Consider the following 72089-nt stretch of genomic DNA (forward strand, 5'->3'; position numbering starts at 1 on the left):
AGGAAGGCAGGCAGGCAGGCAGGAAGGCAGGAAGGCAGGCAGGAAGGCAGGCAGGAAGGCAGGCAGGCAGGCAGGCAGGCAGGCAGGCAGGCAGGCAGGAAGGCAGGAAGGCAGGCAGGCAGGCAGGCAGGCAGGCAGGCAGGCAGGCAGGAAGGAAGGAAGGAAGGAAGGAAGGAAGGAAGGAAGGAAGGAAGGAAGGAAGGAAGGAAGGAAGGAAGGAAGGAAGGAAGGAAGGAAGGAAGGAAGGAAGGAAGGAAGGAAGGAAGGAAGGAAGGAAGGAAGGAAGGAAGGAAGGAAGGAAGGAAGGAAGGAAGGAAGGAAGGAAGGAAGGAAGGAAGGAAGGAAGGAAGGAACTTTGAAATCACCATTTTTTTTAAGTTGTTTTTTTTTTAAGAGGAGCTGGTGGCTAGAGAAATAATAAACAGATATAAACTAAAACCCCCTCATTTTTATAGAATGTGTATTTGACACCACTTTAGAACTTTCAGAGGGTAGTCTGAACTGAGAGATCTTTCAAGAGTTCTAATACCTTAACTTTACTTCCACGCTACCCCACAGTGAATGTGCAATGTACTTACAAGGTACATTGTTTTGCAAAGATCAGAATTCAAGTTTGGATTCACCCCTTCTAATCTATGTAGAAATGATTCAAGGCCCTTTTTTTGTTAGTGAGAGAGGACTCAAAAATTCTGAAGGCAGCATTTCTCATGGTGAATAACAAAATACAACATTTTATTCTACTACTCTGGAACATAATAAACAAAACTGAAGTATTAGCACTTCTTTCCAATTTAATATGGAGGGATGTTCACAAAAGCAAAACATTTGCATGCAAAGAAAAAGCTGATACTAGCAATGAGATCAGTCTTTTACATATCTAATATAATTACAATTCCTTCAATTACACATCCTGTGATTGCCTTTTTCCTATATGATCTAAATCTAGACAGTGATTTATATCAAGTAATTCTCATCTTCAGTAACTGCAAGGTAAGGAGATACTGTCTTAAGCAGCAGATTCAATCCATTAAAAATTGTTTATTGTCTTGCAACTGGTACTCTGTAGTCACAAGCATCCTCCATGAGTCTAAAGCTGCAGTGTCAGAGCTAGGAGAGTTTAGCTTAGGTTGAAAACATTCTAAAATGAGAAATTAGAGATTATAGCAGACAGGAGTGGACTATGCTTTCAGCTCCAAAGCTAACTACTTGACCTCTATGTAGCCAACACAGTAGATAGACAGGAAATATAATTTGGAGATGTGACAATAGGAGTCATTGTCAGGTAATGGGAAAATGGGACAACGTTGCCCTGAAAACTCAGCTTCTGAGCTTGCTGACATAATTTTCTAAGACTTTCCCAGGACAGTAACTATAAACATAGATATGTATGCATTCCTTCTGTTACACGTCTTGTGACAGACATCTCTCATAACCAGTGCAGTTGGGAAAGTGTTATCCTGACCACCCAATCCCTGGCCGTGGTCAGAAACCTATAAATCCTGGGAGAAGAAATAAACTTTCTCTTCCTTTTACCACACCTCGAGCTGTGTCCCTGTGATCTATTCATCTCCAGCAGCAACAGGACAAAATAAAAAATATTGCCCTTGGTCATATAACGGTGTGACCAGTCTGCTTCAACGAAAAGCCTCCCTTTAGAACAGCCTGTTAAAGTTTCTTTTGAAGCTGCTGAGAAGTGGCCACATAAAAGACCACAAAAAATAAAAATAAAAAAATTATTAAAAATTTAAAGCTAAGGGAGTGTTCTGAAAGTTGTTCTTTATGGATGCTAGCTTTGGAGCAGGCTGCAGGCCCATGGCCTCTCAGTCCTGCCTGAGAAGCTAGCCTGAAAATTTCATAGGAGGATTTCAAAATAATCCTCAGAGACAGAAAACAACTGCCAGGTGCTGTTTGTCTGTCCTCTTGTTTTCCCTTGCAGGAGAAAGTCAGGGGGGTAGTGTGCCTCTGACCAATGATGGTGATGTAGCACTTTGCTAACCAATAAGAGTTTCTTTTCTGTACTTTCCACGTACCAGTCTATAAAACAAGCCTGAAGTAATAAACTAGAGAATTCTCCTGTTGTGACTCCCTTGAGAGCCTATGTCGTTCTTTATAGACGTTCCCAATCGGAACGACAGTTCTTTGTCAATGGTTTCCAGATGAGACAAGCATCTCATAATGTAGGACTTCATCCTAATTCAAATGATCTGTGGAACTGTGTGATCAAGAAATCCTTGAAAGACTTTGTCATCCACAATTTTGTAGACATTGTTTGTCTCTAGCAGCAGAACCATGTCTTCTTTCTCGTTTCTCATATACCCTACATTTGAATATTTTATTTTACTTACTTGACTCCCTGAAAAGAAATAACATGGACAAAAATGTCCAAATCTGACTGTGAAAAGATCATGAAATCACAGAATCATAAAAGTGCCCAGGTTGGAAGAGACTCAAAAGTTCATGGAGTCCAACCTTTCGTAGGACAGAGAGCTCCTATTGATTTATCCAGCACCATGGCAAATTGCATTTGGAAAATCTTAAGAGACAGGGACACTGACATGCCCCTGAGGATCTTGTTGAAGTGAAGGGTTGTTCTCCCTGTAAAAAAATCCTTATTATATTTGATCATTTTTGTGGCTTTCTTTTGCACCCTTTTTTTCCGTCCATGATTTTCTTGAATTGTGAGGACCAGAATTGGAAACAATATTCCAGACGTGGTCTGACAAGCACTAAGATTACAATGATCCCATTTCTACCTGTGCTAATAATGTCCCTAGGCATGCAGATTAGCATCAGTTCTGTCTTTGTTGCTGCAGTAGCACACTGCTGATCTGTTTTAATTTAGGTTGTCTACCAGGAGTTCCCAAGAAGGCTGCTCTCCAAACTCACAGTCCTAGCTTATGCTGAGCAAGGCACAGGCTTTTCACTTGTCTTTGTTAAACTTCAAACTATTCTTGATAGCTTACTCTTCCAGCCTGTTTGGCTTTCTCTGCAATATTGGTTCTGCCTAGTGATGTGTCCACTTCACCATGCACTCTGGTAAGGGTGCTTCCAATCCCATGATCCAGGGAAAAAGCTAAGTGACATGGGGGCCATCTCTGAGGAAACACCAGTTGTTACAGACTGCCAGCCTGAGTAAAAACCACTGATCACCACCCAGGTAGCAGTTTCCTACCCATCTTGCAGACTACCCATCAAGTCTGTATACAACAGGTTGGACAAAGTCTCTGGAAGATTCCTTTTACTTTATTCTCAAGTGTGAAAATTATATTACAAAGTGGCTTTGCCCTCCTCAGTGGAAACCATTTTAACACTAATCTTTTAATGGGGATTTAAGTATTTAGCTTCAGGTATGCAGGCAATTCAAAGAACCAAACCCTGAAACTTTGGTTCCTACCTGGAATTTTATATCACTAATTATAATTTGTGGATTTAAACCAAAACACTTTTGTGGGCACATGTCATATCAAATATATAGCATGTATTTTATCTTATGTGAGTCAGCTTTGTTTCCTTCTTATGCAGATGTCACCTCTATAAGCTGCTAATACTTAGGAGTCTGTAGATCTTGTCCTTTTGTCCTCTGAAGGATTTCTCATACACTGTCTGCTTCAGTTCCCTGAAATTCCTCTTGTAAAATAAAACCTAGAAAAAATATGAACTAAGTAAATGAGGCTGTTATTTTAAAGACACATCTCTGAAGGTGGATGTTTCTGCCTATGGCTTGTTAACTATCCAGCAAAAGTCAGGTTGAAGAACTGTGCTGGATGCTTCTACAGAGTTCACTGAAATCTTAATCTTAACCACCAGCTGAAAATAATACAGAGAATTTTTTTTCATGGATTTAAGCCACATTTTTGATTGTTTGAGAACAGTTCTAGTGAGTAGACTTGTTAATGAACATCTTGATAAATAAACAATTTATGGGTTTATTTGCTTAGGCTGCAGTAGAAAACCCTTGTGTTTAAACACTGAGGAACAATGTCCAAAATTACTTCTAATTGGATAGACCATCTCATTGGACATTTTGTTTGCCCTTGTCAACACATACTTGCTTCCACAGTCTCATTTGCTTCACCTACCAGGAAAAAAACATGCTAGTTTTCATTAGTAAAATCCATTTTAAGGTCTACAGGAGGTAAATTATTTTTAAAATTAGTTTTTTTCTTTTATTAGTCACGTTGCATTGTGTCAAAACCATGTTGGAGTCAGTGGCACTTAATTTGCCCTTGATTATATTGACACAATCACTCTCTGTTCAGTATGACACCATTAACCCTCTGAGTCTAATAAAAAATATTTAAAAAGACAACAGGCAATTTTTAACTAATTACTTTACAATAAATTCTTACAGTGTGTTTTATTTCTTACTAGCTTTATTGCTAGACAAAGGGAAGGTAAGCAGCATTTTAATTAATTTATCATATGAAAATCAGAGTAGAAACACCAGAAATCAGTTGTAGAGTGTTACATATATCCTTCCAGAAATTCTGGCCAATGCATTTGACTCCCAAGTACAGTAAAGTAAAAGAGGTCAAGCACAAGTTTGCAGAAAGCAATACTGGCTATTTTGGCATACAAAAATAATAGGAGGATACAGTGAAGCTTTTTAATAGAACCTGTATTATTTAGGAGGTCATTAGTTTCCCATGTCATACAAACAATTTTGAAACTTTACCCTTGCTATCCTACAGTTTTTCTCCTGGGATTGTCAAGTGCTTGAGTACAATCTGATCTGTAATTCAGTATACTAGGAAGTGAGAAAGAGCAGAAATATCTTCCTTTAGGAAACTGGACATTCCCTTTGCATTAGAACCACACCAATGGAGTAAATTATAATGATAAGTAAATCAAGTCTCATTTCTGTTCTACATACTTACTAATACATTAGTAAGTTATTAAATACATTAATGATTTACTAGTCTTACTAAACGCATTAGCAAGATCATTAAAACCATCATTTTAGGCACTTTGTCCTTTCATCCTTGCTGAAACTTCTTCATTCTTGCATATCAGGTCCGTAAAGACACTTCCAAACTGTTGCCTTGTGGTAATTTAAACTCAGAGAGATAGAGTGTGAAGTGTTGTTATAAAGCTGAACAGCCTTGGAAGATGACATCATGAACCTGACAGGCAGGCTTTATTTTCATGACATGACAGTAGACTGAAGCTGATAGGAAAGGAAAGTAATGAAGACTTATTGAAAATTCTGTATACACTGGGCAAACCCATGATCTGAGGCCGCCTCTGAAATGGAGAGTAGGATTTTGGTGTTGGCTTTGTTTAATATTACATACCAAACTATTAATGGACTTAATAAGCAAAAGAAAGAAGCAACTAGAGTGGTTATTTATGCTACAAACTTTGATATGGGCCAACCATATTTGATGTGAGCTAGGCATGATGACATGACGACAGAATACAGAAGAGATATGATAACAGAGCTTCAAGGTGAAACCTAGGATATTCTTAGTGTTAAGGAGAAAGAAGTATGGGGAGAGAACAGTGAATAGTGTACTGGTGTGCATCTGTCTACTAATTTCTCTCTTGAGCTGAGTAACAGGTCCTGACCTGCTGCCTCTATGCTTTTCATTCACTGTAAAATGCCACATTTGAAAAATATAGGTATGTCCTCACTGGACAAAGTCTCTAGAAAGTATACTGGAAGATAACCCACTGAGGTAGCTCATTTACATCTTTCTCATATGGAGCTCTATTAAAACAAATGTTTTATAATATTGTCAATATGTTAATTTTAAATTCTGATGTGCCTCTGTAATGTTTTAGCATTTATTGTGGCTGAAGTGTCACTTGGCCAATATTTGTTCTCTGTCATAAAGGTGCACATCAAGGGGAAACAAAGATCACAGATCAGTCAGGGTGACACAGAATATACCACAATGTGTCCCAACTGTTCATGCAAACATTCTCTATGATCTGACTTCCACGCTCAAGTCTTTTCCATAATGCAAATATGCTCTGAAAAAGACATCTGCTGCCTTTGAACACTTCCATGGCTTTTATCCAGTTTTCATTTGGCATTTCTGAAGTGGTAACTTGCTTTCTCTATACTGGTGGTAAAGCATCGCTTATCCAAGTGTTTCTAAAAGTGACTCCAAGTGACTTCCAATTCACATGTTCATTCATCTTTTTCTTATAGATATTCTGATGAAGTTGACCAAAGCCAAACACAACACTTTATTTTCCTTTCTTTTACAGAGTTAAATTGTTAGGCTACTTGTGTTGAATATGCATTACAAGTACTGAGAAATAAGCAGCCTACTTTTAAAATACTAGTGAAGACATGGTTTATGCTATTAGAAAGTTTGGTTCAATAGGAAATTTGAATCCAATTTGTTAGCAGAAACAAGCCAAAATCTCCTTTATGTTCCACTGTTTAAAAAGAAGCATTAGCACCTCCTGTACTTTCTCTTGTATTGACATTTTGATGCATGATTGTATTAGTCTCTGTAAAAGGCTGGAATTATGTCACTTATCACTGACTCTTGATTAGAAAGTCAACATTTTTCTAAAAACATTGTCAAAAGTGTACAGTTGCAGATTCCTTTCTGCTTCTGATTTTTTCGCCAAGAGAATTACTGAAACCATTAATACTGCATAAATGTGTAAATGATTTTCTATTCTCTGCTGCTTTTTTTTTTCCCCCACCAGTAATGTGCAAAGACTGTTATTGTATTGTAGGTGCAGTTAGATTTACAAGGACCAAAATATATTTATCTGAGCCCTTTCAGAACTATCAGCAGCTTTTCAGTCTCTGCAACTCTCTAACTTGCAGTAAGCTCTCCAATAGAGCTTAGTTGTGTTTCCAGTTTGCTTTGTAATGTCACCATTACTTTCTCCAGTACTTTCCTACTAGTGTAACATTTAAGTTCATTTTTATGGTTTGTTTTCCTGGAACATACCCAAACCCTTCAAATACAGTCTGGTATGCTGTAAACATGTCAGCATTCACTTCTTCCTGCTTTACAATATTGACTCTACATTTATGCTTGTTACTACTGGCACACCAAGAATTGCTTATAAGCCAAACACCACAGTGTGAAGTAAGTGTTTTCTTCTGTTCTCTCCATATAGAAAATACAGTTTAAGTTATATTTCCCAGATGCTTGCCTTTCCTTATATGAAAGAAGACCTGATGCTGAACAGGGTTGTGCAGCAGTGGTTCTTGGCAAAGTCTTAATGATCTGGTTCTCCCTTGAAGTATCATAAACAGGCACATTCATAATTATCACACTTATCTTCTTTTACAGTCACTGCACATTTTTGATAAACAGTTGTACTGGCTATATTTCCATCAATTACATTCAAACCCAAAATATTGTGTGAAGAGGGTTTTTGTTCACCATCTGCTATACTCTCTCATGTGTCAGTTGTGCAATTCTAGTGAATTTTTATGTATAACTTCCTGCTTTTAGTCATAATTGGATTTCATCATCTTTCCTCTCTCACACCATTTGGCAGGCAGTAGTGTAAAGCACTGAAATGAGCACTGTAAGTTAGCCATTACAGCAAGCCTGAAGATGGTCCTTGTTTTTCATAGGGTAGGTATACAAATGAGGTTGTGATGATTTTCCCCATATGTTACAGAATACGTATTCAGTTTCTTCTTAGGAAAAGAATAAATTCTTAGAGATTACTGTCTTCTGCTTTTACTTAGGGAGTTGGGTTTGACCACAATGACTAGTCTTGCAATTGTTCTAAAGACCTGCACTATAGAATTATTCACATCACAGTTAAACTTAGAAGCTACTTTCAGGTGGCTTTATATGCATCTGTAATTTTACTTTATTTATGTTCTTCTGTGAAAAAAAAAGGAGAAACCTCCCCAAAATTTTTGTCTATAATGCTCTCAGGCATTTTTTGTATGTACCGCAATAAATCTGCTTCCAATCAATGAAAAACGCTTCCTTTTAAAAAATAATCTGTTTCTTTTTAAACACAGATTTTCTTCTACCACATAGAGAAATAACATCACATATTTTCTTCTGGAGCATGTATGTAATACTTTTATGAAATCTGTCACAGACTGTGTTGGTGGTATATCTGCATAAGCAAAACAACATTTCTTCGTGACACACAATCAACATGAATTTCCTAAGCACAATAGGCACAGTGAGTGGATTTCCATTCCTCTTCTAAGATTTTTGTTGTAAGACACACTCACACACTTCACACTCACATGAACCAGCCACTGCCCCACAGACCAGCACAGCCCAGTCCCACTGGACAGGCCTAGGACACTCAAGCCTGAATGACAAGTGACCACCATACACCACAGCTGCAATGCAGGCTTTGTCTTAATACAGTGTTGGACACCTGTTGACATGAGTCCCTAACTGAGGAACTGCTGGTTTTGCTGTTATGTTGCATGTCAGGTATACAGCATGCACTGAGGACATGGCTCAGGGCCAGTCTCTGCGATTCCTCATCTGAGGCCAGTTGGCAGCTGTCACCAGGGTTTTTGTCATCTGCTGTTCCCCTGTTCCAGATGTCTTACACAATTGTGAAGCTTGCATTGGTTATGTGACAATTTTTTTCTATTGCTTCTTTGGTTTTCAGCTCTTATTTCAATGATTTAACCAGTTAAAAATGGGCAAATTTTGTCAAAGTCTCCTTTGCCTGAGCCCTCAGGTAGGCTTTGCCTCAGCAGTTGCAATGTTTTCTTATTTTGTGTAAAAGTTTGTTCTGAACTTAACTTTCTGGATGACAAGCTGTCAATCATTATACTCTGCTTTTGTAATCGGGTGTCAGATTTTATTTGTGCATTTTAAATAAAATGGTCCCTGCATTCAATTTCTGTCATCACAGTTTCTTAAATGTGTAGAAACTCTCAATAGATACTTGGATGTTCGATATGTTTCACATATAATCTTTGTTAAAAGTGTTTGATCCTTGCATACTTCTTTTGTACTGGGAAAACCAGATTTTTTATACTCTTACTCAGTGTAATAATTATTTTGATTAATTTCATTATTATTTATTCCAGTGTTCTCATACAGAATCACAAACCACATTCATGAGCCCAAAACACGTGAATTATTGAAAAAAGAGAGGGAGGATGGGAGCATTTCCAATCTTACCTAATTTCAGAACTTGAAAATTATAGCAGAGCAAATCTGGCTACATCCATTCATTGAATACGTATGAAATATGAACAGACATTTCTCAGCTTGAAGGAAGAATATGTTCATAAATGCAACCAAAAAGGACTACTAGAGATGTGTATTCTGACCTTTATGATGTGCCAGGTTAATTTTTGCTATTATCTTTATCAGAAAAAGACAGCTTTCTTTTTTTTTTATAGTAAATTGTTTTGTTAATGAATGATTCATCATAAATGTATTTAGTTACTTCCAGTAATGATGTAATAAGTGTCTGGGGCTTTGAGGGGGGACAGGGCGGGACAAGGTAGTATATTTATACTATATTTAATAGCCTATATAATATATCACCAGTAAACTCATAAATACCAAATGCACTGTTTGCCTTCACCTATGCTTTATTAATTGCTATACTTTCAGTAACCTTATAAATGTTTCACTGTAACTGAAATATACATTCATTATGCAATAAATGATTGAAGCTCAGTAATGGGTTTTCCTTTAAGCATGATTTATGATTTGCCTTGGCAGGCTAATACCTGGAAACTGTTCACTGTTTCTGCCAAAGAGTGCACAAATTCTTACCAAAAAAAGAAAAAAAAAGCAAGCTTCAAAATCTTGTAGCACGCATTTTGTACAACTGTTTCTAAGCATCACTGATTTTACCGGTTTCCTGTAAAGTCCTTTTCCAACTCCCGTACAGAAAAAATTGTATGTATAGAGCTGGTGTAAGTATTCCAAATATGCAGTGTGTTCCACTTGAAAATCTTGTTGACAGTTGAAGCAGGAGGAAATGTGTGTATATAGCTAATAGGGAATATGATTGAAACATGTCATCAAAGTGGTCTGTACTACAGTGACAGTAAAAATACAGGGTTTTGACAGGCAGTTTTCCTATTGAACATAATGTTCATAAGTTCAATCAAAAGGATTTTAGCTTACAGCAGATTTAAATAACTTCTTAGAAAATGATGGAATAATAGCCAGAAAGATAATTATTAGAGGCAACATAATGAAGAAAACAAGAAGTGAAAGAGAAAGGGCAAAAGAGAAAGGAAGGATAAAAGTTGTATACATTTAAATTATAAAGTAAGTTCAAGAAAATCTAAATTAAGCAAGCCTGGAAACTAAGATGAAAAAACACTTCATTTACCATCCACTGAAAATATTTTAGCTGCAATAATTTCATGTGGGATTTTAAACTGATTTGAGTAATGAGAATGATGCAGAACAGAGTAAGAAAACAGAGCCTCACTGTACCTGCCTATTACCTGTGTTAGAAAGTACAGGGCTGAATTTCTGTGCATTTTTCAATGTCTGTGTGCTCAGAGCAGTTTCTGGATGATGCTCTGTGCTCATGCTGATTCATGCCACCTTGTTACTCCATGGTGCTTCACACCTGGACTACCATGATACTGATGACAGCAGTAACTTAGCAGACAACATTTAGTCAGACGTCATTCCCTTCCAAGGAAGATGCAGTCATTGTTAGGATTCTGAAGGCCTGCGCCATGTCCTTGACTTACCTCATGATAATGAGACATTCTCACCTTGGTGACTTTGTTAAAGGATCATGTTAATTTCTTGTCTGAATCTTAACAATTGCCTAAAACCCAAATTTCTTTGGTACATCAAGGATGGGAAGGACAGACACATGCTTGAGTCCTGCTAACATGCTGCTGCTGTCCCAGTAAAGGGTTGCAAACTGTCTCTTCAGTGAGGAGCAGGCAGATAGAGCAGTGGCTGGCAGGCACTCAGTTTTGTGTGGGAGAAGATTTTAGTAACACAAATGTCTTATTGCTTGCATTTTTTGTGAACAGTGTATAGGAACTTACCAGGAAAACATGCATTTATTACTCTGAAAAGAATTCAGCATCTGTTTTTCCTCACTCACAACCTACTTTGACAACTTTTGGCTTAACTGATTCACTTTAGGCAGATGGAAAACACCAAATATACTTGGCTTGTAAGGAAAACATTAAAGAATGCTTTTTAATATAAAAAGTTGTTTCTTTCCATTGCATAAAATGTTTCAGTTCATAGTGAATATGTCTAGATGCCAATCAGATAACAGAAAAAAATTTGCCTTTTGAGTACCCTGGGTTTTGGCCTTGCAGCACTTTATCCTTAATGATGTGCAGATGAACAGTTCCTCTTCTGGGGCAAGTGGCCTCCTCAGAACTCCGAGCTCACAGCAGATGTGGTTCCAGACTGGGTTAACAACAAATAAGTTCTTTTTCTGTGTAATTCATTGATGGAGCACTTTCATGTGTATGTTAAGCCATGAGTGAGAAAGAGGTTCCTATACAGGAGTATTATAAGTCTCCAAGTCAAAACGTGTAGCAGTGCCAATACTTTTCTTTAGACCATATAGCTGCTCTAAATAGTGAAAACAAAACCTTTCAGACACGTACTGCTTCAGATCATCTAAGAACAGATCCACATGGATACAGACTGAGAAACCACGCTGTGCTGTGCTTTACTAGGTGTAGAGTATTTACTAGGGCGCTTTTCTGACATTTTCCAATTCAGTCACTGCTCATAAAAGTGAATCCAGTAACCAGAAAGATGAACAGAAAATATATATTTTAAGGAGGTTGTGTTTTAATTGGGTAGTTTGGACTTTCAGGAAAATTTGGCAAAGCTGAAATTAATTTTCAGATTATTTGTTCTATAGGAATCTATGCTTCTGCTAAGAGCTTAAGCTGAGATATCTGAGGCAGTTTTGTTCACACTGAAGAATCCAGCTTGCAAATAGAAAACTTTAAATAGTCTCATTCTGTCTACTGAAGTCAATATTGTAGAGAGGTGGGGTTTTTTTCCCTAAAAACACTTATACCTATACAAATGTCAAGGCTTAGTTCTACTTTAAATTCTTCTCTATCCAGAAACGACCTGGCATGTCAAGAACTGTTCTGAACTTTTGGCAGTATGGGAAAAAAGGGGTTCTAAATTAAGGAAATGCAAGTGATTTTTGTTACTTTTTAATAGCTCTTAATGTATATAGCTGTCTAAGAGCTCTTGTAGGATTTGCTAACCAATTTCACATTTATTAATTATTATCCTGGGGCTGTATCATAAGATGTCTCATATGCTTCTACCTTGTCTTGACACAAATTAAAAAGTCCAGCTTGCCATTTCCTTTACAGAAAGGCAATATATTTTACTGCAATTGCACTCTTATTACATGAAAGATTATATACTTGTATGTCACCTCTGTTTCTTAACAAATATCCCTTTAATGAAAGTGGGCAAAATTATCATGCCCTTATGATTCTGAAATATATCTTGGCACTGCACATTATCTCATGTTTTGTCTGTTCACATACTCTCCACCTCCTTTCTGACTTGGAGCTGGAACCCCAAGACACAGAATATAATGACTTGCTTCAGGCAATACAGTAGTCACAGAAGTAAAAGCTTTACTGGGTGGTAGCCTCTCCTGGAATGCAGTCTGTGGCTGGTGATCAAGGACAAATAGGAAGCCAGGTATCCTCAATCTGACAGTTTCAGCCATAGGATTGAGGTCACTTGCAGGAAAACTGTTTGGAATGAGCGGTTTTGTCCAGCTTGTTTCCTTCAGAGTATGTGACAAGGCAGGATGTTGTACATGCTCAGAAACTCTAGCAAAACCCCTGCAGTGGAAGGGCTGAGTGGAAGCAAGAGGAATCAAAGTGGCAGAAGTAGCTAAATGAGACGTATCAAAAAGGTTCAGCTTAGAATTAGAAAAGATGTGATATTATTCAAAGCAAAACTAATGAAAAGCAGAATGCTAAACACATTTACCATTCTTGTGTTTGGGTTAGGGGTGAGGGAGCGCTGGGGGGATATTTTTGCACTTTTTTTTGTAGCAAGGGGTGATGAGTTGAAAGGGGAAGAAATGACTGATGGATCTCAGGAGAAATTACAACGAAGTGCTGAGGTTGTCTTTGAAAAGACAAAACTGAGGAGTGAAGAGCTGGCGACAGTTACAACTTTCCAGCACTTTCACTTTTCCAAACCAAGGAACCAATGGGAAGTATAATTCTTCAGCACTTAAAGCTCCTTAAATTGATATTTTAGGATTAATTTCTTTGATTCCTGGCTTTTCACATAATTGAACATATTTCATAAGGGGAACCACTACAAGAAAGTTCATGACATCCATTATATGAAGCATAGCCCATGAAGATACCTGATTAGACAACTCCTGACCACGGAAGGAGGTATTATAAAACTGTCCAACTGAATGAGATACTTTACTGTGCCACATTCAATCTACCATTTCTATCTGCCCTAATTATAGTCAGCTAATTCTGTTAGCTTCTTTAATACATTTAAGCTACAGTACTTAGAAGCTGAGAGCAAGTACTGCCCTTTAATGGAGTTACCATTTTCAGAGCAACCTTTTCATTCTATGAAGAAAAGAATTATTCATTATTTTTGTCGTGATGGAAGTTTGTTGAGTTTTTTTCCTATTATTGGAATATCTTACAGCAAAAGCCAAATAGTACTTTGTTTACTTAACAATATTTGTAATGTGCCATCAGACAAAAAAAATATGTGAAAAAACTTATGTGAAAAGGAAAGAAATAGCTTGATATTCAATTCTCAGAAAGGTACAGAAGTCAATGTAATAAGATATTGTCTTGCTCCATCACACCAAATGGTAGACAAAGTGCACCTGTAGGCTGTTTTTAAATGTTAGACTTCTATTCAGAGAAGTGATATTCTCCACTGTAGTCAGCAACTTGGCAAATCAGAACAAAATTCAATAATTCTTCCTTTTTTGGAAAGAGAATAAGAAATAGGAACCGTAAAATAGAAATGAGGCTGAACCAAAAAATCTTTATCTGAGCTGGCTCATTTTTTAGGGGAGTTTGAAAACTTTTCTACTAAAAATTCCTCAAACCTATATTACCTGAGTATTCTATCTATCTTTTTGATCATACAGGTATGTGACAATTACACATTATGACTAAACTGCCATGTAAGAATTATATTTCAGAAAGTAAAGGTACTGTTCTGATGCAATGTCTCAAGAGACAATTGATACATTAATTGATACATTAATTGATACATTAATTCAATGCAATACACTATTATTGAAAGGTATGCTTCCTTCAAATATTCCCACAAAAACATACTTGTTAAAAGGTGCATTTCCTACACAGAAGTACCTCTGTTTCCACCTTACCTTTATAGGCATTGCATATACTTACACACTTTAAATCTCATATTTGCACCCCTCAGATATACAAGCCAGAATGTCACTTCCTCAGTGATGCAAAGCAGATTAGAACTTAAAAGAAAGGAAGAGGAGAATGGCTTTCTTTTGTGATAAATACATTTGTGTGTGTGTGTGTGTGTGTTTGTGTGTGTGTGTGTGTGTGTGTGTGTGTGTGTGTGTGTGTGTGATGGACAAACATTTTGTATCATGATGTCAATGTCACGCGTCTATGCAGGCCTGTATAGACAAGCACTAAAATTCTTAAAAGGGTATAAGCACACAAGAGAGTTACAAGGGGCTTCTGTCCTTAAACAACATAATCATTACAGAAAAAACAGTTTGATGAAATGTGGGCTGGAAAGTGATATTATCAACAACTGTGGCAAAACTTTATTGCAGCTGATGCATTTCTGATTCTGAACTTCACATTGCTTTCTGCTTAGATGTACCAAAAGGTGTAAAACTTAGAAGGTGAGACAAATAACATTTTAGCCTTTAAAACACTTATTCACAGTTCTTTCTCAAAGCTTTTGAGGTAATCTGGGACTTTTTCAATGCCGTGTGTCAGACAAAGAACACAGAATTTCCCATAAAATCCTGGGAAAAGGGAAACCAGGGCCTGCCCAGAAAATGAACAGGAGAGGAAGGAAAGGTTTCCAAAGCAAAAAAAAAGGAGCATTGAGGACTGGAGGATTTTTCCAAGCAGGCAGTTCCACTGTCCTGTTGCAGTAATCTCAAAGAAGATACTTCCTATTCTATTCATTTGTTAGAGGCTTTGGACTCAATTGTCCTGCAGTCCTGTGAACAGCATTGTCTTCCTTCTACCCAAAGTTGTCATGCAGCAGCACTGGCAAACACTCAAAGGGGAGTCAAATGAAGAAGAGAGAAGATTTTATAAAAACCAGAGTGCCACAACAGTAAGAAGCTGGAAAAAAAGAAAAGGGAAGGGAAAAAAAAATGGGGAAACAGAAATAAGAAAGAGATTAAAGAGTAGATACAATTGGAGAAATAAAACAAATAAATTGGCAGAAGGGAAGAAAATGAAAGTTTTTGATGGGATAAACCTTCAACCCACAGCTGTCTATAAATAAGTTCCCAAATGTACGTAATTCCTGTAATAAAGCTTTTTAATTTTTTTATGTTATGCTTACAAGTATAAAGAACAACCATCTTGCATATAAATCAGAAGGAAATTAGCAGTATTAGTAGAACTGAAAATCATAACCTTATCATTAGGCTTCTAACTGTAACAGAACAAGAAAGAATAATAATGTAGTTAAAGTTGTTACAGACACTTTTTAGTTTGTTCCTGCTCTCTTGGTGGTAAGGTCACCTTTTCCAAAGCTTGTGGCTAGTGACAGAACAGGTATTGTGGTGAGTCATCAGGATCTGGAGTCCTCTGCCAAAAAGAATGACATGCACATTGATCTATCCTGGCATCTCCTGGGAGTATTTTTTTTATTGTTTGATAATATCCTTTTACATCTTTCCCTTTTTTCAGGGGCTTGACATTATATATGATTTCACTACATGATGCCTTTATGTTTGGTTAGTAATATCTATTTTTTTTCTTTGATAAGGCATATATCAGTTTTCTACAGTTGCAGATCTGCATGCCACTTCATGACCATAACTGACTGCTTAAGACTTCCTGTTCTTTAGTGCCAGGGCTGTGCCCCATGTTTTATTATCCTATGACTGTCCATTTTAGTGGTCCTTTATATAGCATCTCATATCTTCACTTATGCCAGCACTTCTCTGCTCTATATCATTGTGTTACAGTTGTAAATTTTTCGCTTTACACTAAATAACTATTCATTAGAGTTATCTGTGTAAAACTCATTGGAAAATACCACTTTCAGTTACACCAGCCTGTCATCAGACAGTTTAAAACCTTGGACACAGCAAGTCTCTGCAAACTCAGCCATTGCAAACTCCATTACAAAGCTGGTGGATTGTTACTGTCAATCATAACACCGTTATGAAGCCATAGGACTACAGTGTCTTCTGTAGGATTCTACCTTGTGCTCTGTGATGCAACTGTTTCTGGGTTTCTTCTGACCATATATTGTATTGGAAATACAATACGATACAATTTGAAATTGTATAAATGCCACCTGGGAAGCAGGATGAATTCTTCCTTGCTTGGCTGGAGATAAATGGAAATTGATCAATGCCAGATATTGACATAACTATAACCCATACAACATTTGGAGTGTGGAAAAAGGCAACTGTTACAGCAGTTGAAATATGATACCGACATTTTGAAAGTCTTTGGCAACCACATGGCAAACCCGGCACCCTTGGATAGGCACCAAGATTCTTGTAGGTTAATGAGCAGAGCTGAGGAATTTTGAAACAGTCTGTAGGTCTTGTAGTAGCTTTTAAGGGATGTCAAGAAAGTGACTATCTTATCCAGCTGCTCTTGCCAAGGATTTCATCCTGCTGGGCAGACAGGTGTGCCCAGGAACATGGGGTTTCTGTCCAGCCCAAGGGATCCATCTGCTGTTGTCCCATTTGCTGGTTCAGCCAGAGGTGAAGCTGAGCACCTTTCCCAGGGACACCTGTAGACATGAACACAGACATGCACAAGGGAGGCTCACACAGAATACTGAAATGGCTGGTCACACAGGCTGCCACAGGGAAGACCATGCCTTGAACATCACCCAGATAAAGGAATCCCAAAAAACACAGAGACAGCTGAGTCCCCTCCTTCTCTTGGGCAGGATGTCACTAATGCAGTGCACACAAGATATTCTCCAAGTTTACAAGCACATACACATTTTCAGGCCCTTCAAGTGTCATCACATCCCCTCTGTTCATCCACTGCCTCTGCCTGTATCCTGGACCCACTTTATAGGCCCCTTGCCCTCTGGCTGGTTCAGCTCAGTGTTCTCTAGGAAACTCATGGCATTCACATCTTTGTTCTGCAGATACCCCCACACTCACAAGTCTCCCTCACTAGCTGGTGCAGCCAGTGCTAGTTGCCAGTTGCTTGTGAAGGCACCCACAGACACATCCCTCCCATGTATTTACTGGGTTTAGGGAAGATACTGCCACTTGGCACCAGCTGCCACAAGACCTGTGGGCTGTGACCAGAAGTCTACTTCAGCTGCCAGCACTGAGCTTCTCAATCAACTCTTGTCATGTCAGTTTCTCTACAGGTGGTTTTTATGGTGCATACCACTCCTGCTACAGTGAATGGAGGTTAAAGGCTCCAGCTCACTTGCTTCCCTGGTATTATGACACCACTGACCCCAGTAGCTGGCCCACAGGTCAAAGTTCCTACAACTTCAGCCAGACTCTTGCAGTTGGTACCAAATTTTACTCACACACAGAGGTCTTGCCTGTAGCTAGCACTTAGCACTTAGTCCTTGCAACACCCATATGCAGAGATTGAACCATGATATTTTGCAGAGATAATTAAGGAAAGATTTAGCAAAAAACACAGTAAGATAGAACAGACTGTGGTGATCAGGTGCAGGCCTCAGCCAGAAATGAGTACGGACTTGTCCTGTTTTAAGAGTGACCGTAGCCTTTTAAAAACCTTTTCTGCCTGCCTCCTACTGTTTGTCCTTGTGGTTCTCCTTCCTTTGCACATCCCTTCATGGGTTTGTATACCTCTCTCAGCCCAGGCTCCAGGATCCCTCCTGGTTTATAACAACATCAGGTACAAAGTCCAGGCAGATCTTCCTGCAAAGCAACTTCCTGCTAGTCCATCAACTGATGGGATTGGTGAGGTTGTCTCTTGTCATTGTCTCCATTTTTCATTTGTTAGACATGTGTGTCTGTATATTTTGTTTCTGGCTTCCCTTTTTTCACTCATTTCCCAACCACGTCCATGATCAGAAAACTGTGTTGGAACAAACATTCTTGTACTCTTACATGTCTTCGTCAGTTACTGTGAATGGGCAGACTTGATGTCTCTAGCTTTTTCCTATGTTTTTCCTGTCTCTGAAGTTTCTTGTTTAAAGTTTCCTCCTTTCCTTATTGCCCACTTTTTCCACTGAAAAGGGCCCTTGGCCAGATTCCCTTAAAGGAGCAGATGATCTCCTGCACTCCACAATATCTAAAAAACATAACGAATTCCTGGAATGGCTGCTGATAAACTGTTAAGTCAGCATTGCCTACATTCGATGAGGTGTTTCAAGTTCAGCTGTCTCAGTGTTTCTTGGTCAATGGTGAAGTGAAAATTATGGGTTCTTTGGTAGCATAACAATGAGAACCATTCAAAACAAGTATGACTATGTGAACTTAAAGAAACTTGAATACAGCCAAATAAATTAATTAATATTCAATATTTTTATATAGTTTAAGCCTGAATTACCCCCAATAGTCACTACTAAGTTTAACTGCTTTTGGCCTACACTAACACCATTTCTTTATAGCACCTCAATATAGTGGTTCCTTTTCCATTGTTTACTCAACAGCAACAATGAGATTACATATCTATGTGTGCAAGGAGTTACCATAAGCTTCTCTCTCACTCTCTCTCCTTCTTAATCTTTATCTCTTTCTCCTCCCAAGGAGGAGTTTACAGGTTTTCAGCCATATATCCTCCTCTTTTATTTAGAAAATAATTATTCTGATCAATCCTATACCAAATCTCAGGCTGTGTGGCTGAGAACTCCTCTAGGATTCCTAAGTGAATGAATTTCAGAAATAGGACATCTGGGTAATATATCCATTTTCTCAAATGATTTATGTTTTTCATATTGGGTGACCATATCACTTTGTACAATATTCTATTGAACTATATTTTCTTATTATCCTTCAAAAAAACTTATTTTGAAGTTTGCCTTTCCAGTTACTGATGTCACCAGTTTTTCCTGACTTGGCTGAAACATCTTTCTATGGGTTGGAAGACAAGCTGGAGTTTTATGAAATTAAACTTCTCACATTTCTTCATGATTCATGTAAAATAACTGAATAGATGAATACAAGAACACTGCTCATTTTCTTCTTGGACTTGTCTTATGAGATTGAATCAGAAATTTTCAGGAGCTCCTTCAGCATAGTTTGTAAAGCTTTTTTCATGTGAGTTAGGGTAAAATTTGCATTGCCCTGAATGACACCAGAGATAAAGTAACAGGCTGAATCTTTTAAAAAATTTTGCATAGTTGAATTTCATGTATATAAAGTCTGATCAAAGACTGACTTGGGCTACCCAAGAGTTTTCTTACTTCACCAAGCATACCAGGGCAAGGGATAAAAGAAAAAGTTCACTTCCATTTTTGATACGGATAATTACGGATAAATATTCTCAGTAGAAAGTATAGTGACAGCATGCAATATTCATTACTCTACAATTACCTTTTCTTGACTCTCTCACTTCTTGAGTCTGTTGGTCAGATGGCAGAAGGGTGCTATCATGTTGAAGAAAATTATCATGTCTGATTCCCCATGCTCCTCTTGTAACCTATGACTTCAACTATCAATAGTCACTAGTTGTAATTATTCAGCTTCCCCATAATAGAGTGGCTGGGTAAGAAGAGCACTGCTCTTCATTGCAACTGAACTGATAACAGAAAGGCAGATTGCTAAAATTACTCCTTTGCTATATATCACATCAAATTCCCTAGGTTTTAAGGAAAAGGATCCATTTTTTTGGTGTGTCCTTTCTTTCTTTTTGAAACTGAAATGGTAGGTTTAGAAGCAGAAATACTATTATTATATAAAGTACAAAATGACTGACATTTGTAGAAGGTAGCTTTAATCAGAAGATATTGTTGGTGTTGTGGCATAAAATCAAAACAAAAGGTCATGGACACAGTGACAAACAGAAAACAAAGGTTGTTTCTTTCTAAAATTGTGTTACTAAATGTGAATTCATTAAGGTTCAGAGAAGGATGTTCCTCTTTTGCTTTAACCTCTTATCTCCAATATATCCTCTGACATAAATACATTTCTGACATATCTTGAACAAGAAAAGAGACCTCCAGTATAGTATTATTCCCAAAGGTAGGATACTGGTACTACATTGTGGACAGTCTTTGAATAAAGCTAAAGTGCAAACTGAAGAACTAAAACACTACATAAAATAAACTGCCAATTTCCCCCTGAGGAAGGTATGTGGAATTTCTCATCTATATGGCATAAGATGCAATGAAATGGAATAAGCCCATATTAACTTTTAATCTGAAGTAATGCCTTTGTACTTGAAATTCTTCTATGTGCAAGAACATAACACAGTTAGTAAAAGAAATCCTTTAACCAGGAACATTGTTTATAAACACTTGTAGCTTTTTTGGCAAGTAAACAAAAATCTCATCTAAGGTGGGATGTTTCCCTAAACTGTCACAGTGCTGAAAAAGCCACCTCGCACAAAAAGTGTTCTCTTTGTTAATAAGAATCTTTTACTTCAAGGAGTCACTGAAATCCTAACCAATATTTGCAAGAGAGTCCCTGACAAGAGCCTGTTAGAATGAGAGGGAAGTCAATAAAAGTAAAGTGTAAGTGTAACATTAATGGCAGGTTCTTGTAGTCATTTTCCCCCAAATTATACCATTCCTATTCAAATACCATCTCGAGAGTCTCAGACAGTGTCAAGTGCAATCATTGTTATTGCAGTTGCCAAGGTAATCAATTGAAATCATAATGAAGGGAACAGAAGGAAATCAATAGAGTCTGAAATTACAAATAAAGAGAAGCTATCGTTTAAAAGCATTTGGCTGAAATCTTCCATATTAATGGAGTCAGAAATGGCTGTGTCATTCAGAAGCAGTGTGGTGCATAATTCACTTGAGTGCATTAGAACACCTAAAAGCTATTGCAGCAATTAGTGCTGCCTACCAAGAAAGTGTCCACCTTAGAAGCATCACTGAATTTTTTTCCTTTGGTTACAATATGCTTTCATATTTAAAACTGTGCTTTTTTTTTTCCTCCTTCAAGAAAACCATCATGATGCAATCTCAGTAAACATAGTGACTATCTCATAATTTGTTGAAGAAGTTTATCTAATGTGTGCTGTTTCTTCTGGTGTTTTATTTCAGTTAAAAGCCCTACCCAGATGCAGCTGCACCCCAATAGATTTTACACCCATTAGGTATCCCAGATGACTGCGGGACGTTGGTACCTAATGGCAATGCTGAGCATTTACAGTCCTCTTCTACACAGAAATTACACCCGTGTCATCATATATGTTACTTAATGCAAATGTGGAGCGGACATCACTGCATTCAGATGAAGGCATTCTAGGTATGGTGAAGGGGGTACTTCTCTCTTTGTAGGAGAGCAGGATTTTTTATTTGGCTTCAGAGAGACAAGCAGGCAAGAATGAAGTGCTGAATATGTGTTTCTGCAGTGAGTGCTCTACTAACCAAATGTTATTTGCACCTTGCATGGCCCAGTAAATAATTATTCTAGAGGAGAATCTAAGCATGATGCAATAGCCTGTTACTGCATTCACTTGGGAAGAAGACATGGGTCCCAGCTCATGAACCAACTGGAGCAGGGAATTGAAGTATCCATTGGAGCAAGAAAGCCAGGTCTCAGAGCTAGCCATTATGTTATGAAGTTATGTCCTCTCTTTCTATGCTTCTGGTGAAAGAGGTGGTGAATATTTAATACTTTCATGCAAAATGGAATAGTGGAAGGTTTGAAAAAAACCCTATAAATCCTACAGCATTGTTCTTAGGTGCTTCCTGTGGAAAGCAAATTACCATCATGTGAAAAAATTAATTTAGTTGAATTTCCCAAAAGGACTACTCAAACTACTTAGTTGCTTCTGAAGAGGGAGAAACGCAAGGGTCCACACTGCAATTCTTCAACTGCATTCAGAAAAAAAAGATTATGGGAGTCAGGTGTTTTTACTTTTAGGTAGATGCTCTTACCTCATTGAAATGTGATTTAGCCATCATAAGGAAATTCTTCTTAAAAGTGAGATAAAAGGAATGGGAACAAAAATTAAGAAGGTACCTCCTTCCTACCTGAGATACTGATATGCCCAAACACTGAGATACCAAGATCTTTCTTTTCTCAAAAACGTAGATTGGTTTTCACAAGGCATTTAATAAAACCTTTCTATTACCAATCGCATAACAGCAATTAAAATTCTCATCAAATCCATCTTAACTGTTTATAGTCTTCCACTAGGGAACATTTTCCTTGGTAAACATCTGTAGTAAAAGGCTATTTAATCTCCACAAGTGAAACAGTCAGTTATGCTAATTCATCTCTTCTACTGTCAGTTTACGCTGAATCTTGTACAGAACTGGTCTTTTGCAGTAGGTGAGTTAAGGCGCACTTTGGCTTCCTGTGAGAGGAGAAAAAGCCTTTGTCTTTTCTTCTGTCACACCAGCTAAACTTAGATCTGATCACTGTGTGTCTTTGTGAAGGAGTTCAACGCACTTTGCTCTGCAGTCCACTAATGCAAACAGCTAAGGAAAGGATATCTGATGGACTGAATTCTATGAATGAGGGCAGTGAAAGAGTACATAGCTATGCAACACAAGTAAGAGCATATAATACTATAAACCAGCCATAGAATCACTGACAGCACTTTCTGCCTTTCTGCTTGTATAGATTTATTAACAAAGGAATTAAATGCAGTGTGTTGAAAGCAACAAACCTCCTCCTTTCTCTGGAAAGCGTTGAACAAGTCATGAAAAGATGTCCTTCATATCATATGTGAAAAATCAAGCATGTTGTTGTGGGGTTTTTTTCCCATGTCACAAGTGTAGTCTCTGGGGTCCCTTCAGCTCTCACTGTTCCACGTTTGTGATCTCCTGGTCATCACTTTCAGGACTTTCAATGAATTATTATTGAAACCAAACCTGTAGCAGATTTGAAGATTCCAGGTTGTACCTTCTAGTATCTCTAGCTTTGCCTTCTGGCATCTGGCTCCAGCTTGGAAGATCTGAATAATTTCTCGCTTCCTCTCCTTGATGCTCAGTTCTCAGTTTCACCACTTACAGGAGAATCAAATCTCCCACGACTGCTTTGTTTCGTTTTGTTCCTGAGAGGATTTATGCTTTTGGTGATGATAATAGGAGCAGATCCAGCTAAAGGAGAGGCCTGAATGCCATTTTTATTTTTAAAGAAAGTTTTGCAAAGGAAAGAAAGCCTACCTTATAAATGTCTGGATAAAAGCTAGGAATAAATCAAATAGATATTTATCCTTTAAATAATGTACTGAATGTTTCTCTACTGTAAAGCCCTCATAGCAGATCAATACTGTTTACACTATTCACTTGCAGCAAGCAGTAAAAGTCTTTCACTTCAACAGTTTCCAGCCATTTAACATTGTTAAAAAGACACCTAAAACATCAATTGGGGGCATTTTTTTCTAAACTGAAATGGATCGATTAGCTTTCGTGACATTCACTGCAATGATTGTGAACCAGGATTAAGGAAAAGGTAATATGGGAGTAAAAAGGGAAAGAAGTCAGTGCACCTCTTTTTAGTTAATGAAATAAATTGCATACTTCTACTCAACAGAAGTAAATCTTCTCGGAGGGATTGACTTCTTTATAATACTGTGTTAATAACTACTTCTCTACACGTGTAGTATGGATTGCCTTTTAAATTGATTTCACTATACTTATGCAAAGGCAGTGGCTCTGAAAATCTGATCTGTGACATTCGTCATGTTGAATCATGTACGCAACAGTGCAAATTTGTGATCAATGCCACTTCAGTGAGAAAAGGTATTCATTATTAGGAAACTCTAAAAGAACTATTCATGGTAATTAAATAGAAATGAATTGTTCTAAGCTTTTCGGAGATAAAAAAAAGTGATTGCTTAGTTCAGCTAATTAATGCCTTTTTGTGACCTCCAGTCAACAAACCACTGTTAATACTATACAGAGAAACAATGGGAACCTTATGACCATTTTAGCACCTACACTGCACACGAGAACACTTCTGATTGAATAAAAAAGACCAGACATGAATTCAGCATTTTTCTTACTCAAAAAAATTTTCTTTTTCACTGACTCTTGTCTGTCCTTTTTTTTCTTTCTTTATGGTTTTCCCTAAAGACTGCACTGGGTGTAGAAACAAAACATTAAATTTAAATATTAGAATCTTGCTCTTTAACTATTTTTTAATACTTCAGCTGATGGTGACATTACATGGCTTATGACAGCAGAGTAAAAATCTGAAGTGAAAAAGAAAAGAAAATATGAATAGGCATTCAGAAAGGCTGGTGAAATGCAGATACACATACATAAAAAAGTATTGAAGATGACACATACATAAAAAAGTATTGAAGATGATAAATTAAATGGTCTAGACAAATGAAAATTAGAGATATGACATTTCCAGTTTATATTGTGAATCCATTTTCCACCAATCATTATGTAGCTTCTAGAAAATAAATGGTTTGCAATACTGAAATTTGTTTCAGGAAATATTCCAAGTCAAAATATGCTTGGCAGGTATAGCTGAATTCACCATGACTTCAATATTCCAAATAGTGAAATACTTTCTGTCATCTTAGTTCTTCATTCTTCTGTGCAGACAAGAGAGTTGGAGCTGTTCAGACTGGAGAAGAGACGGTGCTGAGGAAACCTTACAGCACATTCCAGTACCTGAAGGATGCCAACCTTTCTTGTTGGCTGGAAAAGGACTTTTCACAAGGGCATGTAGTGATAAGACATGTGGAGATGGCCTTAAGCTGAAGGAGAATAGGTTTAGATAAGATCATAGAAGAAATTCTTTACTGTGAGGATGGTGAGCCACTGAAAGAGTTTGCCCCCAGAGAGACTGTGGATTACAGCCCTGGAAGTGTTCAAGACCAGCTGGATGTGGCTCTGAGTAACCTGTTCCAATGCAAGGTATCCCTTGGGATATCAGGGGGCTAGGATGTTATTTGAGGTCCTTTCCAAACCAAACCATTCTACAACTATATGATCTTATGATTAATTACTAATTTCACACATTTTCCACATCTTTCTTTAAGTACAACCATCATCATTTTTTGAAGGTATGAAAACTTACCGTCAGAAGGGACTGTAGCTCTTAATTTAACTATGGTCTGATTTTCTTCTCCTACAACCTTTCACAGTAGAATGCTCTTCCAAAACCAGGGAAAGTCAGCTATATAAGAAGCAGTGTCTAAAGACCTAACAATCCGAGATTTCTTCAAATAACAGTTTTGTGAGATGCTCAGTGGAATCTAGGTAGTGCAGAATACTCTGTATTTTGGGGAAATCCAAAAAGAGAATCACAGTTTTGATACTTTACATCTAATAAACTTTCTGTTTATTGTAAAACTTGAGGTTGTTGATGGGACAGGGGACTGTCATTGGTACTGCCATTTGCTTCAAACATAAGGTTTGTTTCACATGTGTCAGCACTGGTCAGCATTCAGATATCAAAGTCACTTTTTACAAACACATAAGTTTTCAAACCCCACTAGCTTAGTCCTTGGTGGTACAAGATGAAAACATGGTATGAGGAAAACTATGCATAAATTATTTTTAGTTTAAATAAGATGGAGATTTTATGGATTTGGGTCAACAGAGATCACACTAAAAATGTTCACAGCTTCATTCTAATGAGTTTAAAGGATGGTGGCTCTGTTTTTCCTTCAATCTATTTTTGTCCTGTTAGTATATAAGTAAAATATGTTACTGTGGAATAAACCAAACTGAGTCCTGAAAAAAAAATTATATAGGAGATGCCCCAAAAATTTTGTTCTAGACTGAAGTTGTCTACAAGGGTAAACATCTGAGTATTGAAACAACTGCTTTTCTGAATATAAACCTGATATTTTAGCAAATACGTAAGATGTAGGCAAGTCTTTCTCCAGCAGAAACACCACATTTGCCTCTAGGTAGACACACCTATTCCTCCAGGGAAATGTGAGTGCAAATCTAGTCAGACACCAGAGAGAATTTTGCCTAATCTTTTTGCAGTGTAGCTTTCTTGCAATAGTATTTGGAAGGAAAGACATTAGAAACCTCTAAAAAGGTCAAACTCTGCTGTGTCTGTGCTTATGTCTGAAAAATTAATAGATCCAAATCTCCTAGTGCATGCCCTTATTATTTGCTCAGTGTCAGACAATTGTATACCTGGGTAGTAAGTGGTCCCTTTCAGCTGCAGTGGATGTATGGAAGTGGAAAAAAGAAAACAGAGGCATCTGGGTAACCTGGGAAATGTGACTCCCACATGCAGTGACAAAGGCAGAAGAGCAGAGAGTTTGCTTGGTCATCCAGTCATTTTCCTTCTTGAGAACAACACAAGGATGGTCAGAAATCTGTGTTCAGCACAGCACCATAGGAAATAAGATTTCAGTGGATCTGCTTGTCAGGAAAACTACTATGAACTCAGAGCTCTATGAACTATGAACTCTGCACTCTGGAGCCAGCATACCTTCATTCTGGTTCCCCTTTATCAGGGACATGTAACTGCAATGTTGAGTATGAAAGTCCTCTATAGGTTTTGTCTCTTCTTTCTTCTGCAAGGTTAATAGAAGCATAGCATGTGTCACAGAGGCAGTGCAAGTGTTGCCTTCCTTAACAAATATTTTTTAAATTAGGGTGTTCTCATTAAAAACTCCCTGAATAGAAAAAAAGGAAAAAACTTAGCCCTTAAATCCATATATTTGGCTTCAGTACCGAGCAGCTGGAGGCAATATACAGGACATCAAAAAGTAAAATAATTTCTCTGCAAATACAAAGCGAAATAACATAAATCAAGACCCCAAAATTCTAAAAGTTACTACTAATTTGCAAGATGCATGTTTACGTGAAAGAGAAAGAATATATCTCTATGATAATATGTTATTTTTCAGCAAGTGTATAGCATAATTTTTAGATTTTCTTTTCCATGAAGAGCTTCCTTAGGGTCTCTACCATACTTATTATGAACAGTGCTTGGACACTTATGGAAATATGACTTCAGCAAACATACCCGAAATATAATAATTCTATTTCATATTTAAGTTACTAAAAATGCCAGGGTTCTGTTAACAGAAACGCCTTTTCAAAAATAGATTCTAAAAAATCAAAACGTACCCTTTGTGTCAGCTTCATCTAGCTGCAAATAGCTCTTTAATGGGTTAGTCTGTGGACTGAGTGCCTTTTGCAAAAGAAGTTTCTGGAATAGATATAACTTGAAACAAAAAGTAACCTTTGGGGTTTTTTTTCCTAAAAAGTAAGGCAGTTTCTCTATTCAGGTGAAATTCAAACTGGGCAAATAATATTTTGACTTCTTTATTCCTTGCTATGTGTTTATTGGTTGACAATTTCCTCAGTCTTTGTACAGTGTATATATATACGTATCTGTGTTGGAGCAAAAAAACATTCCTGGAGGTTTCCTTTATTTGTGTATGCTACTCAAATATTTCAGTATATTTAGGTCCCTATAACAATAAATATGAAATATAAAAATAAACTTATTAAAATTAAATATTAAAAATATATTTTTTTATAAAAATTGTATATAATTAGGCTTTCAAGAGACTAATTTGATTATAAAGAGTGTAGCTAAAATAGGACTAAGGCACCTTTGATCTGGTAAGGCCAGGCTGGGAAACAGAAGTAATGTGTTTTGTTAGATTAGGAAGTAGAACCAAAGTAATATGAAGGTCTTACCTGACCAAAAGCTTTGGGTCAGGCTGTTGATGGCTGTATTGACTGCTTAGATTTACTGTCCTTCTCGAGTAGGAGAGGTACTATTTTTTCTAATCTGGAGGCAGTATATTTGAGGAATCCATCCTGCAGCGTGGAGTTTTTGCTGTAAAGGCTGTTTGGAGAGAGCTCACCAACCTGTTTGTATTTCCAGAGATAACTGAAACACAGATGTACAGACACACTCCATCAATTTACCCCAGGATGATGCATTTTTACCTTGTAATGTGAGAGAAGCAGTAACATTTTATTGGTCTAAACCAGTGATTGAACAAAGTTTCATAGTAAATGTGACAGGGCTTTTATTAGATTGGATGGAAAAGAGCTCTTAAGTGTTTTCTGCACAAAGGACAGGATCAGGCAGAGCTATCAGAGATTGTGCTGTTGAGTCATCAGGTTCAGAAAGGACCCTGCTGCTTTCTAAACTTCTTTCATGAGGGGAGGTCACATGCAGCTACATCCAGACTTAGTCCCAAAGCTGGTCACTCTGGGAGCTGGTCACTTTATGTCACTTAGGCAGGATTTCAAAGGTTAGGGTCCTGTTGATCACCTTCCAAAGATCTGTTACAACAAGGAATCTCTCAGCCTTGAGGATTAACCTTGAAAAATGTCCCTGCCCAAAGGGAGATCCTGGCTGCAGCCTGTTGTCCCATGGGAAAGCTCAATGAGCCCTGGGCTGTCCTTTCTTTGTGGAGGAGGATGGTTGACTTACACAGCTGTATTTGGGGTTTCTTCATACTCAAGTAGCCCTTGTCTGTTGAACAAGAATTATGGACCTTTGCTTCTCAGATCTGCTGTTTGTACTGAGGAGTGTAGAGAAGAGCTTTACAGGAGTGTTTTGGAGCGGGTTGCATGGCTCCATGAATAAACTGGAATAGTGACATAAACTTAACAAATTCTCATTTTAACATCAAGTCCAGATATATTAGGATGTTTAAGAGAGCCTTGTTCATGTTTAAGATCTAATAGAGACAGCACCCATGCTGAGCAATTGCAGATGCCCTATTGCTTTTAGCAAGAGATTCAGGGTGTTGAATATTTCTTTATTAAATACAGCCATGTAATAAACACTTGGGTATAAATCAACTATTAAGGGCTTCCCATAAGTGACACATTTCCTTAACTTCCTCTGCAGTTCAGTTGCTGCTGCTAAGAATGCTGCAGAATCAGGGATTTTCATGTCTGACTTTTAATGGGTGTGAAACTCGAATAATAACTAATAATTACCTGTCTTGCAAGGATTTTCTGGAGGTCACATAGTTAATAATTGTACAACAGTTCTAGTGTGAAAGTGGAAAGAGATAATCATAACTGTATTAGAATCTTCTGTGTAGGTTCTTGTGTGTTAAATTTCTGTAATACAGTGAGATTCTTTGTCTGCTTCTGTGTGTGAATGAAAGTGCAGGACCAGTGCAGCACTCTGAGAATGAAAGTTCAGAACAAAAAAGCAGATCAAGGGGTTTTCTTTTAAACGGCCGTGTCAGTTCTATCACTGGCATAGTCAGCAGGCAAGAACTAGCCAAATGATACTAAGCACAGCTTCAAAGAATGATAGTAGCCCTGGGGATTTTGCAGCTAATCACAGATGATTAATGGGGAAGTTACTTTAAAAAACCAACTACCTTTCCTTTTTGATTGCTAATTATTCATGAAAGACTAAGAACAAGAGTACAATGAAGCAGGACAACACATTTTTAAGCACTACAATAAAAGAAAAATTGATCACCTAGTTAGTATGCAAGCAGCTAAGTACAGCAGGGTCAGCTGCACTAATTTGAGAGTCAGATTGGGATTTTAGCAAAGCCTCTCAGTGCCAAGTGGCTTATTTCAGAGTTTCAATTAAAGATGAACTAAACAGGTTTGCACACACCCATGTATGTCTATGATGGGATGCTTGCCAACTGACATTGTTACTGAACAGAAAACTGGACAATTCCAGCAAATGTAACATCAAAATTTCTTTATTTCTTTTTTTTTTTTTTTTTTAACACAGTGATGGGTCTTTTCTATGCCTATGAAGACAGTGCTTCCTGACTGGTATGCATCTCAAAAACAGAAATATGTCTAAGCTTTTTTCTTATTCACAGTACTCTTGCACACTTTTTCAGAGGGTAAAAAAATCCAAAAGCAAAACCAGAACATAAAGATCAGGTAAGTATTTAGAAAATCAGGTAAGTATTTAAACAATGACAGAAGGACAATAAATAAAATATTCCCCATTCTTGTCTCTTTAGAGTGCAATATCTTCAGGGCTAATGTTTTGTATAGCTGGCTTCACTATTCCTCAACTCATTGCATAGGCCAACCTGCTAGATTTGTTTGGTTGATTTTTGTTGGGGTTTTGTTTGTTTGTTGGTTGGTTTAGTTTGGGTTTTTTGCTTGCTTGGTTGGTTGGTTGGTTGATTTCTTTGTTTGGTCTTGGTCTTTTTTTTTCAGTTGGTTGGTTGGTTTTTGATTTTTTGGTTTTTGTTTCTTTGGGGGCTTTTTTTGTGGTTTTGTTTTGGATTTAGGTTGTTTTTTTCAGTTTGTTGTTGTGGTTTTGGGGTTTTTATTTGTTTCTTTGTTCCATGTAAGAATCCTTAGACCATAAAATCCTGATTCTGTTTTGTGTGGATGACTTATTACAGGAGAAGTCCCTAAGCTTCGAAGTTCCTCACAGAGGCAGAGATGCAGTGATTGCCTCAATGAGCTTTTAATCTTACATTTAACACAACATAAACAAGGGTCATCTACATGAGAGCAAAGAAAATAAATAGAAGTACCAAACTACACTGTATTCTCAATTCTTCTACCTGTGCTGGAAACAAATTTGGGTTTATTGATTTATAGAAGAAATATCAATCATATTTCGGTATCAAAGCTGCAGTTCCTTCAGGGAAACTAATGTAATTTAGCTGGTTAAAGAACACCCATCTAGTTTGATGTTCTATGAAAGTAACAGGGTATTGACTAGGACTCCTAGTCCTTTTTAAAGTCCTTTTTAAAATTATTCCTAGTCATTTTAAATGAAGGAAGAAAATTTGAGGAAGAATCTAAAAAAAGGGAGTAATTTCATAGGAAGGGTTTTGAGAGGTCTTTGTATATGCTCTTCTAAAGTCAAAGAAACAAAAATTAACTGGAGAAACAAAGAGGCTTAGGTGAAAATGGCCTCTGCTGTTCAGGGAGAAGGTTGCAGGACTGAGGATAAAAACCTTTCACTGATGCTGGTTTTACCACTGCAAAGCAGTAAGCAAAGAGCGGCATATTTCTGCTCCAAGAGCAAGAGCCTCTCTCAGCCCATCTGCAGTGCTACGGCAGATACATGAGACTTTACAAACAGCTGATTTTCTCAGTTTTTACACAGGAGTGGCAGATCCCATCTATCACCATACCACAAAGCTGCAGACCACATACAAGACAAGAAAGGTTACAGTTTGAAAATACATCCAAGACTATTGTCCTTTCCTTTTCCTGTCCTTAATTTTGTGAAGGGAAAACACCAAGGCTATAAGCTACCACAGAAATTACAAGAGGGAAAGCATTTTCAGCAGTCCTTTGCTCCCAATCCCAGATCAATCACTCTGCTTCTTAACTGAGCAAAAGGGCATCAAAATTAGATTTGAGTGTGACGAAGGTTTAGACGGAAAGCGAAGGTTCCTTAAGCAATTGAGCCTATTAGAAATATAACCAAAGCAAATGCACATGGGTAAATATGTCTGCCTCTTTATTTTTCAGTGTTCCTACTTCCCAGACCATAGCAAATGGGGTTACTGTAAGGCCCTCTGGTCACTGAAAGAAGATACCTGCAGTAGAATGTGTGAGCAACTCTTTAACTGTGGAATTTAGCACTGCAGCTGATATTAAATTTTTGAGGTATTAGAGAAGCTTTGACTGTAAGAAAATAATTATAGTAATAATAATAGTACGCTTATGGTAGAAAAACAAGCTGTAATTTTAATCTTGGTGAATCAGAAGTAATTGTCATTGTCCCACTCTGAAAATATATGAATTAGTGGAAATAAAGCCTCATTACAGTTTCACCACTCCTGTTCTTGTTTTTTTCTGCTGTGTGATGCACTACACTGACCGAAAAGGCCTGCTTGACTCTATAAACACACCACTCCTCTCCATTAGTCAGCTTCCTGGAATAGCTAGTTAATGCTCTCATCTACATGGATGGCCTATATTTTTAAGAATACATGAGATGTGTGTGCAAGAAGCTCACTCCTAGTTTAAATTTGTCACATTGTTTACACCATAAGAGGTGATTTTGACTTAAAAATCCTAACACAAATCCCAAACAAACCCACACTCATTTGCAACCCTAATTTGTTATATCACTCTGAGATGAAGTCAGAATACTCTTTACTACTCCGTATTTCTAGATTCCTTCAATGAAAAAACGAAAGTAGAACCAGTTAAAGCCCACAAATCTTTAAAGATTTTTTTTAATCTCAGAACATAACAAACTTTGCCCTTCTAGCTCTCCATTTAACATTTTTTTCCTTTAATTGTTGGAAAACTTACAGGAAATATTACAGATGGGTATCCATGTGAACATTAGACAGAACAACTGCGAATTTGTTGGATACATCAGTAAATAGTTAACCCAGGTGGTGAATTTTTTGTTGATCTTTATTTGGAACATTTTACAGTTTCGTGAAGCCTAAGAGTGACCTTTTGTGCACTAAATAAGCTTTTATAGACTAACTCTGTTTTAAGGTTGCAGAGGAATCAAGATACTAAATCAGCACAGAGAAGAAAGTCTCTGTGTCTCAAGACTGTCATTTCCATTTTGCACTTCATGTATTTCTTGATCCTTTTGCTTGGGCTTTGTAACTGACATAAAAATGTGGAACAATAGAAAATTAGATTTCCATAGAATTTAAATAATAGTTCTCATCAAAAACTTTTAAATAGATGCTTCTATAAGGACTTGTATTGCTTGAGGACTTTGCACAGCATGAAAAGTAGACACATAACTGCAATTTTCCACTTGTGAATGATACAGTGTAGTTCAGGAGCGTAGGCTGCTGTCTCTTGTCCTCACTCATTCTTTTTCCTGTATTAACCCAGTCTTCACCTTCTATGTAACTGAATGATATTAGAACAGTTTACAATTAAAGTTGTTATTATTTTCTTGCCAAGAATATATAGACAAAATTGCACTGTTGGTGTGCACTTCTACCTGACACAGTGTAAATTGCTATTCTGTTGTTGCCTGCCTCCCCATAGTGTGCCTACAATTTCTTCTCTTGAAGCAAAAGGAGTAACGAGGACCACAAGAGAAGGTACATATCTTCATCAGAAAGCCATCTTCCATAAGCAACCTCTGTCTGTAAATCTGAGGAAAACCTTCTTCCCCTTGAAAACAACTACCTACAAAGGTTATAGTTTCAGCAATTTCTTACATTCTTCTAATCCTGGTGTTAAAAATTACACACACTACACAACAGCTAAACCTTTTTTGTTTTCAGCAGTAAACCCAAATATTTTCTGAGTTATCTTTAAGGCAAACCCTTTCAAGTCTGAAATTAAATGTCGGAGTCTCATGGGCAACAGCAAAGTGAATGAGTGATCTTTGCTGTTGCACTTGTTTTCACCACACCACAGTGCCTAAACATTAACAAACAATTTCACTGTATTCCATTTGTAAATTATCATGCCATTATTAATTTGATGCCAGTTACTGACCAGGTCACACTTTAATGACTGAAAAACAAAAGGTACAGTGACGGATGCTTTTAAGTTCAATATGATTCTTTTTTTTTAGTATAAGCACAATTTGGTCAAATTTGAGTTCCTGAATTAGCCATTAAACCTGAAGTGAAAGCATGGAATTAATTGCCCCAAATTTCATGAGTTCTAAACAGTTTAAAAACTCCTCCACAATAAATGGAATGGCAACTCTTCAACAGTTCTAATAACCACACAAATTTATACATTTAGACACCTTACTGCAGTCATGCAATCGGATCTTTTCCTGGATTTTGGCTCAAACTCCAAAAGTAATACTTAGATGTAAAGTTATGTGGATTAAATAGATGCTTGTGGATTTACAGCAAATAACAGCAGGATTTGTGAGTAGCACTCCATTTCCTCCCACTTGCCTTTGAAAATAAAGTTTACCTTTATATTTGTGATTGCAAAATTCCAATTTCATCTGGGCTAAATGGCTACATTTCTCATTTCCTTTTACCCCACGTCTGACTGTTGGAAGGATGTATTTGTTGAAGAAAAACAAGTCCTTTGTGTTCCAGTGGCACTAAAGGATATGTTTTCGAACAGAAGTTATCTAGTCACTTACATGCTATTTTTCCCACAGACTAGCATCACAATTCTTGATGTTCTTACATTTTTATGATCAGAAAAGTGTGCTGCTTTTGAGTGCCAATAAGTAAACATATGAATTAAGTTCTCTTCAGTCTCGGGTTTTGATGAAAAGAAAAAGTGTAAGGGATTGCAACCATTTACCCCCCCCCAATGCATTCTGCTAAGCTTGTCCTTTTATTCTCTTTATTAGAGCTCTGAACTCAAAATTTTGAACAAGGCACAAGAGACAGGATACTGAAACAGTGTAAGCTCTTTTCCTTCTTATTCTATTGAAGTTAGTTATTGAGAACTTTCTTTTTAATAAGTTTGGTAAGATATTGCAACTGCAAACTCAAAAGCAAACCAGAGAGCATGAATTCCATGTGGATAATTTGTGTTATGCTGGAACATGATGACTGCTTGCCACTTGAAATGTCAGTGGGTTTTCTAAAAGCCTCACCCCCAGGCTTCCGAGTTCTGAGCCGACTGGGCTCTCTTCCTTTGCTTAGCTTGCTTGGTTTTCAGTAGCTCAGGCAAGGTTTTTTTCCTTTTCCTGGCCTTGGAGACTGTGGCAGCAGTCCTTTGGCAGCCTTTGGTTCTCTTGAACTGGTCTGGTTTTAGTCAAACTAAATCAGAGAGGACCATGGACAGGAGACAAATCAGCTGGGGACTGGAAGCTGAGGGGCTGCTCCATCTCAGCCTCAGACCTTGAAAAAGCCAACCCAGTGAAGGGAAGGACCCTTAAATTCATCACTTACTTTTCATACAGGAGGTGGGAAGTATAAGTTTGACAGATAGGCTTAACAATTAGTCCAAATTAAACAGATTTGTTTTAGTTAATGTTCAGAAGTGTAGTAAGTGCAGAATTGATAACAAAACTGTATAAAAGCTTCATTAATCCTTTGGTCTAAGTTGTGCTAGACTGCTACTAGAACACAATGTATCTTCACATAAAGAAACAACCAATAGAAGATGTTAAGTACAAATACAATTTTGTAAAACGGGTGAAACTACAGCAAAGCTGTAGGAGTAAGATTTTCAGAGGTATTTAGGCCTAATGGTGCTAGAAAAGAAGCAGCAGATTAAATTGCTGGTCTGCAATCCCTTACACCCAAGAGTTACTCCTGCTAATGGGGATCCACTTGTCTACTTCATCATATAAATTGATGCATAGTAGGAAGAAACAAGTCACAAAGCAGGGCAAATGTGAAACCAGTCACATGCAGCCTCCCTTGCACAACAGACATGAGCAAGCTCTATAGTATGCCAGTGGCCCAAGGGCATAGGATGGAATTTCAAGTTAGAGGGTTGCCCTCCCATAGGAAACTGCTTTTGGTTTCCAGACTTGAATTCTTTTAATTCCCTCACACTGTTAATGATTTGGTTATTAAGAGATGCCTCTGAATTAAGGTGAAAACAAGACCATCTAATCAATAGTACAGATTTTATTTAACATTAAATGTAGGTTGACAGTAAATAAGGTAGAGAAATAGGCAGAAAGAAACAGGAAAAGGGCAGAAGGAAAACAAGAGACCGAGAGAAATGGATTAAGTAGAAAGATATCACCACGAGATGAATCCCTGTGGCAATCTGCTGGTCCTTCTTAACCCTGTCTTTCTTGATGGTAGGTGTCCCAGAGTCATACTTTTGGAGGTACCATTTATACAGTCCAAGTCACTGGTATCCACAGGGCATAGATTTTGTTCACATAACTCCAGACAGCCTGTATAGGCACTTGCTTCCTTTCCCACAATTTGCCATCATGGTAACTTTTATCCAGGTGCTAACCAAACCTTCACCTCTGTTAGGCCTAGAATTAGCTCCTTCCTGCTGTGCCATTTGTGCTTATTTTAAGTTCCTTTTGTGGTGGCTTATCTTATGAGTGTTTTGAGACTGGTAACTGCTCTTTAAGTCCTTACACATAGTCACTTACCCTTCATACTAAGTAGAGCTTCTCCTTCCATGTGCTTTTATATTCTACCTCTCTCCTAAGAGCATTTTGTATCTTCTTTCAGTCTTTATTTTTGTTGATTAAAACAGCCAATTCTCTTCAGTTTCCAGCCAAAACAGAAAAAAAGCAGTTCTCTGGGTCTTTCTAATTTCTGTTGTTGACACCTTTTGAAGTGTAAATATGTCTTTCTCAAATAGGGTTGAATGAAACAATGTCCCACATGATAATGGCAATGGGTCCTTGTAATGGCAAGCATGGTTTAATTAATACCTTGCTATTTGTAATGGAAAACACTCATTTGCTATATATTTACTGTCTCTACATTTATTGCTCTAAGATCAAATGTTCCACTCTGTCCTCTGGTTGCAACTAGCATATTTATTTTTTTCCTTTAGAGCAAAAGCACAGTAAGAGCTAAATTCACTGTTTTCATTGTATCATTGCATTTTGTTCTGCCCCTGTTACTTTGGTTCTCTGGAGCATTCAGTTTTTTTCTATAAGATATTTTGCTATTCAAGCTTTATTTAAATGCCTACTCAATTTATGCCACCAGCAAACTCAATTTATGCCACCAGCAAACTCTGTTAGCACATGCCTACTCATGGATTTATCCCACTGAAATATAAATGACAATATTTATGAAGTGGAAGAAGAATCAAGGAATTGAAATATGCTTAGGGAAAAGTGTCTGGAATGTGATGAGCTTGCATGGAAATCTCAGCCAAAGAGAGCAAAAGTCTCTGTGTAGCTGATGGCTTTTCTTTCACTTAAAGAATGTCTGCCAAGGGACTATATCCAAATATGATGAGTATTTTTATTTATTTTTATTTTCTGTTTATTCTATTAATTATTCTCTTGTTTTTAAATAGCAGTTATTGCTAATATTGCTAAAATTGATAGCCCCAGAAGTTCAGTTGTTTTATCTTATATTGCCAAAGTTATACACAGAGAACAGCCAATAGATACCAAGGGGCAGAGTAGAGGAGTGCTACAGGACCTTTTTTTTTTTTTTTATTTCCTATTTGACATTTGGGATTTTTTTAAAAGTAAATTTTCCTCCTAGACTTCTTGTTTGTTTCTCTAAAAATTATGTCTGCTGGGTAAGTATACATGGTCTAGCTTTTCTTTTTTTATTTCCTATTTTGGGTCTTAACCAAGTTAACCTTTTTTTTTTATTAATGTTGCAATTATTGACTTCCTTCAGTGAATTCTCATACATGCAACTAATTCCAGTACATACATACATACGTACATACATACAACCCCAATTTTAAGGCAAAATGACTGCACAGACAGCTTTATGACATTGTAAATATAGAGTACAAAGAAAAGTACTTTCAAAATCCTGAATATGGAATAGAATGAGCATTGATTAGAATGATATAATTTGGCTTTCATGAGGCACAAAGGGCATTCTGCATTGATGTGAATTTCATTTTACAAAACATACATTATTTTTCCTGTACTTTGTTTACATTTTAACAGATTTGGTAAGGCAGTTAGAACCACTGTACTTTCTCAATTCAAATGGCATTTAGATAATGCATACTGTTTGGGGTTGAGAGCACAGCCTAAGTAGTCTAATTATGGCTTCTGCTTTGTTTTAGGTAAGTTCTTAGTATGAGTGGTCCTATTAAATTTTCAGTCACATCTGCACCTTATAAAGATTAGTTTATTTCATAGTTTTCCAATGTGTTAGTAGTGATAAAGACACAAAAAATGCACCTGGAAAGTCAGGTTTCCTTTCTCTTTTTGGTTTTCTCTTCAGGATCATGCAGGTTTTTTTGTTATTATTGTCTGTTACACTAAAAGTGATTAAATGAGCCAAAAGGAGTGGATTATCTTTCTTCCTGTGCTCTAATGCAGACATGCGTAGCAGGATTTGAGGAGGAGTGTTTTAAGTAGCACCTCAAAACCAAAAAATAAGATACAGTGACTAGCAGTCCTCCGGATTAATTTTAATCAGATGGAGAAATTACATGAGCTTCTGTGCTCTTTAGAGAGAGGAGAATCTCAAGAGGGTTTGAAGGAAAATTCCCCTGTTAAAACTGAAGACGAAGTATGTCTATTAATCAATCCAGTGATAAGCTTCATCCATGAAGGTGCTTCATGCTTCCCCTTTTTTCAAAGGACCTAGTTGAGGCTCATGAGGCAAATATTTCACTCTGTCAACTCATTTCAGATTCAAATAACGGAATGGTATACTGCTTTTAGACCCCTTCCTCAGTAACATTCAGTCACATCTAGTACAGAAAAAGGAAAAAGCACTGAATGTTCTCCCATTGTTGAAAAATCAGCAAACTACAGATTTTTTCAGAAATGAGATTTTAAGAATATTTCTAATGGGCGTCAACTCACTAAATTTTCTATTCCTGAAGTCTGATTGCTAAGTCCCTGTTCCAGTCTCTCTCAGACTGCAGTAGAATAATGAGTCCTGTGTATGGAAATCAAAACTCTAAATGATCTAAAATATACTTACGGATTTTCTTGATATTTCAGTGCTGAAGCTATTATACTGTTATACAGTTGTACTTACAAAAGAATCAGCTTCAAATGGTAAGACAGTATGTGGGCTGGCCTTGAGTATCAAGGCCGTTTCTCAGATATCTCAGGACCAAAATCTTGGACTATGATGAAATATTTTTGCTATATTCAGGCCAGAGGAGTCTGAGATATTCCTACAAGGAAATGTAAAGCCAGTTAGATGCAGACTACCTTCCTTCTCCCTGCAAGAAGGGATTTGATCCCTGCATTTGTTGGGAGGAAGATGTAGTGAGACAGAAACTCCCCGTCTGCTGCTTCTACCTCAAGCTCCTACTTATCCAAACCATAAGAGGCAGAGGTGAGGGGCCCTTTCTCAGTCTGGAAGAAATGATGAAGAAAAACTTTCTTCATCCCTTTCTAGAAAGTAAGATGTGATAGACTGACGTTTAAGAAAAAAGTAGGAAACACCTATGGAAGTTAAGGCTGGTGGAGGCTGATGGGAGTTTTTTCTCCTGGCCAATAACTGACCATTTCTGAGAATTGACAGTAGTTTTGACCATTGAAAAGTGAGATCAAGCTGTGAACACCACCCTTTAAAACCTAAGCCCAGGAATTTTTCTCTCTCTCTCTTTAGTTTGTGGCTTTGAAAAGTAACAGAGCTCCAGCTGGCTCCCGTCCCCTCACAGGCCATGCGGCCTGGGCACCTGGGCAGGGCTGGGCTGGGCCTGCTGCGGTCCCTGGGCAGGGGATGGGGCCTGCGGGGCTTCCTCCAGGCCCAGCCGGGCTCTGCTGTGGCCTCCCAGGAATCCTCCAGAGTGGCTGAAGCTTTTCCCAGGGGCCCCCTGGCTCTAGGTGCTGCTGAGCTGAAATTCAGCACCATGAATACCTGCTGCTTGAGTCAGATTTTAACCCTTTCACTACCCAGAGGAGACCTGCAGATTAATCCTTTTTCCAGACAGAGGGGAAGAGAGAGTGATCAACATGTAAAGAGACAGCATAAACTGTCAAAGCCAGTGAGGAAAGGAATCTAGCCTCAGATGGGAAGAGAATAAGAAGATGCACTAATAAGCTGAAATAATAAGCTGAAATATTATTTTGTTAAAACTATGGAGATGAACAATAATGTTCTGAAAAAACTCCTTTAATTCATGAAAGAGTATTTTGGGGTGGGGGGTGAAGTATTTCAAAGTGTGGATCTAAGCAAAAGTTATTCATTGAAAAAACTGAGCAAATGGTAAAGATAGGTTGTGATCCTATGAGATGCTGGAACAGAAAAAGAGAAGTGAGGGTTGCTGAAGACTTGTGGCCCTTAAGAGACAAAGAGAAAACTTCTGTTTCCAGAGATGATCACAGAGACAGATGAAGAGAACTTTTGCCTTTGAATAATTCATCCTTAAAATGACACCCCTTGAATCCATGGTCCACGAACACACCTCAGAGGGGTGTGAAATGGGAGGATGGCCTGATGGCAGAGTTTTCTGGGCGGCTGGCATCAGAAAAATAGAAAACCATGAGAAAACAGTTTTCTTCTGAAAAGCTCTCCATAGAATGACAGAAGAGAACTTCTTTTTCTCTACAAAGACTGATGAAAAGCTATATATATTTGGGACTACTTTAACCACCAAGTTTTGTCTCTATGTTGTCAGTTGGACAAGAGAATAGTTGGATGGTGGGGGAAAAGGGTTTCTGGAGGTTTTATTTCGAAAAGAAGGAAGTAGGGAATATTTAGAGGGTGTTTGTCATCCCAAGTCACCTTTCTGTGAGACGGATTCCTGCTTTCCTCAGGATGAGTGAACACCTGCCTGCTGATTGGAATTGTGGAATAAATTCCCTGGTTTGTTTTGCTTGTATGATGGCTTTTGCTTTACTTAATAAACTTTGTCTTTATGCCAACCCACAAGTTTTTTCATTTTAACCCCACCAATTCTCTCCCTCATGTTGCTGTGGAGGAGTGAAGGAGGGACTGTGTGGGGTTTAGCTGCTGGCTGGTGTTAAACAGTGACACTCAGTAATCTTAATAGCAGCTTCAGAATTCCTGAATACAAGTAACACGTGTTCTGTGCTAGCTGTCAGCAATGCTGAGAAGAGTTTTGGGGTTGAGGCACACCTTTTTTCCCATGTTTTTTCCCATTGTTACTACATATTTGTAACCATCCCTTAGCTAAAGATTTCACTTTCGATTTATATGTAAATCTAAATATACATACATACATATATTTTTACTATCAAGTTCAATAAACACAGTTTGTGTTTTCTTATCATGGCTGTTTCTTAAGTTTTCGTAAAACATAAATAAAGTCCAAGCTGAATAAGGTCCATGGATGTGTACACATTTTGCTTTGGACCAGGAGGGGGTTAAATGATTGAGGAGTTTCTCAGTGTTTTGTAAAACAATGAACTATGACATGTATGTAGAAACAGTGAGCCTATGGACTAATGGCTTGCACTAGTGAAAAAAAGGGAATCAGAAAATAAACCAGAATGAGAATAATTTGTCTTCTTCAGGCTTTAAAGTTTCAGAGAAAGTTGAGGAGATTTTTGCCTATCAAATTACCTTAGTACAAGGACACAGTTCCTATTGCAACAACTGCTACTGATGATTGTCCATGGAAGAATTGGCAATGCTGTTTATAGAGTATTGAATTATTTTTCTTTCTTCAAGCCAGGCTCTGGCTTTCATGCATGTATTAAGTTTTACCATTTTTCCAGATACAGCATTAATATGGTAGGCAGGCAGTTAGAGATAAGCTAGAGACCATTTTTCATTTCCTCCCTTTAGGTAAAGCATGCTGGAGAGAAAGATTTTTCAGTCTCATTGTATGGGATCATAAAATATTGATTCACTACTGGTTTAAATGTATATTTAGAGAGTGTAAAAGGTATTATTTTGTGTACTCTTTTATCATGAAATATTATGTGGCCATAATTTCCCCTGTTGTTCAAATGGTGAAATAATCTCATGAGAACCAGTTCCAACACAGGTAAAAAAACCACAAGAAATAAAGGGAATGCTGGTGTCCAAAGTCTTCCTATTGTTATTTATATTAGTTACTGTTAGTAAAGGACAGAAACTTTCTCTGTTTTGACTCTTCTCTTGCTTTACACTTAGACCCTCTGTAAGAGCTAAATAAACCTTTACTTGCTACTTGTTTGTATTTTACCAAGAGAGCCAGAAATCTCTTCTTCCCATAATATTGTGTGACAACCACTTATGCTAGTGGTCTGTCAATAAATATTTTTTGAATCTGCCAAGAACATAAAAATCCTCTACTTGGGATAGTCTTCCTCTTCGTATTTCCTCTCAGGCAGAAAAAGTTTTTATAGGAACAAAAATTTTTAGATTTCCCATCAATTATTTTAAAGTTGTGGAAATCTTTTATTTTGCCTCAGCTATGCCAGTTAATCCTTGCTGATAGAGAATGTTATAGTAAATATGAATATCTAAAAGTAATGCTAACTTTCTGTCATGGGTAAAGAAAGGTGGATTATTCATAGAAGGTTGTGATGCTTCACTGAAGCCAAAGAAGACATAGTAATTTCTATGACATTTTTAGATAAGTGGGACATTTTCAACCAACTTTGCTCATTCATGTTGACAATAACATGACTAAAATAAATTGAGAGACTGAGAAAGACAGTGAGAGAAAGGTCTTCCAGAATTTAAAAAAAAAAAAAAAAAAAAAAAGAATAAAGGAAAAGGAAACAAAAACTTTTATAAAATGAAAAGAAATCTTTTCATTTCAATCTTTGAAACACCATTTCAAATTAAGAAAATATCATAAATTTTGTTATCCATTCCAATATGCAGAATTTTGTAAATCTTGAAACTCAATGATCCTACGTAAAAATGAGAAGAGACAGGAGAATTAAACCAAAATAATTTTTTTAGTCATTCAATGGGGTTCTAATAAAATATTTTGATAGTGATGACCTAAACATGAAAGAACAACAGTACATTTACATTTTCCTTAAAAATGAAAATTAGTATGTTCCTGAAAAACATTTAAATATTCAGTGTTTCTTTGTTCAGCAGGAAGTTATTGCCTCCATATCTTTTCAGCAAGAATGGATGATTACACAGAGTATGCTATTTCAAACATAACAGATATGGATGTAGATTTAATTCTCATATTGAGGATGGAGGAGAAGCACAGTAAACTACCTGTTAAATCTGATTTCTTAACAAAATTACAGTATAATCATATGGTGTCCTTATAGTTAGTGTCTTCTGTGAAAAATACTCCCTAATAACTTCTGTTCCTAAGAAGATTCTAAGTTCCTAAGAACTTCTTAGGAGTTTGGCTCCACCTATTTGGGATTTTTTCGCTGTACAAACTTTAGCAGACAATGTTTCTTGTTGAACAGAAAATCCTTGATTTATTGAGCTACTTTGCAGAGGATAATTCTGTATTTCTATATTTTCTTTTTAGTCTCATTGTATGGGATCATAAAACATTGATTGATTCTGGTTTCAATGCACATTTAGAAGAGTATGAAATGTATTATTGTGAGAGATGATAATTCTGTATTTCTCTGTCTCTTTCTGAATCTTTCAAAGTGGTTGGACACTGTGTAGATGGTGAATGGAGCTTCCAATGCAAGAGTCCTTACAATAACAACTTCGGTTGGGTCAGAGGAAATTCTTAATCTCTCATTTGGTTGAAAGTTTGCAATTCAAGTCACCTCCAATTTTATGTGGCCACTCCAACACATGTAGGATTCACTTCTATCAATTATTTCAAATTATGTTGAAGGCATCTGTCAACTCATGCATCCACAGGAAAAGCTTCTACCAGTTATTTAAAAAAGTTGGTACGATTTGGTTGACTCTGCAGAAAGAGCTACTAGCTGTGATAGATTAATTTCCTTGTGTTTTTTGTCAAGACTACTTAATTATTAAAACAGTGCTGATCATTTGGTTACAGACAGCAAGGGGAGATGTCCACACTCTCTAAAATGTTATTGCTGATGGTATCGTTCTTAAAGGCAAGGGTAACCCAGGTCTTCATTGATAGATTCCTCAGGGTGTATTATTAAGAATGAAATGGCACCAATGACTGGTTGATTGTTGTTTGTAAATAAATGTCTCTATCTCTCTCTCTCTCCTTCTGTGTGTGTATATATATACATATATATATATATATAATTATTTTAGAGCAATCTGGTTGCAAGGGAAAGCAAGCAGCAGCCATTTTGGTTGTTATTATTATATATAGTAATATAGCCACAGGAAAGCTTAAGGGTATCACTTTAAAAAATGTACAAGGAAAAGAGAGAGAAGGAATGAGAGTAGAGAGATGTCACCACCTGGAGGACCTTGTGACAAGACTTGGTTGTTGCAATTTCAGTGTCTTGGTCAAAGCGATGGTTGCAGTTTTGTCCCGTCAGGTGTGGGGGAAGCCCCTGAAACACAATGTCCAATGGCTTAAAATGTACTCAGACAGAATGCATAGGTACCTCCCTTGGGCAGAGGAGTTTTATGGGAATAGTTAGAGAGCAGAAGTGAGAGCACTGCTAAATTCATAACAGAAGTGGATGTGGTAACTCTGCTAGGTCATAAGCCTTGGCAATAGAAAGCAGAACTCTGAAGAGGGAAGCAAGCCATAATGCTGTTCGCTTGGTATGCTTAATTTGCAAGAAATCATGCAGTTTGTACATGCCTGTGTTGGTTTGTACAAAGCTATGATTAAACAAATGTTTCTAGGAAACATAAATGTTATTGTTAGTGCTACTTTTAGCTACAGCTGAAAAGGTATGTATCCTATTGTAATCAATAAATGATTTCTTGCATGGAAGCAAGTCCCATATCTTCCATCGTCATCACAGTTTTACTTTTCGATCACCTGGGGACTGCTGGTAGAAGGCCCCAGAAATGAGTCTGAGTGTGCCTTGGGGATTTTTGATGGTTTATCACACATCCTAAGACCTGGCAGCTGCCTCACATCAGGGTAAAGCCACATCTGGCCTTCCCCAGAGGTAGGAAGGGAGTTTTACAACTGAGTGAGGTGTGTAAGGGAGGCCAGTTAGCATGGTAAGAGTCACAATCTCGCCTTGCAGGGTTAGAGCCTCTTCTTCAGGGGTGGGGTGCAAACCTGGCATCAGCAGATGAGTCTGTGAGTTGTGGCCACCCCTGCCCAACCCAGACAGAGAGGACTTTCCACACAGCTGCTGAGAATGCCTTTCTTTGTGGATACATTCTTCTCCCTCCAGGCTTGTTTACTTCTTCTTAGACCTGAGATAATTGGACAATAATTTACCACCTTTATCTTATCTCAAGTTTCTGGCAGGTGGCTTAATTCACAGTCCAGTAACTCACAGTCTGGTTCCCATCAGGAGGCATATTTGAGGATGAGTGGGCTTTGGTGGTCACAGATGAGCAGTTGCTTCTTTTTACAGTTTGCTACTGTTGACAAAAGTACTTTGGTGCTTTTAACAACATTTAAACCATGAACCATAACATTTCAGTTTCTCACAGCCCTGCACAAAAGTGTCAAATGTTTTGTTATGAAATGATAAGGGTGATTAGGGTTTCAGTCAACCTCTGGGCCTCTTGCCAGTCCATTTCCGGAAGTCAATCCTTTGTTTTATGGAGAAACTAACAGAGTAATTAGTAATTAGCTGCAACAGGTATTCACACATCAGAGTTCTAATACCCAGCTTCTCACATTGTGTGACAAGAAGAAGTTGGATAGAGGTGAGAAATGTTTTTAGTGTTCTTACTGTGGGAAAGGCTGACTTTAGTCATTTTAGTTGAAACATAAAAATTTAACCAGGGACGTTCCACTTTGTGTTATTTTTTTTAGCTCAGATAGCATTTTTTGTTGCAGTTGGAAGTAGGAAATAGACTTAGTGGGTGTCTTGGGTTGCAGCGAAGATGTAACCAAAAGTACGTAATCCATTACCATCTGTTAAAACCAGGTGGGGCAGTTTTCTTTATCTCTTCCACAACCCGTCCTCCCTCCAAGGAGATATCTTCTGTTAGTGGGCTATTCAGTCTCACTGCATGACTGATAAAATTGCATAATCCCTTTGTGAGATGCTCCACCCAGGGGAGGAGCCAAGCATTCCTACCTGGATGTAATCAGAGACTCTGAACACCTCAATCAGTCTTTCTTCACTGGATTCCCAGAGGAAAGACCGGACCCATCCACATCACCATTGGACCTTCAGAGGAAAACAACACCCTTCTACAGGATCGCTGTTTCAACAGAACCACATCTGTCACTGCAGGAGGATTGCAGCCACCATTTAATGCAGTTGGACTGCTACCAACACTCTGACCAACAGGGTGTTAGGCTGTATTCTGACTCTGTCTGTGCGTTGTTTGTTTTTGGTTTTTTCTTCGTACCAACACATTTGTATTTTAAGTTTCCTAGTAAAGAACTGTTATTCTTATTCCCATATCTTTACCTGAGAGCCCTTTTATTTCAAGATTATAATAATCTTGAAATAATCTTGGGGTGTGGTTTACATTTTTTTCATTTCAAGGGAGGTTTCTGCCTTCCTTAGCAGTTGAATAATATTAGGGGTTGAGTGCCCTTCCTTTTGTTCCTTCTCACTTATGGAATTTTTTTCCCATTGCAAAATTTCCATTGCAGGAAAACTTGATGGCTGGTACTTGTTGGGTGCTTGAGAAACACAGAAAGTTTTGCTGGGCCCAGGGGGAAGGGGGGAAGGGGAGGGGGAAGGTGGGGACAGCTGGGGGCTGGCTGGCTTCTTGGGCTGGAGTGTGAGACACTCTCGCAGCTGTTGCAGCTGGGAAAAGGGAATTCACCATCACCCAGACAGAGCTGCTGCTTCTTCTCCTTCTTCCCTCTTCGTTGGTGGCCTCGCACCCCCTGTCCTGTTGGGACGTGTGGCAGTGCCAGCCACCGCCTCAGAGCTGCTGATACACCTCAGCCACTGGCCCAGGATCTCAGCTCATCCCTGCTGTTCCAGCTGAGTGTTCCTCAGAGCCCTGCAGGAGCACCGGGACTGCCCGCCCGAGGGGGTTTGTGAAGCAAAGCCTCTCCTCCATCCCTTCTTGCCTCAGCTGAGAAAGCTGTCACAGGGTCCCTGGTCCTGTTTTCTTGCTAAAGCTGTAGTTATTGTTGTTTGTTTGCCTGGTTATACCAGTAAAGAACTGTTATTCCTATCCCCAGATCTCTGCCTGAGAGCCCCTTGATTTCAAAATAGTACTAATTCAGAGAGAGCAGTTCTACGTTTTAATTCCAAGAGAGGTTCCTGCCCTCCCTAGCAGACACCTGTCTTCCAAACCAAGATGGGGTGGCTTACATTTTTTTCCATTTCAAGGGAGGTTTCTACCTTCCTTAGCAGACACCTGTTTTTTTAAACCAAGACAGTGGTGTGTATGTGACAACTTAGCTATTTCAAGTTTAAAATGGCCATTTCTAAAAACTTACTTCGGTACCTTTTATTTTCCATAGGTGACAATATGGAGACTGGAAAGGAGGATTGTGAAAAATGGGGCTCACTTTTCTGGTAAATTTTAAAAGATTTTATAAGAAAGACAATAGGAGAGAAGGACAATAAAACAAAGGGTTAAAATGGCTGGGCTCTTGGCACTCTGCCAAGAGCACACCTGGTGTTTTAGAAAACCCTTTATAGACCATTTCTATTGCATCAACTTCATGCATATTCATAGACTTTATGCATATTCAAACTTTTCTATTAACTAGTTTACATTTTCCAGAAACTTTAGCATGGCCACTCCTTGGGTCGACCTTTTTAGAGCATGCATGTTTCTTGGCTTGTGGTTTTAATCCTCTTCTTATTACCTTTTAATTTGGGCCTTGGCTCCTTCTTTCCACAAATGGTGAGTGTTGATTATCAGCAGGGTCCCCATCATTTGTTCATTGAATGTTATCCTAACTACGCAGACAGTTCAAACAGACTATATCAACCATTACAGCAAAGCCACTTTAACATTATACATATAGCATTCATCTTTCTACTTGCGAAAAGCCAAAATTATACTATGCATCTATAACATGAGTAAAGGAGAAAATGCATGGTAACTATTACTATTGAAACACTTTGCCTACATTATTAAAAAAGTGTACAAAACCCTGAGGTAGAAACACAAATCTATAATTATATTCTCTCTTTGCTTAGTGTTCTGAAAGAAAGAGTGACGTTTTGGAGGAGGAAAAATAAAGCATGACTTGACAGTGATTAATAGTCACAAAACATAACAGAGAATGGGACAGTGGTTAACCTGATTAAGTATGAAAACATGCATTTAAACACCATCATAAACTAAAGTACCTGTACATTTTCTTTTTAGGAGTGGTTTACTTTTAAAAATCAATATTTATTGCTTTAGCTATATACATAACATTTTAGTATTTTTTTTTTTCCAGTAAAAAATTGAGTGTCTTGTTTTTTTATTGCTCTTCACACCGCAATAACTTTGCTAGATTTTAGTGGATACTGTTACTTGGATGTTTGAGGCAAGTGACAATTGACCTGTCACTCCTCCTTCAATTTCCAGATGAAAATAGGGACATGGTACAAAAGAAATGTATAACATGAAGAACAGCAGAAAGTTAGAAAATACAGTGATAAGCTCACATGGAGAGCCAAGAGTAACATTTTATGTCCTATGGCAGAGATTGGTAATAGCCTTCATTTAGTAATGAGAAGTAGCTAACAACAATACCTAAAGCTGCTTTGAAAACAAAATCAGTGACTGTGCAAACAAGCTTAATCTTTGACAAGATCTCTGTGAGTTTCATGGAAAAATGAGGATTTAATATGAAGAATTTTAAGAACTCCCTCTAGGACAGCTCAAAAGTTTCTTGCTTGGCACAGACTTCACCTCAACCCTGCCTTTAATGGGGATCTGCTGGCTTCTAGAAAGCACAGAAAATTATACTATGAGTGAAGTGAAATGGAGAACAGCACAACACACAGAGTGCTCCTCTGAAATGGTTCTGTTTGACACTAACTTAGTAAAGTGTAGCATTTTCTCTTTTTTGCTATCACTAAAACAAAGCCTACAGTGCTGTCACTAAAACGAAGCCTGCACCTCAGCAAATTTATATAGTACACTTTGAGAGCTCTACACAGCTTCTTACAGAATATCAAGAAAAGCAGGTATTCACCAGCCCCAATGCTAGAAGGTGACAAGTGCAGATCACAAAAACAATTACATCAATAGCACTCCTTGTCCCTTTTGTTCTCCAGAGAAGTGTGGAAGCTGGGGTTGGTGAAGAGACACCCTCTGCATCTAAGAGAGAGAGACAGAGACTGTTGCCATGGTATGGAACTGCTTTTTCATAAATGTTTCAGTAAGGTCATGCCCTGCTTGATTAATTCCAAGAGTTCACATTCATCTACTGCCACACAGCCAGCTTACAGCAGATGTTCACAGAAGCCATTTCATGCTGACTTATAACCCTTCCAATTTTTTCTGTGGCTAATGTATCAGGATGGTTGTATTCCGGACACTGAAGTAACCAGTGCAAGTGCTGAAAAGCAGCCTCCGTTTTGCCTTTGACAGTCTTTGCATCACAGCAGCCTCAGTCAGCAACTAACTGGTAGCAGATTTTTTTCTCCCTGAACAACCACGTATTTTCCCTAGTGCAAATGTATCAGTGTCTGCAGTTATTACATTTTTTTGCATGTAATTTTGTATGGTTGAAACCAGCGTGCTCTCAAATGCAGGAATGACACTGTTTCTGAGGAAGTTAGGTATAAACAGTCCAAAGACAAGACAATGAATAAAAGTAATTATTTTATATCCTATGCCCTTCTCACCTCTCCATCTCTTACACAGGTATCATGTTGCCACTAGTAAGGTTAAGGGAAGGACAGTAGTGTTTGGGTTTGTTATATGTTTTGGTACACAATAGCCTGTGATGTAATGAGTGGAAGGAATACTTGCAGAACAAGTATTTCTGTTGCAGTGTAAGAGATTAGAGCAGAGATGGTTGCAAATGGCAAATTTTAAAAAAACAAATTATTCTGGTTTTAGATTTTTCATAAATATTTGAAACCATATGCTTCTGCCTAATTTATGCAGATTATTGCCATTATGAAGAATTTTATTGGCCTATTTCTTATTTTTCAACGAAATTCAAGGGCAATATCCTGGGATATGAATCTGCTCAAATTCAACTAAACAAATGTTCATTCAGTTCCCACTGAGGTGATGAAATAATTTTTATATGACTGTGCCTGGTAATCACAGCAGGTTAGTAGTACTCTAAGGTACTATGTCTTGCCTTAAATGTTGTGAAAAATAATGTCAGATGGAAAGAAAAAATTATCACTTCAGCTCATGTTTATGAAGCTAGCATCTTCAAATTCCTTCTTTTTTATTATGATTTTTCTTCTGCAAAACTAGATTTCTGAAAGTCAAGCTATTTAATTACAGATAATTTCACCCCTCATTTGAATCCTCCCCTCCCCTCCCCTTCAGAAATATTCAAAAATTTTTCTGAAATTCAGTGAAATTTGAAGCAAGAGAATCGGCCCATTCCATCACACACTGAGCTTGTTTTTGTCAGCAGGTACTCTTAATCACTTATCAATTACTTATGCAAATTGAAGGAGCAGATAACAAAGACTACTTTAAAGGCTCCTTTTTGGGGGCCCTATAAAACCAACAGTGGTGGATGTTTGTGGGCTTTGAAATTTTTTCTTCCTTTTTTTGCTGCTTCTGGACAGGGTTTGCTTCAGCTGCCAAAAGCCAACAGCTTATACTTATGGTACATACAATTACAAGGAAAATGTAATGTCATTTAAAAAAAGCACAGAAAAGTTGGATAATTAGGGGTGGTAGAGGATTTTTTATTTTAAACTAGGTTTCATGTTCTTTTGGGCTGTAATCCTTTCCTAGCTGTTCTTGTATGCTTTCAATTACTTTAAGGGTGAAGAGTGTATCTTCCCTGTGCTTCCATTTTACACACATCTTTCCTATGAATCGTTGTATCATTCATGCTATTTGTCATATAAACGTAGTGTGAAGTGATGTGGCAAACTGTTAAAAGGTAGAGCAAAGGGTTGATCAATGTACAATTCTTTAACTGTTTTTCTTAACTTGCATAACTATGTTTAATTTATTTAATTTAGAATTTATGCACCGTTTTGATGTGCTATGGTGACCAGTGTCAAGAGAAATTCCCTGCAGGAACGGGCCTTTGAGAGTCTCTGAAATCCTACAGGGAAATCAATGGCATTTTAATCTGAATTAGACATAGTTCCTGCAGAGAGAAATCTGAGCAAGCTTCCAGAAAACTGCTGATTCTTTTAGTAAATAAGACGTTTTTCTGCTTTGCTGTCACAGTACTATAAAGATTTTCTGAAAGAAATTTGCAAAAAATTGTTTGATATAGAAAGTATTTGTATATTTTTAGATGAAAAAAAAATCTCAGTTTAAATTCTGTATCAGGTTAAATACAAGCTATAGTAAGATTAATCTTTTTTTATATCTGGTCTTTCAAAGATTAAAACCAATCCATGCATAATCCCTTGCTGCTAGCCAGAATGCATTTTTTAAATGTTCCTTTAATTATCTAAACACTAGTACTTGCACATTGTAAAGCATCATATGATCTTATCTAAAGTATTATTAATAGATTACTCCATTAGAAAATGCAGGAAAATCCCTCTTTGTAATTTTCCTGTGTACTTTGCACTCTCTCTCCTCTATACTTTCAAAATTTTGCATTGCTTTTTCATAGAAATAATACAAACCCAGAACAGTTTGCATATTCAGAGAGGATCTCAATACTACTACTGAATAAATTCTCACAAACAGAGTTGATTGAGACTTTATGAATCTTCCTGCTTTTAAAAGCTGTAAATTTTATTTTTTTTTGGCATGGGGAAGAAGGTTGTGTGGAAATGTAAAGGTTTTCAGAACAGTACAATTTTTCAGAAAAACTTTCCAGTTTCAGTTTCATTTTCCCAACTCTTTGGATGATCTGCTGTGAGTTAAGTTTTTGTGTGTCTTTTCTTAAGATTGTCAAAAAAACAGGGATTCCAGATGCCCATGTTCCCAAGCTCTGGACAGCTCTACCACATGTGCACAGAGTATTGTGTGTTTTTTCCAGTGACTATGATTCTGTGACAAACCTGCCTTGCATTTTGGCAATAACTAGTATTTTTTACACTCCTAAAATCTGGGATTGCCATTCTCTTCTGGGTTTCTTTTCCATGAATTATCACTACTCATTGGTCAGAGTTATAATGATAATTATAATATAATAGTTATTATAATTTCAATATGTTATGGGGCAGAAATATTAACTTTTTGTCAGATTACATTTGAATTGAGTACTATAATTTAGTTATTCCTCATCTCTGGGAGTTCTCTCATTCTCCCTCTTCTTCATGTCCAGAGGAGAGGATCCTGGAAAATACAGGTTTCTCAGCCTGACCTTGGTGCCTGGCAGGCTTATGAAGGAGATCATCTTGAGTGAGATCAGACAGGAGGAAGGAATTGAATTTACCCTCAGGAAATTCATGGACAATACCAGGTAGGATGGGAGCACTGATCTGCTGGAGGGTAGGAAGGCTCTGCAGAGGGATCTGGACAGGCTGGATCGATGACCAAGACCAGCAAGGTCAAGGGCCAGGTCCTACACTTCAGCCAGAAGCTCAGGCAGCACTACAGGCTTGGAGAAAAGTGTCTGGAGAACTTTCTGGAGGAAAAGTACCTGGGGGTGCTGGTCAACAACTAGTGCATGCCCAAGTGGCCAAGAAGGCAAATGTCATCCTGTATAAAGAGTAATGTGGCCAGCAGGACCAGGGCAGGGATTGTCCGCCTGTACTTGGCACTGGTGAGGCCACATCTCAAATCCTGTGTTCAGCTCTGGAGCCCTAACTGCAAAAGCAAGATGCTGGAACATGTCCAGAGAACAGCAATGGAGCTGGTGAAAGGTCTAGAGTGTAAGTCCTATGAGAAGTGTCTGAGGGAGCTGGGGTTGTTTAGCCTGGAGAAGGGGAGGCTCAGGGGAGACCTTATCATTATCTACAAGTAACTGAAATGTGGGTGTAACCAAGTGAGCGTTGGTCTCTTCTCCCAGGCAACCGACAACAGGACAAGAGGACATAGCCTCAAGCTCTGTCAGGGGAGGTTCCAGTCGGACACCAGGAAGAACGTCTTCATGAAAAGGGTTGTTGAACATTGAACTGGACAAACCAGGGAGGTGGTGGAGTCATCATCCTTGGAGGTGTTCAAGGAACAACTTGGTGTGGCATCCGATGCTATGGTTTAATTGATTAAGATGGTGTTTGGACAAAGGTTGGACCTAAATTACTCCACGATTGTGTAACCCATTTAATGTAACATGAATATAACCCACTGTTTCCGGGACCTTGACTTCCTCTTTTTTTTTTTTTTACATATAATTTACAGTTCAGGTTTATCCAAAGATTTGGCTGAGAAAAGAATTTAGCAATTCCTTTTTACTATCCCTAAGATGAAGAAAAAAATAGGATTTCATAGAAGAACTTTTATATAGTTTTCCCAAATGCAGGTGTTCACATATCATTCCAATCCATTTCATTTGAATGAGTGAATTCAATTTATATCAATTATCAAGTATCAATTTATCTAACAGTTGTGCAACTAAATCCAAAAGAAGGTGCTCTTCTTAATGCTAATAGAAATTACGGTGGTTCTATAGCTGATTTTCTTTATGTTTTTTAAATGATGGACTCTAGGTTGTGTTTGAGAATTCACACAGAGATGCAGAATTACTTCAAATTATGAAGTATGAAGAATTAATTCAAAATATGAAAAACTGCAATAGGAGAAAATGCAAGGACAAATGTTTAAGTGCTTAGAATCCCTTTCATAAAAATTCTGCTGATAAACTTTCTAAAACTTTAGAAGTCTTTTAATTTAGAGTTTGACTAAAAAAACCACATTCTTGCTTTTTGCACATACATAATCCAGCAAAGTCCTAACATGCAAATGGGTAAAATTGACTTTCCTTTTTTGATAAAATTCATCAGCCTGCCAATTTGTTCAATAAACCAATATAATACCAAAGGACAGCGCAAATTTTGACTGTTTCTTCTATTAACCAGTGACTTTTTTTCCAATTCCAGTTTCTTGATAGGCATTTTTTTTAAAAAAATATTATTAGCAGAAGAAGGGGAAGTTTAAGAAACCTGTACAAAGACATTGACAAAATAGGTGCTTTTTGAGGATGCCCTTCACTTATTCTGAAAATTTTCAGTTTTCTGCATATAGGGGCAATAAGAAAGGTTTTCTGGACTGCTGTCAGGGAAGATATGTGCCTATATGCAATTTTTTATTCTCAGACATCCTCATTCTTTATTAAATAATCAAACTTCTGCCATTCTAGCATCATTAACTACCCACTTTTTGTGCCAGTGCCATTTGTCAGAGGCCTGGCTTCCTAAAAACATGTCACTTTCTTCCAGGATGGAAGAGCATGGATGTTAACAAATATAATGTTCTGTGACTTTTTGGAGCATTACAGTCAGAGATAAATGCTTACATGCTGTATTCAGGAAATGATGTGTCAACAATCCTGTGTGATTAACCTATTTGGACGAACCAAGAATTGGAGTTCATACAGTTCAATACATGGTTTACTGTTGAATTGACAGCACTGTATGGAGATGCTGTCTGTACTGTTTGATGAGCACTGTTACAAACAAAATCTTAATCCCAAAAAACATGCAATCTAATGTGAAACAAAGAGATGATAAACTATTACTGCAAACAGCAGGCACAAAGGAAAAGGTGTGTCAAGAGCAAATCTCAATAGTTCTGTAAAGTTTTGATACAGTCTGAATGGCTTTTTTTTTTTCCTTTAAATAAATAAATAAATATTTAAATTTGGTCTTTGTCAGACTGAGCTCACCTAGTAAGATTAGCAACTGCTTCCTTGCAGACCATGAAACTATGATGTATTTTTGCAGGGACTAAAAGCAGAATGTGATCTGGTATGGTTTGCCACAGGAACTAATACCAGGGAAGAGAAAAGGAGACTATTATGTACTGAAGCACAGTGTTGTGATCCCACTGAATACTCAGTCACTCAGGGGCCCACCACCATAAACCTGAAGGGAAAAGAAAAAAAAAAAAAATTAAACAGAAAGATTATAGTTGTGAAGGGCACTGAAGGTGCAAATGAGACATTTGCATATGATGCTATGGAAAATGAGGAGATAATAAAGACATTCAGATAGGAATAATATAGAGTGACAAGCAAAAAGGATGTTCTTAGGTGATGCATTTTGAAGGGATTGAAAAGTTCCAACTTGCATTATGACATGTTAATGATGAGCACTTTGAAGGTCAAAGCAACATTTTTATCTGTGAACCTTCTGATGCCCATGAATTATCCTCAAACCAACAAATTCACCCAGGTTAAAATAAATTTCCTCAAGGTCAGCAGATTCTGCAAATAGAATAACATACAGACTTCTTTGGCTAATATGATCCCAAATTAGCACATTATGCAATCTATAAGAGACTGCACACTTAATGCACTGGAGGGAAAAACAGATTTAGTTTTTACATGATTAAATAAAGTCAAAATAAAACTGCTTTAGAGGAGTAAATAAATGATTCATTACTTTGTGTCTGTTATTTGTCAAAAGGCCAGGGAGATAATGACTTTGGATCTTCCTGCAAGGACCATCAATGTTTTTGGCAGCTATCATGTTCAGAGCTCGGCTTTGTTTCAATGGATACATGTGATGGCTGTATTTGTGTGTAGTGCAGCCCTGTAGCAGTAGATCTAAAGCACAGAACAGCCACTGAAGAGGATTCAATGCCCATGCGACAAGTATACCAGGAGAATTTATTTCAGACTCCCTGCTGCCTGGTCCAGTGTTTCCATTGTCCACCAGCAACTTTAACAGATTGGGTGTGCACCTGAACTACCACTTCTGTTTTAGCCATGGCTGAAAGAAACCCAGCTCATGTCTTTTTTAACAGCTTGGTGATGTGAACCAGAACACTCACTGGTCCAGATATCAGAGTCAAAAGTCTACCCAAGGTTTGTACCAAACACAGAGATTCACTGAGGTGGATCTGGCCCTCACTCCCTCATAGAAGCTTTATGCCCTTCCCTATAGCTCCTACAGCTTACAAAATCTGGATAGCATCATAGCCTTTATATCAAAAGGCCTCTAGGTATAATCTGCAGGCAGATCTCTTTGTTCCTCCAGAATATGCTGTTATTAATGCTAATTTCACCATTCCTGCACATGCGTGATGAAATTATTAAGAGAACCTTATAGACACTAGCCAGGAAACACTAATTTTGGAAATAATTTAGACTCTCTGGAGATAAGCAGAAGCATGATAGACAGTATTATGCTACCAGAGCTGGAAATCTGAGTTGAAAAGATTGAGGAGCAAACATTTCTTTTTAAACATGAGAATGGTAAATGAAAGGAATAGTAAGAACACAATTTTGATTTTACATAGGTATAAAAATGAAAATCCAATTACAAAACTTGTATGAATACAAATTAAATCAAGTGATAAGTGATGAATATTAGTCCCATCCAGATGGTCCCTATCACTGGGTAGTAAGGATACACAGAATGGAATATAGGACTAGAGGAAGAATATTCTCTGAAAGCAATGACAAGATGGGGTTACATGCTTATATTAAGTGGATTGTTAATTCATGATGTAAAGGACCATTATACATTTAGGAAAGTCTCCATTCTTTGTTTCCTGGTAGGACTAGACTGTAGAGGCATCCCCCAGTAGTGTCCTCTCTCTGTCCTTCTGGCTCTGTATCATGTCTCTCCATGTTCAAAGTCCCACTGGATGCTACAGTGATGTTCAGATAGAAGCTCACAGGACATTATTCATTTTAACATGCATTGGGAAAACTGGATTAAAATTCGGGGTAGAAGAATTCTTTGAAATGTGTGTAATTTGACCAATGTCAGTGGGAACTGTTGTATCCTGATGATAGAGTCTGTATCTAGAGCTATCAGACAGTGTAGCCCGTTATGGTTGGCTTTTTTTCTGCTTCTGGGCCTCTTAGAATTAAAAATCTTCTCATATTTTATATTTCATATAAGGAAGCAAAGGTATCCACAAGGACCTGGACAAGCTCAAGAAGGTGATCCATGAGAGCCGTATGAAGATCAACAAGTCCAAGAGCAAGATGCTGCACCCGGGTTGGGGCAGCCCCAGACATGGCTACAGACTGGAAGAAGACATGATTGAGAGTGGTCCTGCAGAGAGCAACTTGGGGGCTCTTCTGGATGAAAAGCTGGGCCTGAGCTGTTACAAAGAGTGGAGTTTTATTATTGAATATTCAATACAACCCACATCACTGCATGGGGCAGGGGGGAGGTCTGGTTTTGTCAGGAAAGGCAAAGGGGCTGGGAGCAGAAGAGTGTGACTCTCTTTTTGCCTGGAGAAAGGATGGTGGGCAAGGGTACCTGCTTTGTAGAGATGCTGCAATGCCCACACCACTGATGATGCTGTCATCCCCCACCATGACAAGCCAGTGTACCAGCAGCACAATTCCTTATCAAATGAAATAGATTTCCAGGTTTTTGCTCACCCCTGCTGTCCATGGTTTGCCAGACCTTGGAAAAGCTTTAAACCCTATGAACTCATTTGTCACAAAGTTTCTTTTTGTTCTCTCTCAGCCCATGTGGTCCAGCACCAGGGCCCTCTGTCATCCTAGTTTTGCTACAGGGAGGCCCAGGTGATATCTTACCTTTGTTGGTTAAGCTATTTCTCTCTCTTGTATAATTTTCTTTTTATTGCTGTGTTTATTGCTGTTTTCTCTAGGAAATTGTCACTCTAATATATAATTGCTCTGAGATTTTTTGGTTTCTCCTCCGCTATCAAAAGGGGGTGGTTTAAGTGGTTTTAAGTTCCCCACTGAGTTTTAAAAACCATCACGTGAGCCAACAGTGTGCGTTCACTACCCAGAATGAAAACTGCATGGTGGATTGCACCAAAATAATTGTGGCCAGCCCGTCAAGAGAGATGATTCTGGTGATCTGCTCTGACCTTTGAGTCCTCACCTGGAGTGCTACGTCCAGCTCTGCGGTCCTAAGCAGAAGAAAGATGCAGATCTTTTGGGCAGGTCCAGAAGAGGGCCATGAAGATATTCAGAGGGCTGGGCCACCTCTCCTGTAAAGACAGGCTGAGAGAGCTGGGGCTGTTCAGCCTGGAGAAGAGAAGGATTCGAGAGACACCTTAAGGTGTCTAAGGTGCCACCTAAAGGTGGCTTAGAAGAAAGAGGGAGAGTGACCCTTTTACAAGGATTGATAGCGATACAACAAGGAGAAACAGTTTTAAACTAAAACTTTAGAGGTTTACATTAGGTGTCAGCAAGAAATTCTCTACTCAGAGTACAAGACATTGGAGCAGATTGTCCTGGGAAGCTGTGGATGTCCCATCACTGGAAGTGTCCAAGGTCAGGTTGAATGGGGCTCTGAGCAATTTGGATTAATGGAAGGTGTCCCTGCCCAGGGTAGGAATATTGGACTAGGTTATCTTTAAGGTCCTTTCCAACGCAGGCTATTTTTTGATCCTATGATGAATCATGGATTTGCTTTATTCTGACTTCAAGTTTATGTAAGTTCTAGTTCTGAGATTCTGTTACTTTTCCTTTATATTTTCATATACACTTTCATTTAAAATATTATGGTAGTTTATTTTAATGATATTATGAAGCCAGACTTACTGTTGCTTTTCTTTCCCTGACAGCCTTTAGTTTTTCCCCTGGCACAATATCACTTTATTCCTTCACTGGACAGTCTGTGATAAACACTGAAAATTCAAATAAAACAGAATGGGATAACACAAGGGGAAGAGTAGATTTTACTTTAATCTTCCACTTGAACTGCTCTTTCCACCTTCCATTTTATTGTCTGCTTGCTATTCAGCCATTCTGTCTCTGTTTTTCTCTCAGCCCTGTTAATAATCTTCAGCTCATCTCTCTCTCCTTTACACAGCACTGCTTTTTATCTCCTTGGTATTGCTTGATCCCAGTGTTGTAATAAAGCTCATCTAGGCTGATGAATTAAAGCATTAGTACATCTGACTGATGTTTACTCTCAAATAAAGTTATTTCTCCCACTTGCCCTTGCCACCATACCCTCTGCTTTTCCACTTAATTGAGGCTTAGCTTGGTATGGTTCTGCCCTTTCTCTGCAAATGTGAACTGGTAGTTTAAAGATATTCACAGCCTCAGAGTTTTAAAGAAGTTTTAATTTAGGTTTTATTAGGTGCTGGGCAGCATAGTGCCAGACTGTGTACACAGTTAAACAACAAGAGCTCTCTCAGGGGAGTATATTGTTGCAAGCTTCGACATCTATATGCAAATTAGACTTTGCATATTTGCTATCAGTTACAACAGAAATTTTCCACACAGGCAAGCCATTTTTTTCTTTATCTATCTAAAAAAATGACAAGCCCTGAAGACAATACTCTGATCTCACTGGATGCAAAAGTTAGAGAAATTGTATTGGGTTTAGGGATTTTTTTTAAGAGGCAGGCTATCATAAAGCAGGGTTATATTACAGTTGCATAATATTGCTGGAAAAAGAAGGGAGAATGATGAAATCCTGCATCAGCAGTGAAAGAAAATTTATATAAAAATACTGTTGCTAATTATCATGGGGAGAATGATTCCTATACAAAGAATGTTTCCATAAAATTTCTCAGGACTCTAAAATGAATCAGGTACCTTCCTCTGAAGGATGTCCTAAACAGTTTTTCTGTAGATCTTGTGGATTCCTGGAGCTGAATCCCAGCAAAGGTCACCCATGCTAAACAATGCTTACTTGACTAGTTTCCCTTGGAAGCTTATCAGATAAGCTGTATTTTAAAGCTCTGCCCTCCTCAGTGGCTTCAGAAAAGGTAATTTCAGTTTCAAATAAATATTAATAAATAATAGGAAAAGGTAAGTTCAGTTTCAAATAAATATCCTTTGTCTTCCATGCTACAAATGAACTGTTGAAATTGACATCTCAAACCGCTGTAAAAGCTATCCATGTTCCTCAGGCTGTATGGGCCCACTGCAATATGGAATGGGCATTGGTCTGTCATACAACATATTTAGAGCTAGCTGTTAGTAGAACTTCTCTTGTACTTTTCTTTGTGTTTCCCTGTTTTGACAGTGTTTCTCATTTTGGCTGTTTTTTGGTTTTGTTTTTTCTTCCTAGCTCTGTACAATTTATGCAACAGAATAATCACATCTTATTGTAAAATGTAATCACCTTTTTTCATGTGGGGCAATGATGCACAAAAATAATTTTAATGATAAATAGATCCCAATTATGAACAATGACTCACCAGCAGTTTAAGAAGAAAGTGGTTCCAGTGCTTAAATGCATAAAGGAACAGTGCCTTTAAATACTTGATTCCTGAGGACTGCATCAATGTTTATTTATTGTCTTGAGCAACATCTTAGCGTATTTTTTAAAGTGAAAAAAAGCCAATTTCTATCTTTTTTATCTATCTTCTCCTGGCTTCCTCCCATGTCCCTGCAGATATTGTATATCCAGTTCACAGTTTGCTGTGAGGAGGGCATCACCTTGCAACTGGCACAGAAAAGGAGGGGAGAAAAGGGACACAGGAAAAGTACGCACACATGAAGTTTCAGAACTTGAAGATGTTTAGGGATAAGGAGGTTGTGTGCAGGAAGGGCCAAGAAGTGGGTGCAAACATGCCAGCTTTACTGACCAGGAGTTGTGCACTCTTGATTCTCTGATGTGGGAGGATGTTGGTTTAGTAATCATAGGCATATGGATACTTATAATTCCAGCTTACTTTCAGGATATCTACTTTACCCTTGGCTACAAAATGATTCTGCAAGACACATGTTAGACACATGGCAGGGAGGTGTGCTCCTGGACCCACGCTGCAGGACTGAGCCAGTCAATGCATGTATTTGGGTTAGACTGTGGGCTCAGACAAAATACAAATTCAAAACAAAATACAGGCCTGCCATGTGTTGTGTTGGCTTGTAAAGGTAATGTCCTACTTTGACAGAGAAATATTTTGATTGAAATGTGTCTATAAATAACCCTGTTGAATAGGAGGAAATTCTGAACTGCCCTGGCTCTGGCTCCATATCCAAAGTCTTCCAGAGTTTAAGGATAGTAGAGTGCATGAACTTGAGTCCAACCAAAATCTGTGAAAAAATTTGTATAGCCATAATTCTTAGCTCAAGATAAAAAGTCTGAAACTGCATCTTGTGGCTATTTTCCTGGGAAGCTTTTGTTTGCTCTGCATGGTGTGTGATTGACCCTGAGCCTTATTTCTAAATGGGCCGGTCCTTTCAAACAGATCTGTGCATTCTTACTGATAGTCATCCATAGACAGTATCTGAATGTAGCTAATTATGTGATATTCTATATTTCAAGATGGTTTTTAGTAACTTCCTGAACCCACTACTAGCCTGCTGAGAATAGCCTGCTCTACTTTATACAGGACATCCACCTAGAAACTGCCCCATTCAATGGGCAGTTTTTTTACTTGAAAACCCTTGAAGGATCCATTTTCCCAAGCATCTGTGGTCACATTATTGAGTAGAAGATTGAAAAACCTCTTTTACATATCCATTTAAACAGTTTAGTTAAGATAAGTGCTACTGAATTGTGTGCAAATCATGTCACTTCCCTATACAAGTGTCCACTCTTATCCTGCTGTTTGTTTTTGCTGCCCAAATGGCAGCCCATTAAAATTTGCCATGGTGTGGCAGCTTAGAAGATGTATGTGCACTTCATACTTTACAGTTTGTGTTTGTGAAACACACATACTCTGTGTCATAGATAAAGCCCTCACTCTGTAATGCATCTTGGGACGAGAAGGTAAGTGACATTCACAGTTTTGACTGTGAACAGATTGTTGGCTAGGGAGTGTTAGAACTTGGAACATTTTCATCTGCACTTACATCGGGAGTAAAAGGAGTGATGGTGCTTTGGGTGCAGAGCAAGGAACTGGTCTGAAGATGCAGCCTTCTGCCAAGCACAAGGACAAGGAGAACCATCCAGATAGCTAACAAAGGCAACTGGTGAAAATGTCCTGCTTTTCTGACAGAGACATCCTGTTCAATTGTTGATATGAATATATGAACAATATATGAAGAAGAGCCTGTACATCACAATTGTCTATAAAAAAATCTTTGTACCAAACAGACAGAAGGAATAACAGTGTGCAGTGAATTTGAGGAAAAGGGTGATATCAGAACCTAACACCTTACTTTAGATCTGTGTATTTTGTGTAAAAATCTGTTCATTGCATTCTTCAGATGGCAGGCATCTGAGAGAGAGCGTACACAGAGGGAGAGCTGTAGAAGTGTCTAAGCACTTATGCAGTCTGCCCAGGATGTGTAAGTGCTCTAACAGCAGTTCATAATTGTTTTATGGAGCAGCTGAGCCTAGGGAGCATACCCAAGAAGTCAAAAAAAGAGAACATTTGTGCAGAAAAAATATTTTTCTTTTGCTCACAGGTTCAGAATAGTAAAACCTAAGCATGGGAGCAATGAAAGATCTCCTCAGAGACCTTAATCAGAGTTGCAAAGGGCTCTGTCATGTCATGTTTGAGCAAGGCTGAACTCAGCGATGCTCTGATTTCAGTCAGAGGTTTGCAAAATACAAATGATGGATAGTGTGAGAGTCTCCTGGAGCAGCTGGCAACTGTCAGAAAGCCATGGATTACACAATTTCTGTTATATTTGTCTCCAGAGCAACATCTGGAAAATGGGTGCCCAGACAATAGAGTAGGTAGAATGAGTGGATACAATGCTTCATTTGGATAATGCTTTTGCTGTTACACAATTCAAATTTAAATGCAAACTCTAAACTTAAATCCTACTGGCAGAAACAAAGAGAAGCACCTCTTCAGCAGAGCTGTGAGATATTTTTATCCTTGTTTTCAGAGGAAGTATGATAGCTATTTTTTCACTGCTTTTCCCCCTGCCATTTTCCCTTGGTGTTGTGTGACATTATGTTGATTTCACATTGTTGTAACACCAGGCATCAGCCTGGACACAGCTGGACACTCTCTCCCCTCTATCATCTTTATTCTAGTTCACAACAATACACTGGAGGAGTATTCTGTGCATAAGCTCAAGGCAGAATTATCTTTCTTTTCCTTGAGCACCACAGGTAGGAAAGTGTATCGAGGGAGGTAATATGGCAAAAAAGCAAACACTGTCTATTACCAAGGTAGGTTGCTGGCTGAGTGCACACAAGTGAATACTGAGAGGGAGAAAGGAGTATTGCCATCATGTTTTTCTCCTTTAAGACAGTTGGGTCTGATTCATATGTTCTGCTACGCTTCTGGAGATGTCAATCCAACAGCATGGGGATGGGGAAGGGGCACCCCAGGAAATCAAAGCAAACTCAATTATCTATCTGCTGACAATGACAAAACCATTTCATTCCTCAGCTCTTCACAGAATGTGAGGGGGGAAAGATTAAAAGCGTGAACATTTTTAATGAGTGCAATTATTGAATCATCAGTCACACAGTCCATCTGCTTCCGAGTGTTCCAGTGACTAGAGAAAGACTAAAATACTGCATTGCCTTTTGCATTCATATAATCATATAAATATTCTTTAAGAAAAAAACTAATCATATTCATATATCATGGCCATCATTTCAAATAACTTGCCTCTCCCCTTTCACTTATTTCACTTTATTAATCACTAATTTTGAGTTTTGACACCATGATGGTGGAAATATCTTGGCAGATGCATGGCTAACAGCTAATCCTGTGACATTAAATACAGAATCATGTAATATTCAATTTGGAAGATAAACTAATGTAAAATTTATCTCAAAGGTCCCATTTAGTCTGGAGGTTAGTGAGCAGAATAAACTTTCCACTGCAGTAAGAAAAAAAACAGAGGCTGTGTTGGATTTAAAATTCCTTTCTCACAGTGTTATCAATCCACTTGGTACACAGATCTGAGTATGAAAGCATGTCAGGAAAGAGCCAAAACTTATTCAATAGAATTTGAAAACCTTTGCAAATAGTCAGGACAGATAGAGGAGGAAAGGTTCAGATAAACGCCTGAACCTGAGAAACAGCGACAGAACTATAAATCTGTTTTGGCTGTGGTATCCTAAAATCTGTCCCAGAATGGCAGGGAAAGTAGAGATTTGGATCTGAAACTACTAGGAGGCTTTGCTATGTGCTAACTTATTATTATGTTGGGATTTGTGGTACAAGCATGTGGTGGAATAAAAAGGATGATTTTGTGCAAGGAATGTTTTCTGGAATTGCAAATAAATGCCATATTCTGCAGAGATGTCCTTTGTCTACCTCTTTTCAGCTTTCCTCTGCAATACCCAGCTGAGAATTGCCCAGATACAGTAATGTGCACAACTATGAGACATATTATTTGAGAAATCTCTGACTTTGCCACAGGCATCAACATCAGAAGATTCTAAGGTCTGAACTCTAAAAAATCTTACTTCATATTGGGTGTTGCAAACAATATACAGTACGTTTATTGTGGATAGAACAACATAACAAAATAACACTTTTTGTTCCTTTTTGCATCTGGAAATACCATTTTTTTGTAATGCACAGTCTGAAAACAAAGTTTAATCTCTAAGTATGAAAGTCATAGCAACTGATGCAAATTATTTGGCCTAATAAATTAGACATTTTGAATTATGCATTGAGTCTAGTATAACATTAATACCAGTATTTGAGCTAAATCCAGGAGGATTTTATGAGTGGTGGTGAAATCTCATTATGCTTTTTCTGGCGTGATAAGGTGAGCTATTGTTTTAAGTTTCATATTTTATATTATTAAGTTATACTCACTCCTTGAAATAATGATTCACTATATTTTCAAATTAAAAATGTATCTAATCAGCCAAGATCAAAGAAACAAACAAAGGGTCATAATGCAATCATGGCATCCAGGTTGTGCCTAAGCATTATGCTACTTCTTACTTTTCTCCCAGTTAACGCCTAGCCAGAGTCACAACAACATTTTTTGCTATCAGATAAAAAAACATTAAATAAATATATAAGCCCTGAATTGGCAATCTGTTCTCTTTGTAGGAATGAATTAGATACTGGATTACTTTTCAGTTTTAAATATGGGGACTCACTGAACCACATCTCTGTGAAGAAGTATGGTTCCATGTTCACATGTCCATGCTTTAGTAATTTAAAAGCAATTGGCTATCTCTTGCATCTCTAAGGAAATAATCAGTGACATGTTGGAGATTATTGTTAGAATTCAGTGACTGGTGCTAGATTGGTTGGGGGGTGGGGGTTGAGGTGGGTGTTTCAGTTGGGTTTTTTTTGTTTGGTTGGTTGGTTGATTGATTGGTTGGGGGTTTTTGTTCGGTTTCTGCTTGGTTTAGGGTTTTTTGTTTTGTTTTGTTTTGTTTCATTTTTATTTGGGTTTTTTTTTCCGTGTCTTTGTTGCTGTTGCTTTTGGTTTTGGTTTCTGGTTTTGTTTTAATCCATCCCCTCAGTTTTGACAGCTCTGCTTAATGACTGACAGTAAATGGGGTTTGTGCTGTGTCAGGTGTTCAGGAAAGGGCTCTGGCAAGGAAGATTTGGCTTATCACATTGCAACTGAACATCCTGATCCAGCAGACATTCAGAGCTGTAAATAACATTGCAACAGGGACTTACTCCTTTCATTTCAATGAGAGCTCTTACTCATATGTATGTTTAATTTCCAAAGCGCCAATCTTGCTCCCGTAGTTTCCTGAGAACTGCCTAGGCAGCCAGCTCCTCAGTAAGCAAGAGCAGAAATAATTTAATGCCTCTTTGTGTATTAGTAAATTCATTATTGGAACAATAATTATGATTTTATACTTGCATCCTACCCACAGATTAGTTAAATACCTCACAAAAAAACCCCAAAACATAGAGATTTTACCCCCAGTAAGCTTGAAGTCTGGAACATAGATGCAGAAAAAAAGAATAAAGGAAGGAGTAGAGGAGATGGAACACAGTGACACATAATATTCTCTGACAAGGCAAAAACAAAATGGTAAAGCTTGATTTAACTGTTATGTTTTTTGTAGTCTTCAGGGCAGACTACAGGATGAGACTTTTCAGGATGAATTTGACTGAGATGAATGTGGGGCCCTGGCAAATTGGTTTGGGGACACAGTTCAAGGAATTAAAAGCAGAGGGAAGACAAAAGGAGAGCTGTATGAAGGGATGGTTTGGAGGTCTGTGTGACGAAAAACAGAGAGAGGAAAAAATGGCAGAAGTGTTAAACATCTAAATGCCCAGGAGCATGGCCAAAAATTTGAATTCTGCAGAATTTGTCTCTGAATGAGAACAGAGAAAAGTTTCTGATATTCTGATAAATAAAACAGGATGGTTTTAACTGAGGAACCTGAATCTGCTGGAAGTAAAACGTGTGAAGAACGCAGCAGAAACTATCAGGTCAAATCAGGCAAACACTTCCTGTCGAGAGACAGGCACCTTCTGCCTGATGAGGGGACAGCTGCAGCAGGAGACCATTGCTGTCACTGAGGAGGGAGGAGGAGAGAGGACAGACACAGAAAGGAGCAGCAGATAGTGAAGCTGCTGACACTAAAATAGAGAAGAATTTTCTGAAGAAAGCACACTGAGAAGCTGAGTTTCAAACCAGCCTGATTTCAAGATGTCAGCAAGCAATTTAAAAAAGGTGTGTTCATTGAGGCAAGAACAACTAGGGGTCTACATCATATTCAGGTAAGGAGAGGCAGAATTAAGAGTTACTGAATTAAAAGAAGAAACAGGGACATTGAATTCTGCTGAGCAGCTGAAATGAGATTCTGTTTTGATATGAATGGGCTAATTTAGTCTCATGCCACAAACTGGAGTTCAGATGTTGCCTCAAAATGTACTTAGAAATAGTGGTAAAATAGTGAACTATTATTCAAGGGTAAAACCTTGAACTGAGATTTGTAAAATCAGTTCAATAAAATTTGTAAAAGCTCATTAAGGAACACTAAAGAAGTTAAAACCAAAAGCAAAGCATTGTCTTTCAAAACAGTTGTGGGAATTTTCAGAAGCAGTAAGAGCTGCTTACTAAAATATGTGCTCATTTAAGACTGTTTTCTGACTTTGTATCTCAGAGCATTGGGCCAAATAGAGGTCAGTGCTTTACTGAAATATTCTTGCTGTGAAACTTGGCCCAAAGAGCTTGAAGACTTAAATACAAGACAAACTGTGTATGTGAGGCAAACAAATCTTCAATTTGTAAGGAAGGCTAACAAAATTAGAAGGATGAAATCCGACCATATTGTATGCGGTTGCAGGCTTCCCATTGATGAACACAGTATGCAGGAGCTATTAGCAATCACAGGAATCACAGCTAATCTCCTGACTCACCATGATCACAGGCATATTTCTGTAGGCTGTCTGGCAAATGCAGGCGGCAATAACCTGATGTTAGCTCAGCCTCTTTAATATAACTTCCAGAATTTCTGTTCAACATACCACATTTGGTCCTGACAGGATTGCAACTCACACTGAGTTCAGAACTTAGTGTAGTTAACTGCATTGGGTTTTTTTTTTTTTATCAAAATGAGTTTTCAATTAAAAAAAACAAACAAAACCCAAAAAACAAACACTTTCTTAAAAAAAACCAAACTTGTTATCCAAAGTTAACTGCTAGTTACTTCTGGTAAAAAAAAAACACCAAACAAAATGTTTACAAAGTCAGAGTGGTGTACTGCTACTTACAATATTTTTTACGTAAGTTATCATCTGAAGCACATTCTGGATAACCATCACTGAAAAATTGTCAAAAGAACATTTCTAGGTCATCCTGGGACTAGACACAATTTTACATGTTTTTAATTTCTGACTTTTCCAAATCAGTGACCTTTTTTTTTAACAAAAAAGCAGTAACTTACAATCCATCTGTAGCCTCTACCATAGAAGTATATTTGATGGTACAGTAATATTAATTGAAATGGGTGAGGCAGAAGGGAGAAAAAGAGGGCGCAAAAAAAAGTAATGGGTTTTTTTGAAGTGTAAGGGAAGGAATCGAGAACATTAACAAAGAATGTAATTTAATACCTAATCAATTTACTGATTGGATTTTCCATGAGATTAACTTTGGCCCAGAATGAATTGCTCTGATCTTGGAAGCAGCTATAATGGCCAGCAAGCAGTAGTATGAGGCTGTAGTGATATGAAAATAATAATAATAATGTCAGAGACTTCAAACAGCTACAATATTTAATTAAATGTGTTCAAATAACATTATGGTTGGATGTCAACCCAAAAAAGCAAGGAGATTTTGAGACAAGTCTGCCAGAACACTGTCCAGCCATCCTCACTTGCTAATGCAATGCAACAGACTTTCCTCCCATGGTGGCAAAACACCACATAGGGGCACATTCTGCCTTACAATGGGCACATCTGACTCTTTTTTGTTTCCATATATTTTTCATATGTGTTTCTAAAACAATCAATGTAAGTGTCTGAGCATTTCAGTCTTTATAAAATAAAACAACCCAGATAATGTGATTGTGGCCTTTGGCTGAGGAAAGGTGTACGGCAAAACTGGCTCTTGGAGGTACCTTGGGAGGCACTTTGATCTTGGGCAGTGAAGCACACCACAAAAAAAAGAGTCAAGCACATGCATCTGTGGTCAGGACACTCCTTCTTCCTTCCCAGACTTCCTCTTTGACAGGGGGAAGGAAACCTCCTGGCTTACTTTTAGTGATGTTTGATAATGTTAATGCAGGACCTGAGAATACATCTACAGCCATGATGCTGGGGTTGTTAAGGTTTTATGTCTGCATATAACATTTCAACTGACTGTAGGGTTTGTTTGTTCTTCTGTTATACTCCTATTTTGTTCACTTTCTTGTTGTGCTTTCATCAAAGAGAGTGCAGCACGATCCATCTTGGGGACTGTTATTCTCCCCAGTGAGGAATCAAAAGCTACTTTCTCTACAGGGCAGAGGGAAAGCAGATCTGGTGAAGCTCCTTTTGATGCCTCTTTTGAAAGAGAGGCTGCTATAGCTTATCCTGGAGCTTGTGTGCACACTGTGGCCTGGTTGTCACACTGCTGGGACTCTGCTTGTTGTGAGACCTACTCAAGTCACAGCAAGAGCAGACTCCCTCTGCCCCATCTCTGAACTTGGGACCCTTCAGTCACTTCAGCAATTACATAGCCTGGTGCATGCAAACTTGGGATAACTGCCCCTTTAAAAGTGCCTAAAATGGCTGGATTACGAAATGGAAACATGTTTGCCTCTTTCACTATATTTATTTGCTCTTAAAAATTGAAAGCATAAAGCATTGCATCTATTTGCATGAATCAATCTCTAAAAATACAGGGAGATACCCTAGAGTGCTACTCCTACTAGTCTGAAGTCAGCAAATGGGGGACGAGTTTTTGCCTCTGTGAGAGAGCAGTGAAAGAATCCTTTCGATTTCTGAAGCTGCCCTGAGAGAAGTACCTCCCTTGGTGGTATCTGCTGGCCAATAGGAGCAAGCTGAAATAGATCCCATATGAAATCACTTTGAGGAGACCTCAAAATAATGGGGCAAGGAGAGAGGAGAAAATTTTTCCTGCACTTAAACTTAGTACTAGAGAGACAGAAGAAGACAACAGCCTGAAGATCATGGACCACTTTCCTGGTATGGTCTCAGACACACTGGGAGACTTTCATCAAGTCATTAAACATTGAAGCATTAGCTGACTCTGCAGACTTTGTGATATTATAAATGAGGCAACTTTCCTGTTTCTTGCAGTATGATGGGAAGAAAAGGAAAATGGAGGATAGTTGCCAAATTGCGAATAGAAAGAGAAAAAAGATTATTTCAGGTTGTTTGAAGCTGTCACAAATTCAAAAGGCTTCCTAGTACCAAAGCAATTTTGTGACTAATTAATCAATCTAAAAAAATAAAAATAAAAAATATCTTAAGCTAATTTATGAAAGGACAAGACAAAATGGAGGAAATACATGAAAGGAATTTGAGAGCAATAAAAAAGGTGCATTACTCATAGGTGGGGTCACTACAATTTTGTTCTCGTTCATGCACAGTTCATAAAGTTAATGCTTATGGTAGCTAGAACATGGTAGCTCCTTGTAAGACACTGGTAATGACATCAGTGTCACAAAAAAGGCATTCTGGCTTCGTTAAGGTTTTGTATCTGCATGTAGCATTTAGACTGACTGTATGGTTTGTTCTTTCTTCTGTCATACACCCTCTTTTGTCCTCTCACTTATTGTTTGGCTTCTGTTGAAGAAAAAGCATCACAATACTTTCAGGCAAATGGTATTTCCCCAGTGACAAATCAGAATCTACTTGGTCTCTGGGGCAGAGAGAGAAAAGATCGAAAGGATCTGATTTTAAAAATACAGCAACACAATATCTGTCTAAAAAGCGAAGAATAGGTCACATCAACAGATGTTAGCCGGTTAAACTTGAGCTCTCCAGGGAAAAACTGAATACAAGTTACACTTTGTCATGTTATTGTTCTTATAATAGCATGGAGATGCACCCAAGCCTAATGCATTTAAACAGAATGGCATGCAATGGCCAGTTTCCACATATTTCACATAGTGGCATGTCTGCAAAGGACTGTAAGCCTTGCCTATCTCAAGTATTGGCCAATTGGAAGTAAAAATAATTTTTGTTACCAGATACAAATAAATTTGTGCTATCAATGTAAATCTAAGTAATCAACATTTAATTTGATTCCAAGTGACACCAAGGAATTTTGTAATATTCTGCATTTATAAAATTGAAATATGAATATATTCTGTTATTAATTGTAAAAATGGAAGCAGTCCAGAATTATTAAAGGTTTTAAGTCTTATTTTTTTAAATTATATTTTTGCTAGCATTTCTCAGAATTATACACACTTTATATTCTAAACTTGATACCAAAAATTACGGTGTTTTATGTCTTTCTTTCATCCTTGTTGATTTCAAAATTTTCTTAAAAGACTGCTTTCTGCTCTGAGCTGTCTCCTGGACCATTGCATTTTAAAGGTTTTGCAGCCAGGGAGAGTATAATTGCAATAGGCAATTTATTTTTATATCCTACAAAACTAACACATTTTCCAGAAATGAGATAGTTTCGTTTTTTCAGGAGGATTTTTTAACATGTTCCCAAACATGGATGTGAAAGGGCCAGGTTTCTCCCTCAGGTGTAAATATATATATAGAAAGACAGAGAGGGAGAGAGGGAGATAAAGAGAGAGAGATGTATAAATATATAAAATTCTTTAAATTTCATTTGGAAAAGCATTTCTGCATCTAAGTGCAATTTATCCCTACTGTTTTTTAAGAGGGCTTCTTTTGATACACTTACATTTTATGTGCTGCATAAGTTACCATTTTTGTCACCGGCTTTTCTTTTTATCCCCTTGAAAGTCTTGGAATTGCAACATCACATTTGCAATAACCAATATTGCAATAACCAATATCAATATTTCTTCTGTAGGAACATAATCCTTAATAGTGTAAGTACCTCACCTCTCCATGAACTTGAACAGCAGAAAAGGTCCCACAGTCAGCCTAGGTGTGGTTTGCAATTCTTTTTTGCCACTGTCACTTCTGTCCTTAAAGAGGCTGACCTGTTTGGCCTAGGTAGTGCAAGGCCCTTATATGTTCAGGTTAAAGTATCTAAGGTAGTTAGATACTACCAGTAGCTGGAAATCATACTGTCTGTTCCTACACTCCAAGTTGTATATAATTTGATGTGTTTTATTGATTCTGTCCAAAGACATTCAGCATCTTCCTGAATAAAGACCAATACTGTTAATTTGTTCTGTCCATAACCAACATGAACATTTTTTCTTGCAGAATTCATCCTTCCTTTCAGAATTTTTTTGGAGAAGAAATTAATTGGAGAAGAAAATATATGATGAGAGGTTGCATTTAAAAAGTGCCTAATAAAAACAAAAAACAAAAAACAAACAACTTTATGAGCTTCCAAAAAGCAAAACAACTTTCATGGATATGCTTAGAGATGCATAGAATCTGAGTAATATTAACTATGTAAGTAGTATAAACTTACTAAATGAAGGATGAACACTAAAGCTTCAGTTACAAGGAGAGCTGGATTCTCTGTCATGCAGGACAGTACAATGTATTCACAGGACTGGCCAGTGAATATCATCAACAGTAAGGGAAAAAATTGTTTTAATGCTGTAAATGTCCCCAATAGATGACATGTGCTCCTCTTTGGTATTCATAGTCCATGTCTTAGTAAAGCTTTAGCATGTCTTAGGATCCTTGGAGTAGACAAGAATTAGTAACATCAAAGACATTGATTTAAAATGGTGGAAAACTGGTGAAGTCTTGAAATTGACAAATTCCCGGTTGACTGAGTGGTTGTCTTGCTTGGCAATGCTGTTTTTGGACTGCCATTATGGACTCAAACACAAAGGCTTTGAATTTCTGAGTCTGGAAAATGGTAGAGAGCTGGGAACAATGAAATGTGCAATTTTCTCCTGGTAATGCAAGCAGCAGAGAATTCCAGTTGGGACAAGTCTATAAAAATCCAGCCTGGAAT

At 37.8% G+C, this 72089-nt stretch overlaps 3 long non-coding RNA genes across 6 annotated transcripts in view; 1 reads left to right on the top strand and 2 right to left on the bottom strand.

Moving 5' to 3' along the window:
• Nucleotides 1-15610: 15610 nt before the first annotated feature.
• On the bottom strand, nt 15611-17550 carry LOC111940745 (uncharacterized). 2 transcript variants are annotated; one of them, XR_002869651.2, is made up of 4 exons: nt 17365-17550; nt 16590-16892; nt 16350-16477; nt 15611-15727 (listed from the first exon to the last, which is right to left on the bottom strand). It is a non-coding gene; the product is annotated as an uncharacterized LOC111940745 (long non-coding RNA). The 2 variants fall into 2 exon arrangements; XR_015280417.1 differs by having other exon boundaries at nt 16350-16892.
• Nucleotides 17551-17561: 11 nt separating this feature from the next.
• On the top strand, nt 17562-31927 carry LOC147648445 (uncharacterized). 2 transcript variants are annotated; one of them, XR_015280418.1, is made up of 3 exons: nt 17562-21525; nt 29899-29942; nt 31620-31927. It is a non-coding gene; the product is annotated as an uncharacterized LOC147648445 (long non-coding RNA). The 2 variants fall into 2 exon arrangements; XR_015280419.1 differs by having other exon boundaries at nt 29899-31927.
• Nucleotides 31928-70905: 38978 nt separating this feature from the next.
• The window catches only part of LOC111940608 (uncharacterized), a 6221-nt gene continuing 5037 nt past the window's right edge, over nt 70906-72089 (bottom strand). The window contains exon 4 of one of the 2 annotated variants that reach the window (XR_002869559.2): nt 70906-72089. This exon is cut by the window's right edge and continues 2845 nt beyond it. This is a non-coding gene — a long non-coding RNA (uncharacterized LOC111940608). The other variant, XR_015280324.1, reaches the window with a different exon arrangement.

This window comes from Cyanistes caeruleus, chromosome Z (assembly GCF_971803275.1).
Source record: "Cyanistes caeruleus chromosome Z, bCyaCae1.hap1.1, whole genome shotgun sequence".
Taxonomy (NCBI): Eukaryota; Metazoa; Chordata; class Aves; order Passeriformes; family Paridae; genus Cyanistes; species Cyanistes caeruleus.